The sequence below is a fragment of the Calonectris borealis genome, chromosome 1 (genome assembly GCF_964195595.1).
Source record: "Calonectris borealis chromosome 1, bCalBor7.hap1.2, whole genome shotgun sequence".
NCBI lineage: Eukaryota > Metazoa > Chordata > Aves > Procellariiformes > Procellariidae > Calonectris > Calonectris borealis.
Window position 1 is genome coordinate 202,407,257 of NC_134312.1, and position 71,710 is coordinate 202,478,966.

The window sequence follows — 71,710 nt, forward strand, 5'->3', positions numbered from 1 at the left end:
TCTGAGAGCAGATCCATGTGATGCAGAAGCACCGTGAGCAATTGTCATGCAATTGTCAATGCAAATTCCCATGTCCTCTAGGTGCCAGGCAGAAAGGGAGAGTGATGTCTAATCCACTGCCTGGGAGAGTCCCAGGGAGAACTCCATACGCTCAGCTTTTGCTGGTGAAACAGTCACTGCATTATGCTCAACACAAGAGAATGGCGAGGACAGGATGTTTACTCTTAGAAAGTAAGCTCTCAGAGAGTTCTGTAAGCTCCTAACGCACCAGTGATGACTGTGGCTCTTGCACCTTTAGAAACAACACGCTTGGATTTACCCAGAAGCATCTCCTATACCCTATTAAAATTCACTGCGGCTTTTCTCTGTGGGAGACGCCTCCTCTCGACATCTTTGAAACATTATAATTCTTCATAGCTTTCATTACATTTTCATCAGTTGTTTCATAGCCTTGTTTTTGTTGTTTGGTCACCAGGAATCAGGTAAGTTCCTCTTTGGGCTAGACTAGTGATGCCAGAAGCTACACCGAAACAAGGAGCCTCCTGCAACCTGTTATTCCCGCTGTGCTCCAAGGTCCTTATTTCCACTTGCACCACATGACTTCCCAGTGGGGAAGCATTCTTCCACGGCCCCACGTCAGCCTTCTGCAGGGTGGGAAGGCGGCTGCGTGCAGCTCGGCCCCCACTCCCGCTGCACACTGCCATGCCGACGTTTCCACTGACTCACTTTTCCATAACAAAAATTGTGTTTAATTTTCTTTCTCCACATAGCTGTGCTCACATCTGCAGTTCGGTCCTGAATAAAGCCCTTCTTTGATGGGAAAATTTCACAGGACATTTTACTAACTATTCAACTAGCACAGCGGACTAGGTGGACACATACTTGGGAGAGACAAACCTGTTCGTGCTGCTCCCACCAGCACCAGCACAGAGCTCTGTTGTGTTATAGCCGTTAGAATGAAACCAGGATGAAATTACGTCTGAGATGTGGTTATAACGCCCAGGTCAAGAACTTCTGTTCTCTACTATTTCTTTTGGAAAACCTTAAAGGATAGTAAATATGAAACACTGCCCCGTTCCCCGTGGAAAAGTTACCGCTTCGCATCCTCTCCGTCAGGCTATAGACATGTCTTTCCGCCGCGGGAGGCGGCTCCGCGGAGGCGGGCGGCCCGGGGGCCGAGCGGCGCCCGGGCGGAGCGGCGGGTCCGCGCTCCGGTGCCGCGGGGAGCCGCGGAGGAACCCGGGGGGACCGGCATCGTCCCGCAGCCGTGCCTCTGGGCGGGCGTGTGCTTCGCCTGGCAGCGCCAAGGTAAACACTGCTCCGAACGCTCAGCGCAAACACCTGACTCAAGCGCCGGCGGGGCGCCGGCACAGGGCGGGCGTGCGCCCCGGCCCCGGCCCCGGCCCCGGCAGCGGGGCGGCCTCCCCGCCCGGCCGCGCCCCGCCCGCTCCTCCGGGCCGCGCTCGCTCCGGAGGGAGTTCCCCAACGCGCGGCGGGGCGGTGCGGTGCGGTACGGGGCGGCCGCGGCTCCGGCTCCCGCCGTCCAGAGAGAAGCGCGTCCCGCGGGTGCCGGCGTGCGCCGTCCTCCCGGGGCTCGGCCATGCTGGTGTCGCTCCAGGGTCCGAGGGGGTCAGCGCTGCCCGCCTGCCTCCGCCCGCCCGCCCGAAAATAAGCAAAGCCATGTCCGCAGCGCCCCGGGGGCCAGATCTCAGTTTTTTAAACGAGGAGGAAGCCAGGGCGATTTTTCAGGTGCTGCAGAGGGACTCGGAGCTCCGGCGGGCAGAGAAGGACAGAGTCAGGTACCAGGCTTAACCCCCCCCGTCGCTGCCCACCGTGCGGAGGCGGAAGGCGCGGGGCTTGCGGCGGGGGAGCGGAGGGCGCACGGCCCCAGCCCGGGCGGCGCGGGGCGGCGGCGGAGCCCGCGGCTGCTTCGCCCGGCTGAGTCGGGCGGGAGAAGGGGCGGCGGGCGGACGGGCGGCTGTCGGCCGCCCCGCGGGGAAGGGTCTGCGGGGGCAGGGGGGCTGCACGGGCAGGGAGAGCCGGGCTCGCTGCGCGGGAGGCTGCGGCCCCGCCGGGGCACCGGGGCTGCGCGAGCGCTTCCCGCCAGCGCCGGCTGCTGCGGGGCCGCCGGTCCCGGGCATCTGCAGCATCGGGGTGTTTGGGAAACGCGTGTTGTGACAGAGCCGGCTCTGAGTCACGGCTGCTGCTCCCCGTGGCTCCTCTCCTTCCCCGAGGAGGAGGAGGCCACTTCTGTCTCTCAGCGTCTCGCTGGCGGGGGGTGTAGGCTAGACGCTGGTACCCGCGGAGACAGCGGTGGCGGGGAAGTTCTGCGGGACCTTGCAGGAAAAAGTGGCGGCTCTGCGGCTCTCGGGCAGATCCCGGAGCCGATCCTGGCAGCTTTTGGAAACCAAGCCAGGCACTCACCTGACTGAAAGGTTGTTCACAAGACCCTTTCAGGTGACTTAACTGAATTCCCTCTGCGTTCAGGTATGCAAGTCATAACGTCTTATATGAGCCATATGAAGAAATAGAACAACCTCGACCTTGTTTCTAGCTCATATCTCCCCTGTGTGCAATCACCAAAGCCATTTGTGTTCATAGTGAAAGAAAAGGTCAAGGAATTAATAAAAATTATGCTGTAAAATAAGACGTTTATTATTAAAGGTTATCATTTCTTCCTCTAGATGAGACGAGGTACCTTGAGGGCAGTTTGCAAGTGGAAGGCAGTGTCCTCTCAGATTCACAAGTGGGCATGTTACTTTTCGCAAGTAATGCTTTCATGTAAGATGCAGAAGGAATGTTAATGAGCAACATTTCTATCAAGTGGATTTTTTTACTGTGTATTTTTTAATTGTCAAGTGGATTTTATGATGGGCATAGTTAAACATTGTGTGTCAACACTGACTTGCAGCCAGAACTTGTCTTAGTGAACCCAGACTGAGTTAAGTTTGGCACTTTCTTTCTTCCATAATTTGGCATTACCTTTCTTTGATTAATTTCTGTTCCATGTGTCCTATTATGACCCCCTGCCCAAAAAAAGGGGGCGTTTTGCTGGATATGGAGAATTACATGGCTGGATAGTTGTAAGTTTAAAACTCTGGGTAAGACTTTAAAACCAGAGCAAATGCAATGAGGCTTCCAGTGCTGTAGAGAGGCTTGTGAAGCAATAGCCTGCTCTTGAACTCAAGGCTTTCACCTGCCCCCAAATTTGTATTTGTTTCTCCATCTGTGTGCTTATGACTTTGTCAAGAGAAAGTGGTCTCTCTTTATGCAAAAGCTGTCAAAATAAACATGGTATAAGAGGACGTTTCTGGTCCTGCTTTACTGAGATGGAGTCTACTTTAAATCTCAGTAGAAGAGGCATTCAGAAATTGAGCAGAAGATAGGTGAAGTGTTTATGACCAAGGTGCCATACTGAAATCTAGGTTAAACTCCTGGATCTGTCAAAGGCTTTGTATGTGTCCTTGGGCGAGTTTCTTAATCTCTCTTGGGCCTAATAAAAGTACTCTCTTTCTCACTCCACTTGTCTACCTGGTCTTATTTAGACTGTAAGCTCTTCAGGCCAGGGGACTCCCATCAGGAGCAGACGGGTTCCAGTCTGTGTAGTGTTACCCTGTGCTACTATAATCTAAGTAATGACAGTGGTCACCCTGGAGGGCCAAATCTTGCAGTTCTTATACGACCACAGTGAGCTTCAGAGGCTCTAAACAAAATTGCATTTGTTCCTTTTGGTCCCATATGCCTGCCCCCTTGGCTCTATGTCATTCTTATTACAATTATTTTGATAATTAATTTTTTACACATTTTTTTCAGTTCGAAAGTTTTAAAATAATGCCTGAGCACTGTGGCAGCCCACTCCAGGGATGCTTTCAGAGTGTGATTTTGAAGCTATTTGATTTATGCCATCAATCAAATGAGGCATATAGGAGGTGCTGTGGAATGGAAGGGGCAGTTTCATCAATACTACTTTTTTGCATGATGTCACTGAATTGAGTTGTCCCCCAAACTGCTCTTGAGCATGGTTTTGGAAGGAGCTAGTTGGAGCTCGGCAGGACCAGGGAACAAGTCAATAATAACCAGTGGGCTCACTGGTCAAGTTTGTTCAGTGACCATCTTTATTTACAATATAGCATGTCCCTGTATAGATCAACCTGAACTGGATTGACAGAGGGAATGAAGTGTTTGCTGGCAGACCACAAGTCAGGTTCTAATGACTGCACTCATCTTGTGCATGCGGTTTGGTGTCATATGAGCAAGCACATAGCTGTCTGCAAATCTCTTAAAAGAGCAATGAAAAATTGAAATGTATTCCCAGTTACAACTCTGGAATCAAAAAAGCAGGAACGGGCTTTTCTCTTTTTACAAGCTGCATTTGTTATATAAGCAAATGTTAACACCAGTTAATTTTGAAAGACAAAATCACAAATAAGATCAGAAGATGAATCCTGACATCCTGCATGGCTTATATTGTCCAACAAATGACAATCATGGTTCAGGGGAGTTGATTTTCACATGACCACAAATGTATTGCAGTGCAGCATGAAATACTGACCAATTCCTCCTCAAGTGCAGTGAGCTCTCAGCTAAGTAACCATGAGGTCTCCAGCCGGATATATTTTTTTCTTTTGTTACTGCTTACCTACACTGGAAGCTTGATAGAACCACTGGATCTCCGTTCACCCAGACAGCCCACACCTTTGTGAAATTAAACGCGTATTGGGGGCATTCTTTGGGGAAAGGCTAGTTGCTTTATACCACCCCTGTCCACCTCCCTTTCTCTTTCTCTCTGTAGCCTCTGTGTGGAGCGGGAACGTGTGACCTTTGTGGACACTTGCGCACATTTGTGTAGTTGTGGGCCCCACTTTGTGCTGTTCCTCCCTGTCCCTCCTGATGCCCCAGCACATCCTCTGGGTACTATCGGCCCTTTCTCGGCTCTCTGGCAGGCTTCAGACCTCTGTGCCTGGCTTGGAAGACCTCTCAAGTTCTGCTTTTCCTTTTATGCAGGAATGAACTGTGTGACCTGTTGGACCTTTATTTGTTCTTGCTACTGACAGGGAGCTGAGCTCCTGATGTGCCCTGGGCTGCTGGTTCCCACGACTGCATTTTTTTGCCTGTTTTCTCCTTTCCAGTGCCCTCTCGTGGCTCCTCTCAGCAGTACCTTTGAGTAGCAACAGCAAACCAACCGTACCTGACTCCTTCTCCCACGAAACAGGTTAACAGGAGCAGCAACAGTCAGCTTTGGTATAACTCACATGACTGTTCACTGCCATATACACTGAAAATAATACTGAAACTTAATAATTAGTAATCATTAATTTATTTAATCACTAAAGTATTTAATAATTTAAAAGAAAAAATACACATTAGTTTTGGACTTGGGTAACACCCAGCTTCAGTATTCTTTGTTGTTCATCAAATCCAGTCTCATTCACAATACCAACTTGGAGAAAGCCTCATTTATCATAAGTGTTAGCGTGTGAGAAAAAATGGAATATAGGGTCTGTATATCAGTATACAGGCATTGTTCCGTAATCATAATTGCAGTGTTAAGACAGAAGTCCAACTCAGTCACAAAATGCTGTTTTAGTAAGCCCGGTTAATGAAACTGATGATTTTGCAAATGCTTATGGAAGAAGGTTCCTTCTCTCAAATATTTCAATATCACAGTTAGATGCCCAGGAGGACACAGAGAGGAATCTAGCATGTTCAGAGGACAGTGTCGTGTTCAGATGGCTCCCTAACAATTCAGTTTCCATAAGGACACAGTGAATGCTTGCTGTAGGCACAGGTATTAATACGACAGGTCAGCTTTCCATACGTAATGAGATAGGCCTGGAAATCATGACATAAAAACATTCCAGGTCTTAGTTGACTTCTGGTTTGAAGGCTTCAGGGTGCACCCAGCTCATCTTCTCAAGCTTTGTTCTGCAGCTGCTGGGGACAGAAATTAAAAAGGAATTGGCAGCTGATATTTGCATGCAGAGCCCCAGGTCCCAAGGGCTTAACAAACCTGTAGGTGCTTCTCTTTTCTGTCCTTTCTCCAAGAAGCCAATGGGCAGGGTGACAAGTGAGGCTGGCTGCTTCCAGCCTCCTCAGGACAGCACTTCGGAGCCTGGCAGGTAGCAGAGGGACTGGCAGTCCCTATAGGAGGGCTCAGCAGCAACAGAGCGAGAAGCTATGGGATACAGAGGTGGAGCCGCTGCCTTTTATCTCCCAGGCAGCTCCTCCCTCTGCAGAGTGCGGAGAGGCGGACAGTGCCCAAGCAGGTGCCTTTCCAGTCAGCTTTGGGGCTCCGATGCCTCAGACTGCCTGAGCACTGGGTGCAGAGATGCACCTCCACTGCTGAAACAGCACCAGGGCCCAGAGAGAGCAGCTGAGATGAGAGGAGCCAGGAGACATGGAGCCAGCTACTTAAAAGAGGCAGCAGGTAGGGGGTTGTGGCATGGTACATTTACAGGTTGTCCAAAAAATGAACTGTTGGGAGATACAGCAGAAGAGCTACGGATAAATAGAGAATGTATTTAAAAGGGCAGAAGAGTTCTGAATTCTTTAATTATTAACTTTTATTTAGGAGGTTTGTCTGCTTTATATAATACCCCTATTACGACTACATACAATAGCCTTGTGCCATTTTACTTAATTAATCCTTGAGAAAAAGGGAAATACTGTTATCTTCACTTTCAAGTGAGACAATGAAAATAACTGAGAGACTGAGCCACTGAGCAGGAAAATGAACTTACCTCCCTGAATAGCAGTTTACCTGCTAGATCATGTTTCAAGAAGTAACTATGCCTGTATTGTGTGAGGAATATTTTCTTTTTCAGTGGGAAGAATGGAAAAAAAATTAGTTACCAGCTCCAGAACATATCTTGGGCATCAGCCACTGTTTATGAATAGGAACTGAAAAAAAGAGGAAAGGGAAACGGAGCTATTGGGAGAGAAGAGCACTCATTCCCTTTGCTTTATTTTGTTTTGCTTATTTCCAGGTTGGCTTATGTTTTTTTTTTTTTAATTTAGTAGATTTATTCTCATAGATCTATGACAATGAGAATAGATGGCAGCAAAGCAGTTTTAATTTTATCCTCAAATTTAAAGATGGAAAGCAAAAGAAGTTAATCGGGAGGTACACTCAGCTCCACTCACTGCTCCTCTCTCGGTGACCCATTAACAACATATGATTCTTACGGGAAAGATTAATCCCCTCCTTAGTTTGTTCTAGACAGTCTCTACAACAAATCATTTGGACGTAGTTATTTGTTACAGGAACAAAACTGTTCTTACTGCCTTACGGCAGATCATTTACTGAGTTCATAACTTGTTGCAAATAATTCCTTACTGTATTCTCTTGACTGACATTTGCTCTCACAGGTCTAGCAATAGAAGATGGGAATAAAATGCTGCGTAGGGAATGTATTTTTTCACCTTTTTCCATACTCATAACCTTGGAAGGCATTTGTTGCAGAGGTGCAGCCACACTCAGCACCCTCTTGGTGCTTCAATTATTTTGTCTTGCTTACCATTTGAGGGGTCTGACATTGCAGCCTTTATTTTGGCTTATTTGCAGAATTAGTCCTGTTGACCCTCTCGCAGCCTCTCGGAGACTAAGAGAAACTTCTTGGGTGTTAGAGATCTAGATTAGGGGCCCAACTCCATATTATTTGAAATAATTTTTGGAATCGGCCCCAACATACCCATAAGCTGCATGGGTGAGGAGAACAGGATACCGGGACAGCACCACTTGGGTATATTGTTGTTCCAGTGGAGCTCCCTCCCTGAACAAAGCATTAATAAAGAAATTATTTCCTAAGAGATACTCCGCCCGGGATATTTCAGGGCACGAGTGCTCTATTGTGTCTTGTTTGTGGAGGAGATACTATTATTATTTACTACTGATACTGCGCCACTGGCGTTTTTAGTGGTTTGTAAACACTTATGAAAACAGGTCCTTGAAGCCCTGAAGAACTAATATGTTAAAGAAGTGTAAATAGAAGCAAAAATAGCAGGGAAGACTGTGATTTTAAAACCTTTACTGGGTTTGGTAAACAATTACTGTCATAAATAATCCCACTTTGGGACTCCCCTTGTTCGAGTGGGGATACTGTAACCAAAGGCAATTAGTTAAGTTGCATATCAAGTTTTTTCCTCATCCCTGTTTTTTAATAATCCTGTCTTGTGGTGAGGCCTGTGCATCTGGACTAACTAAACTGAAGTCTATGGTGTAACTCTGGTTTTACATCTGCAGACCACGGTCCGGACCGGCATTGCTGCCAGCTCTTCGATATTGTCTTTTCATACTAAACTTATTTCAGTGTTAACGAAAGGTCAATCCTTTCCTCCAAGGCTTTGCACTTCTTTGTGTTTGAGAGCAGGGTGTTTTCTCCAGCCCGTGGGGGGGCCGCGGGAGACCCAGGAGCACCTTTGCGGTGTGGTATGTTTGGAGGAGCCGGCAGTGGTAGTGGTAGTGCACCGACTGTATTTCTTCTTTCTTCACGTTACTGGGGCCACGGGGCTCCCCACAGGGCTGGCAGGGCAGGGCCTCGCCGCCAGGGCCAGTCCCACCATCCCACCGCCCCAGTGAGGCAGCCGGGGGCAGCCCCAGCCCGAACATGGTGGCGCGGCAGGGCCGAGGCCAGGCCATGGGGTTGAGTCAGGGTCCGGATCAGGCCCGGTGAGGGTAACCAGGTCCACCACAGCCCGGTGATCACGGCAGGGCCGTGGCGATGATGCAGGGCCAAGGTCAAGCCATGAAGTCATGTCAGGGTCAGGCCTGGTGACGGTGACCGGGGTCAGCCATGGCCCCATGGTGGCCAGGGGCGGTGCGGCCGGGCTGAGGCCAGGTTGGGACGTCAGCCTGTGGGTCAAGGCCCGGATCAGCGCGGCAGTGGCTGTGCACAGACGCAGCTGGGATGCGTCTGGGGCTGTAGCTGGGGCAAGGCCCAGCAAGGCAGCCTCTGCTTAAAAGCAGCTCCCAGGAGAAGGAGGGGTGGCCCTTGCTGAGGCCTCTGGCTGTCTTCATAACAGCTTTCTCCAAGGCCACCAGCTCTGCTCTTTCCAAACTGGCTCTGGGCCCGGGCGGCCAAACCCGCAGGAGCGGGAAGGACATGCTCAGGGCATTTTCACCCATGCTTGTTCAAACACAGGCCTTGTGCCAGGGTTCAAACTAGTGTTTGCATTTTCAAGTGACAATATACTGTAAAAATGAAAATCATAATGATTATTATTGCTATTATTATTATCTAGCCCACTTTCTGATCTTACTAGGGCTGCCAAAAAGAAGATATATGTTGAAACTGATGAGATTTAAGCCAAGGCTTACTGTTAAGCCCATGGGTAGACATTTTCTAAGTCCAAGCTTAATGGCGAAAGTAGAATTAATTGGGCTTTGTCTATATGGATAAATTGACCAGCCTTCAAGAGTAAATAGGTCAGGCACAGCAGTACAAGCTAGCATTAACTACTGAGTAGACAGTCAATATGGGGAGTTATTCTGGAATAGCTAATACAGAACAGTCCGATTTTGTTAGTTCTTCTATGGAGTTGTGACCCAGTTAAGGACTCATGCACCTTGTAGGAAGTCTGTGCACTTCCCAGGTTTGACCTTTCCAATAATGTCTCTATGTTCTCAACACCCTCTGTCTCCTCCACAATTCAAGTGCAGAAGTTAAAATAATAATTGACATTAGTGGGAATTGGAAATGGCCATCAGGTGGAAGACGACAGCTTCCCATACTAAGCAAGCAAAGAGTCATGGAGGTGCATGGAGAAGAGACTGAAATGCTGAAAACGTCAGCAAAGTATGGTTGCTCTCACTTTAGCTCAGCTTTCTTATATATGTCTATTAAGTAATGCCAGTAGCATGTGCACTAGAGTCACTGGGCCTCTGGAAGGTAATGCAGTGAAGTATAACACACACTGCCTGTCATTGCTGCAAGGAAGGGAATGAGTATCAGCCTGCAGTGAGCAGCCTTGGAAGGACGCCAGAAATGTTTTCAGGTGCTGACAACTTCTTCGCACTGTCTGTGTCCCAACAACTTCAAGGCCTTGCACATATTTCAGAAATATTAAATCGGTTATGCCAGGAAGTCAAAAAAGTGTTGCACAGCAACATGTCTGATTCATGTTCAGAGTGGCTGGATATCTCCCCTGGTACTGACCAGCTGTGCTCCAGTGGCGTTTTCAGGTTACGTGTGTCTTGTAATCCTGTCAAAGACTGCAGCACATGCTTTCCGTGGTGAAGCCTGAGGTGCTGGAGTTTTATTGGGTTTGGTCCCTGAGGTACTTCAGATTCTTGGATCTGTCTAGACATGCAGCACTTGCACCTCCTGTAGACATAGCTCTTAGAGAGATCTGGCTAACGGCTGAGAGCAAACCTTGTTGGGCTGTATGTCAAGACTTCAGCTGACATTCATTGGTTTGTATCAGATGCTGTTTTGACAGCATTTGAAAAATCTTGCATGCGTCCGTCTCCTTTTCTTCTTTAAAATTTAGTTTTTGTCAGTGGTTTATGCATACTGAATTTAATCATCCTTTAAAATCTTTTTGCTTTCTGAATCTAGTTTTCAAATCAAGTGGAGTTTGACCCAATGGAGTTTTTAGCTTTGGGCACAGAGACCCCATTTCTTCTGTGTTCCATAACTTTAACACAGGACTATATAGACTGAGGACTGATCTCAGTTCGGCCTTTCCTGTACTTGTTTTAAATCGAAAAATGACTTAATTCCCTGAAGCTGACAGTCTGAAAAGTTTCACAACTTACAGATTTCATACGAGAAGTGCACTAAAGCAAGTAGGGAAAAATTGGGAATTTTTCCTGAGGATTTGTGCATCTAAATGTTCACATGAAGTGTATTTCTAATTCTTCGTTGCAGCTAGATTAAATGTTAACACTGTTAAATGTAACAAGCTGTATTTAAATGGCCGCATTTTAAACTACCAGAAACTATATTCTTTTTATCAATCCTACCTCAGAAATAAATAGGTATATGTGCTGGTACCATACTAACTGTGACCAAATGCATCAAAACCACAAAACAAAAGCTAAGAGTAAATGATGAAAAGTGCAGTCTGTTTGCACTTTATTGCATATAAATTACACACAGTTTAATTTGTGGTTGGAATAATCAAGGAACTGCAATACTTCTGCTTGCCGTATCTGTGGATTTCTTATAGAGGGGCTGAGTGCAGAGAGCTGCAGTCAAGCAAAGATGCAGCAGTGTGGCTGGGGGGTCTGCAGTCTGTTTCTTCCTGCATTATAGACTTGCGTGTTCTTAAATATGTATTTATATGTATATAAATAGATATAAAATTATATACATACACATATTATATTTAAAAGTATTATTATACTATAATATTTCTATTTCCAGTGGAAGAGCCATGATAAATTATGAGATTCTATGTAAGTATGTATTATATTCATGTATATAAGCATTATATTTCCAGATGAAGAATTCACTGTGATGAAAAGTCCACTGTGTCAACTTTTAGAGCTTACATTCATTCTTATGACTGCTTTCCTTAATTTAAAGCAATGTAAGCGAGGCTTTTGTAGTATTGTAGTAACACATAAACTGTGTGCAGGTACACCCTGACCTTCTGTCTACTTCTGTTGACCAGAATCTTGCTTCATCTCTGTGTGAGACTCTGCACAATTATCTGAGATTGCAAAGGTGTATTTCAAGAGCCCTAGGCATCAAGCTTAGCTCTGTACAAACAAATGTCTAAGCCCATCTGGAGCCTCTCAATTTTAGAGCTCTGTCTGGACCCATGGGTTATCATACACAAACGTGCTCGGTCTTCCTTTGAAACCAATTCTCCTCATTCAGAGTTCTCACCTGGCCTGTGTCTGTTTTCTTGTTTTTCCCCTTATATTGTTACATAGGAAAGGTTTTGCATAAAGAAAGTCATACGATAACATGAAGAATAGCATCTGCATGGTATGTCTTTGTAAGGCAGTTAAATTTTTAATACATGACTGAGCTGTAAATTACTTGCATAGATGGCTGTCTCTTTGCAGGCTATCAGTATTTATAAAACGTCTCACAGTCAACTAGCAGCTCTACCCTGGAAGAGTAAATAATGTCTGCTGTTAATCATTAGCTTCAGATGTACTGGGAGACCTAGGAAGACCTGATCCCCAGCCTTCCAACCCATTGTGTGGCACACAGTATACATCTATATTTCCATGTAAGATTTCCAGGACAGAAATTCAGGAGCCCAAAACTTCCTGCTGTCATGCAATGTTTTTGGATTGAGACTACATCTATCCCTGCAAACAAATCAGAATCTTTGCATGGAGAATTATATCCATTGCACCTATTAGCATGTATTAATGCTAAAGGGAATTCCTATTAATGAAGTAATCTCATTAGAGATATTAATTACTACCATTCAGAAGCTATGTGACACACTTTAAAAATGATAGGTAGCCTTCCCTTCCATTGCATCATGGATTTGTTTTGTTACTAACATATAATATTGGTAGGTAGCTTGTGAGTATTGACAGCATAATAAATTAACACCCTTCTTTTTGACCTGTCATTTGCAGCCTGTAAATCATCAATCATTGCAGATTGTAAATCATCTGTAAAACATTCTCAGAGCGGAGCTTTCCCCTGTTTTGTACTCACTGTAGAGGAAATGGCAGAGAGTCAGCCTGAGCTGGAGAGTCACTGACGTTACTAGCGGTATTTCACCTCATTCACTCTTGCTGACCAGCTGCCCAAAGGACTAAAAGCTTTCATGTTCTAAGTATGTATAAACTCAATTAAAAGATACATACTTAGAGCCTTCTCTGTTTTTTCCATCAGGGCTGAAAAAACGTTTTCACTGTAAACCCAGGGTAGCTGCTAAAGAAATAGTTTCATGTTAAAAGTAATGTTTCGAGGCCTTGTTACAGCTTGAGATGGGTGATTAATCACCCTCAGTTCCCATGATCTCAGTTTTCAATGCTATGTGCTTTAAAAACTTAACTTTATGAAGACAGTCATTGAGCTCCTGATTTCTGAGCTTTAACTGAGAACTTCCGATTCCTGAGCTGCCAGAGCAGAGAGGAGTTACGTGGTCAGCACGAGAATGAACCTCGTCCTTGCCCTTACAACATTTCCTAGTTTTCTCTTCCAAAAGAAAGTGTCAGTCTGTGCTCTTGCCCAGGGGAACAGGCAAAAGCTTCAAGGGGAAATGGAATGTTGGACTCAGTGAAAGAAAACAGCAGCTAGAGTAAGTCGTCTGCAGTATATTCATTTCATATCGTTTAATACAAGAAGTTAATGCTTTCCGAAAAGACAGAGGTAACTTTTAGCCACTCTGCAGAGGGTACTTAAGTTAAGAAATTGTAGACACAAAAGACGTTGTGAGTTATAGAGTGGAAAGAAGTATTCAACGCACAGTGGGAGTGCGATGGGAACGTTTCGTGTATGGTGATAGTCTTACCGTCTTTGTGGATTGTGTGTAATGAATGTACACATTGCCACCGTGTTAGGTTATCTGAAAGCAGGTGATCAGCTTTAATTTAGAAGAATAAATCTGCTGAATAGAGGTAGTGTAATAATGTCAGATTTTGTGATTTTTCTACTTTTTAATTAAAAAGAAGAGAGGTGGAAATGGAAGGATTTTCCCCGCGAGCAGACAAAGTGGAACTTCAGTAAGGCCAGAAGAGATATTCTGACTTTAACTCACATATTCCCTGCCTCTATCTCTGACACACACGACCGGACTTAATGCGTGAATCTGATGTCTATTGTCAGAAAAGTGTTCTGGGGACAAAATGACATCTACTGTTTGCAGCTATCTGCTTAAGTAGCCCTACTTGCTGCTTGAAAGAGTACTACAGAGTGGGTATCAAAATCATGTGGAGAATTGGTATCTTTGTGTTTAAAGTACTTCTGCCTATTAAATGTACAGTCTGGGAGGAAAAACTAGAGAAGATTAATTCCTTTTTCACTTTAGCCCCGCTTCCATCTTCTGGTTTTGCACATTTCCAGAATCTAAATATTTAGGGATAATTGTGAGCTGGCAGCTTGATGTGCCCGTCAAAGTGGGACTGAAAACATATCCCATACAGTTCAGTGCTGGGCTGTGAAGTGTTTCCCCTGTCCTTCAGGTGAACCTTTCCTGGCACTTCCAGTTACTCCTTTCCATCCAGGGGTGTCACCACTAGGTGACTCTCCAGCAGCCCGACCTGATGCCTGTTCAGGATAGTGAAAGTTCTTCCATTACATTTATTGGTATTTGGGTCATGGTCAGAAAGAAACACTGAACCAACACACTCTTTGGTCTTCCTTGTTGTGGCACATCCTCTTTGCCCAAACACATCTTTAGTTTTATTGGTCACATACTCAGACAGATACACATTCTGAAGGCAACTTAGTGGGTTAATGGGCGTTATAACATCAATACATAATAACAAGAATGACAGCAGCAGTAATAATAATGAAGAGGATGAAGACTTAGAAAACTAGTATTTTGGGGAAAGAGAAAATTAAATCTGAGTGGTTGATCAGCAACGGCGGTTAGATTCAAGCATTACTGCCAACAGAACATTTCATTCATCAAAATAGAGGAGGCCTTGCTTTTTCAGAGAATTACTGCAGAAATGCTTAATTTTACAAATACAAAAGCCAAAGAAAAAATAAGTGCGTTTTCAGTTAGATCTTTTTACATTGTCTTGTAGTGTGTGCAACCAAAACATGGGAGTCAGTTTTCCTCTCTGATTCACCTACTTCTGCATAATGTTTTACATGTAATAATGAAGCTGACTTGGTTTATTGACATTAGCCAAACAGAAAACAGTAAGAAAGAAAAATAAACACAAGATTGCTTTAATGTGAGTAAAAATATACCAGCTACTAAGAATAAAGACTGCCTTAGAAAATAGACCTATTGTGTGTCTGACGTGATAGGAAAGAGTATCTTAGCTCTGCGTATCATTATTTTTCTTCCTGGTAGGATTAACCTGCCACAGGAGCTTCTCTGGCACCTTGGAAACCAGAATGTTGTTGTTATTGCTATTACATGTTTATATGAAATGGCGGATAATAATTTTTGCAAATTACTTCAGCTGTGGTAGTCTTTGCCATTGTCAGTAATACTTCTTTTCCCCTTTTTTTTCAAATAAGATGACAACTGAAAAGTATGTCTTTAAATTACTTTTATAAAATTAAAAGGAACTATAAGTAAGAAGATATTCTTGCATATGCATTTTAGAGCTACCTGTGGCTGTGGTAACAGCCAGAGTTTTCTAGAAAATTAACTGGCCATAGAAATGATAGAGATGCACAGTTCACCAGTGCGGCATAATGTTTAAAGCAGTGGGAAGGTGATAAGTTGAAGCAAAAAAATGAGGAAAGAACTGGTTCTCCAGGCACTATTTTTTAGCATCTCTAGCCTTTTCTCACTGACAAAGTAAGGAATATAAAGAGAGTAAAGACATAAGCTTGTTTTAGATAACTGTTTTTGCAGATTATCTGTCCTGCTGTAGTTTTTATCTAATGTTTCAGCACTGTTTTTATCTGCAGTCCTTTCAGCCTTGTCTTCTCAGACACTGAGAGCTTTGATCCAATGAGCAAATACTGGTCTGCTTATCCTTCACCCAGTGCAATTCCTCGTGCTCAGTGGTTGCTGTGTATCTGTCTCTCGTGAGGCGTGTGGCCCCATTAGGGCCAAACCCTGCTTCTGAAATCAGTAGGAATCATAATTTCTGCTTTGGCAAAAGTGGGGTTGAGTCCTCTGTCCCCTCTGACACAAGCAGAGGTGTCCCCAGACGTCCTATTTGGCAACCCAGTTTCTGCTACCTTACACATCTGTCTTCTGCTTTATATTCAGGATCAAGATGGTAGAGAAAATACCTTTCCTCTTACAGTAGCAATTAAAGCTCCTTATTATCCTAACAGGAAGTGGCAGGGGGAGGCTACAGCTCTTTTCACAGTATGTATGATAACCCACATGAAAGTCTAGTACATACAAACATTTAGGTTAACTTTTCCCCAGAGATGTCTGTATAAGAAATACTGGGACATCCTTGTGCCAATAAAGAAGAGATGTTTTTAAAAACAGTGCAAAGGAATTGCTCCCGAGTGATTCATTAGTTTAGATGCTGTCTAGCATAATAGATGGGAAAAGGTAACGAGGTGTAGCCTGTGAGGTCATTTAGGATTGCTGCCTGCTCCGGTTTGTGGAGCAGTCTCCTGTAAGTTATCCTGGGAATGGAGTCACCTTTAATCCTGCAACAGCTTACAGGTACTTTTCCCAGCCACAATGATGTCTCCTCTCAGAAGGAAGTGGTTCCGAGTGTCCAAAGTGGCTGTAGAGAAACGAGGAGGAAGGATGGATGGAGCAGACAGGAAGCAGGATTAGTACATTTGGCTTAGAGGGCATTAGGTGTTTTGACACTCCTACGGAGCAGTGTCTCAATATGTAGTTTGCAATCCAAGTAACAATAGCGCTGCCTCAAAGGCAAGTTCATTGCAATACTGACTGCAGATACCATCTTCTGCTGTAATTGTTTCTTGAGACGAGCTTTCCTTCTAGTTCACAACTGTGTTCATTAGTATCATGAGGGGGCATGTAGACTTGACAGAGCAGGTATATAGGGAAATGATGTGGTTTGGCTGGGAGTCATTGCAAATGAGAAATATTTAATAGTCATGCGATACTGCAATTGCATATTATGTATCATATTAATATTATTTGGTACTCATGTAACTATATATATAGGGTTCAATATATAGGCCTGCATGTATGTGTAAATATAAATATGCACAAGGAATTTAAAGGGTTTATTTCATGAGTTGGGGATGACGGCACAATTCAAAAGCAGCACATTCACAGATAATGACTACAGATAATGCCAAGCATGTGCCAGTAAAGACTTTACAGTGTTTAAATATTAGTCAGTGTTTGTGCAAGATTTTAAATACATTTTTCGGTGAAAGGCATGTTCATGCAATGGTCGATGTTAGAGTAAGTGTGGATTTTTGTATTTTTTCTTCTCCCTTGAATGCATAAATGCGACGCAAACAGACATTTACATGTAAGTCACGTCAGCTTCCCCATGCGGGGGAGCAGGTCGAAGACCTTCCAGGACGAGCCCGGGGGGGCGCGGCGGGGCAGCGCTCGGGTGTGGTTCTGGCTGCCGCCGCTAGGTGGCGCCTGGGCCTCACCCCGCCGCCTGCCCCGGCCGCTTCCCCGGGAAGGGGCGGCCAAACCCGCCCGCAGACCCCTGCGCCCCGGGGGGAAACGCCGATTCACCCTGGCTGGGTTAAAAGACCACAGGGGCGGATTATAAGAGATGGTCTCCACTTTCGGGACTTCAGCAAAACTGCTGTGGGCTTGTTTTCCGGGCAATCGCAGTGACTGCAGCCACTCCCAAAATACCTCATGCCTGGCTCTGAGTGCTTTTACTCCTCCTGGTATCTCGGATCCCCTTTGCTAAGGCCACGGGAGTGAGGTCATGAAGTTGGCGCTGGAGAGCACTTTGTTCATCGCCTCCTCCTGTTTCACATAACTGCTAGGCTGTTTTCCATGCTGCAGATGGCGTTTACAGTGTTTAGTCACTCCCATGGTGTGGTAATGTCTGTGATGATTAACATATTTGCCTTTGTAATAAGTTTATTTCAAATGGCTAGTACTTGTGCTTGTGTCTGTGTAATCTTCTTCAAGGGAAATATTCACTCATTTACCAAAAATGTCTCTCTCCTGCCCTTCTGTTCTTCAGATGCCACCAGATGAACACGAGGTGCTAGTATGGACAATATACCTTGTATCAACTCTAGATGGAAATACATCCGTTTCCAGACTAGATATTTAATTTTAAGTTTGTTTTGTGAAGTAATGTTGTCTCTGAGAATATGAGTTTTTATTTAAATTGATAACTGAAATAATTTATGTTCTCTGAGAGCGTCTATATGCCTAGACATGGGTTTTACCACTGTTTAAGATGGAAGACTTACATGAAAGCCTTGCTAAAACATTGGTATTACATCTGCAGGCTGCGCACGAAGTCTTGTTCTGTTGCCATCAGGATCAGTTGGGGCATAGATCTGCTGCGTTTGCATCTGTACTTTAGGGACTTGTGTAATGTACTTTGAAAACAAGTAACTTTGCATGTCCATTGCACTATTCTGACTCCTTTGCAACTGTACCTTGTTCTTTTATGTCCAGAGAAGCAATTCATTCCTGTGACCTCTTGGTCTAAAACCTGAACTTGCTACTAAACAACTTCAGTTGCAGCCCTATGAGTGTAGCTTGTGCAGGCTTCGCCTCTGCGTGGCAGAACATTCATATTCATTATTAGTTGCTTCCATACATATTAAACACAGGCAGAATCACTTGTTGAACATGTTGCATGAATACCTATTAGCTGAATTCACAATCTATTATTCTCCTTTACATAGAAAATGTGTGGTGGGTACCTCACTGTCAGGGCCTCAGTGAGCTTCCTCTTGAAAATCAGAATAATCCTGTTATTGCTTCTGCTTAAATGAGTGATTAAATATTTCAAGAATTGCTTTGCTAGAGTATTATTTACTCTAATTTGATTATTGGCTGAACTTAACCTTACTTTCAATTAATTTTATAATGCTTATGAATTATTACCTCATTTTTGCAAGGAAGAAGGATGCACTTCTTTGAGGCAGAGAAAAATGCAAGCATATAAGTCGTCCACTTAACCTGGTCACATAATCTCATTGTTAAGCTGGAGAATTCTGCTGTCACTAAAACTTTTATGTCCCACTGTATCTTTTAAAAAGTCAATATATGTAGAAATATACTGTAAATACTTAAATGAACAACAGGGAGCGTTCCTAATGATATGCCTGTAATATCTAAAATGGCCTAAAAATAAATTGGTTTTTTTTTTCCTTTCTAGCAAACTTCTGAAGAGAAAGGAGTCTGAAACAGGGCTGCAGGGAGTGACTGGAGAATGGTTTGAAGAAATACAAAGAAAAAAATTTCAGAATTACATTGATGTCAATAGAATGCTAAAACCACCATTAGAGCATCAGCTAAGGAAGAGCAAAAACACCAGTGAGTTGCATTTTTCCATTTACTTATCTATATGATAATGGTCACCAAACCAATGTCTTAGAGTATTTCAGAGTGTAATAGCTAAGGAGTTTCTGAAATTGCATTGAGTTTCTTCTCATGTCAAAGTTTTACCAAAGATATATTTTCAAGATGACTATGTTTCTTTAAGCAGATTCCGTTAAAAGCACAGCTGGGAATCACAACAGAAAATCCCTGATATTCTTATCCCGTAGTTAGAATCATAGAACAGCCCAGGTTGGAAGGACATCGGAAGATCATCTGGTCCAACCTTTCGTGGGAAAGGATGAGATTATCTAGCACCCTGTCCAGTTGCATCGTGTAAACCTCCAGTGACGGGGACTCTACCCCGTCCCCGGGGAGGTTGTTCCAGTGATTGTTTGTCCTCACTGTAAAAAATTTCTTTCTTAATCAAGATGAAGTTGCTGTAATTGTAGTAAATGTAGTGGTTGTTTCCTAATCAAAGCAGTAATGTTTACTTTGTACAAAAACTGTTTCTGTTTTACTTAGTTTTCTTGAATAAACTAGAAGCACCTAAATAACGTTTGGAATAAGTAGGTAATCTGGGTTTGGGTGAGAGAGGTTTGACTGTACCAGTGGAAAACTTTTTCTGGTAACACTGGGCTAAAGGCATGCCAGTGCTGATTATCAGGGTGGGCAACAAAGCCTGGAAAGTTGGGCTGACCAGGAAGCAACTTCTGGAGATCTCATTCACATGTTCTGTGGCCCATCCAAAATGAACATGTGCAAGAAACAAGGTATCTCTATACTGAGCAGGGCATTTCTGTGCTGTCTTTTTCATCTTCCATCCAGATAGTTTTCATGCATAATACATGCTTTTACTCCATTCACATTTGTGCATGTTTTTCATTGAGCTTTTCCTATTTGTGCTTCATAGCAACTGCAAGCAGAGTCATGTATTTCAAAAGAAAAGTGAAACCCTAAAAAATTTCCTGAAACTACAGACCTACACAGAACAGATCTCTCTTTTTCCTGACGGTTTTTCCCCAACATCCCCTCTAGTCCACAGCTATTTAATATTTTTCTCTTTCAGAGGTGGTCCAATTGATGCGTTAGCTAACTAAACTCTGTGTAATTGTTCTCTGGTATTTAACTTTGAAAGCTGCCATTTCTATTTCAGATCTGAAGAAGGGGTTGTGTTCCCCAGAGGCTTGTCTGATATTTCCAACTGTATAAGTTGGTTTAACAGAAGGTACTACTACCCACAAGCCTTGCTCTGTCTACATCCCTAGACCATCCTGGCTACGGCAGAGTGCTATTAGGACTCTCCTGGTGTCACCTTCATTATCAAGTCAAACAATGCCACCAAGAGGTTAGGCTCTGAAAGGGGTAAAGGATGCAGCATTTTGTAATACACAGTGATTGTCATTGAAGTGAAAGCCATGTATTACACACAGGATTTAATTCATGTGACATGAGTTATTCACTTCATTTTGGACTAGGTCCAAAATGCTGCCCCTTGCTGTTGTTATCAGTGACACTTTGCTCTCATTTCTGGTTTTGCTTTCTCCTACAGTTACTGGATAAGCCATTTTCAGACTGTTGTATTGTTTCAGGCATGTGATGTTTTAAATGGAAAAAAAAAAGATGCACTGCCTTATTCCTGAGTGAAGTCTTGGTTCCTTATGGTGTCCTCCGGTTTCCTGTGGCATGTTTTAATAGCAGACCCTGCAGCTTCTTTCCCTAATCTGTGAGCAATGCTCATCCTCTCCTTCACACCAATTGCCAGCTGCTTTTACAGGCAGACTATATTTATGTTCCGTTTGAAGAAATCAAATCATAACCTTCCCAAAGAAATCATTCATGATATCTTGCATTTAAAATACAGTTCTGATATGCAGTTTGTAGCAGAAAAAAATGTACTCCAGTGGCCATGGGAATCCCATTGTAAAGAACTGTATGATACAGAAGATACCTTAGTCTGAATTACTGTTATGTAGTTACATTACAATCTATTAAACCATTGTATATTCAGGGTTGTCATATTTATATTTCTTAAAGTTGAAAAGAAAGTGACTAATGATTGTGAGTGCCTCAATTTTCAAATGTCTAATTTAAAACAGTTCTCATCGTCAAATGGTTGAGTGCTGATTACTTTCTGAAAATTATTTATCTCAACGGCCATCACCCAAAACCAATAATAATTTTTGAAACTTTAGACCTGTTTATCTTTCTCTTAGTCTTCTAGTTAGTCATTATAAACCACCATGTCACATAGTCTGTCCAAAAATGTCAATAAAACTGGATTTTCCTGGCATAAAAGGTAAGCAAAAGAAAATTGTTTATGAAGACATAACTTTTTATGTGTATTTTAATACTATATTTCGTAAGAACTTGAAACAAATCAAATTTTTGTAATATTTTTAGATCATAAAGAATTAAAAATGTCATCCTGCACAAATCCTCAAACACAAAAGAACACTTCGTCTTCCTTTCTGGGGCTCAGATCACCTTTTTCTTGGCTTTCCTCCTTTAGAAAATCAAGGAAAAACCAGACTCAGAAGCAACCACGGTGAGCTATAATCAGATCATACATTATTTCCAGCTTTTAAAAAGTCTATGAATTGTTCTGTGCTTTGCTTAGAAAACTTTGTTAAAATCATTTTTCCAGCCTCTTGCCTTTCACCTCACTAGGAAGATTGGAATTTTACTTGGTCATGTAATGAGAGATTATTTGTTTGTGTCAGAAGAATGAGGACTAAGTGGCAAGTAATAGGTAAAGTCTCTCGGCTGAATCTATTTTGCTCAGGTTTTGCATAAAGGCTTTAAGTGTATGAAAGCCCCTAGACTTAGCAGCAGCTGCATCCTGTTTAATTCCCTCTCAAGAGGACAAGGTGTAAGGCGCATGGGGATCTGGTGCCCTATGGCTGTGATATAACAGGAAAGCGTAGCTTTCCCAGGCCATGGCAGAGAGTACCGGCCCCAGGCAGCTCTGCTACATCAGTTCCCACCATTTCTAGCCCAGAGGCAGCTTAGAGGCAGGCCTGCAGCTTTAGCTGGCAGCTTAGAGGCTGGCCTGCAGCTTTAGCTCTAGCTGGGCAAACGGGGCAGCTCTCCAGTGCTTTTGTCTTCTGTGCTTTGTCAGGGCTTTGGTTTCAACTGGATCTGAACCACAGATGGTCTCATATGCAGCGCTGGAGCTGCTGTTTGAAGAGCATCCTTCTCCCTTGCCATCCACAGGGTTAAAGCTGCTGTTCAGAGGGAACGGGGGCTATGCTCGGGCTAGTTAGGTTGACTGTTCTCTCCTAACTTTTGTCCTGTATGGTCCTGTATGTCCGCAACACCTGAGAGAAGTATTATTATTTTTGTGTGCATCTTAGGGTAATGCTTGGGCCTGGCAACCATAGGTAAAGTTGCATTATGCTGTGAAATCTAAGTATGAAGCTGCAAGATCTTTAGCACAAAAGGCTGATTTTCACTCTGTGAGTCTCAGGCTGGTATCCTGGTCCATGCCTGGGGCTCCTAGGTGGCATGACGCTAAGACAAGGAACAGCTATAATAAGCAATGACAGGGAATGCAGGCCTCTAAAGAAATGATGATTAGTCTGATACGCAGCTTGCCATTGTGGAGTGTTTGTATCAAAGCAGAAGGATTTAAGGAGAGGTTTGAACAGAGGCCGTGAGGTTAGCTTAGTGGATGTTTACTGGTAACAATTCTCCTACATAGCAACGCAGCATAGAAAAAAAAATTTGCAAAGTTTTAACACTGCTCCATACATGTCATCTGCTCCCTCCTCTTTCCTGTGACATGGTAATGCCCCTTATGCTGGGACACACCAACACCGGACCGCAGCCCTCCCTGCAGAATAAAGGGGCACTTGTGTAACTGAGAATCGGATTTCAAGGGCACGTTTTCCTGGTGCACAGTAAGGTAGCCAACGCACAAGCGAAGATCTAGGCTTTGCTGTAGAATCTAAGCATTGAAATGATTTCTTAATTTAAGAAGGCAAAAAAATAAACCGTGCCTACTCATTGCATCAACTTTTCTAATACGTGTTTGTCTGGCTTTTCCCCAGAAAATCTATCGTATCTCAGGCTCAGATGCCTTTGATTTCTTACCGAGCACAGCTTGAAAAATAAACAAGTCAATCCTGACGTGTAACTGAGCTGATTGCTACATTTTCTAGTCACGCCTCTCTGTCGAAAACTTCCCCCACCCTCTTCTAGGTGTTGCCGTGGCATGTGGTTTGCTTTATGCATAGACAAAGCGCTGAAATAATCTGCCTCTCACCAGGTAGAGTTATTTTGGAGAGCTAGTGAAATACAATAGGAGGCAGCACTGTAAATCCTGTAAGTAAGCGTAACTGGCAGAAGCTTTCAAATAGCTAAATATTAATGGCTGTTTAGAGGGTCCTTTCTGTACTGGAGAGACAGTTTCATCAGCTACGGTGGTGTTTTGCTGTGAGACTAAATTATGGATGCTGCAAAAAAGAGTATGCTTATGTGGAGATACAGAAGATGCTAATGAAAGGTTTGTAACTGTAGTCTGAAGGTAGTGAAATGTTTGATCACTTTTGGTTCAAAGGTGTTCGGTGTTTTTGAGTTCATCCTTATTCTTTTCTAATATGTAAGCGTGATTCACACTGGAAAAGAAACGCTGTTTCATTGTGTTTTCAGCATATTTGAGTTACGTGTTTGTTGCTTAGCTGTCGTCTTACGCAGTACTGATAACAATAGTAGAGAAGAAAACGGATTACACTCTTGACATTAGACAACTCGGGAGTTGGCCTGGGGAAGACAGGTGCCTCAGTGAAAATACAAATTCGCAGCAGATTTTAATTCATGGATTTATATTATTGTTACCAGTAGTGATAGTAGTAAGTAGAGTCATATTATACTTTTAATCTTACATTCAGTTGTCATAAAAAAGATACGTATGTATATAAGTGAAAAAGCATAAAATATAACTTCTTGTTTTCCATAGTGAGTAGTATTTTTCTGATGGCAAATATTTCTGAACTTAAGCAGTAATTTAACTTCTTTTCTGTTTATGAATAATAGATAATGTTTACAAGTATGTGTGTATGTGTGCGTGCATGTGTGTGCGAAGTAATGTAAACATTGCTCAATATCCTTAACCAAAAAAGAAACTGAATTACTTTTTCCTAAAATTAAGCAATATTTCTCTGGAAGTAAACAAAACTTTAATTTTGAAATGCTGAAAAACTTAAAAGAGTACAGAAAAAATAATGAGGCAATTTGAGAAGTGGAGGGATTGGCATAGGGAAAAGACTAAAATAACCTTGTCTGTGTAGGTTGGCAGGGAGGAAAATAAAGCAGGATGCAATGACCAGTTATTTCTGAAAGAACAGTGACAACAAAGACATGGAGGAATTTAGAATAGTGCCAGAGGTGCAAATGAAAATTTAATTTTTGCCTAGACTATCAGAAGACATTTCTAACTAACACGTCTACTTTATGTAGCTTCATTGCAAGGAGCAATTAACGCAACACCAAGCACAGCACCAAGTGGGGAGAACTGTAGAGCAGCATTGCACAGTAAAGCTGAAGAAGAGAGCTTCTAACAAAGCTTTTACAGTTTTGTTGTGCATATAATTAAAATTAAGGTAGCTCACTAAGCCACAGGATTTCATTTAACTTGGCTTGCAGGAAATCATTGTAAAAACTTTGAAACATAAGTTTCATTCTTAATTTGTTATAGAGGCATTAAAACATATTCAACATTATTTTAGTTTAAAGGAAGAGCTACATACATCTCTGAGTCCTGGTTCTGTAAACTTCATTCACAGGGAGGAGTAACCCACTGAATTAATGGCTGTTCATATTCAGTGCTACAAAATTAGGAATTTCAGATTCAGATTGTCTGGCAGGATCCTAAGCCCACTGAGGTCAACAGGCATGTTTCCTTTGGTTTCAGTTGGACCCCATGTCGGAGAGGAATCCTGGTTTTACAGTTCACAATTACAGAAGCAAAAACAAATTGCACCTTTCAACTGTTCTTCCCTGCCTGCAAGCACATTGCAAACAAATGACAAAGCACTTCAGGAGGAAAGGCTGGGCCACAAAGAACCTGCCAACAAGCCGGTTTATACTTGCTGTTGAAGCACAATAAAGTAGTCTACCTGAGCACAAGAAGGTTTTAAGAGCCTAAGAACAAGGTCATTCAAAAAGACTTTCAGACAAACAGGACTGAGCAGAACCATCTTTCTCTACTTCACTTTCTCTCAAGAATTAAATTCCTGGGAAAAAAACATTTCTGAGACAAGGAAGAACTGGCAGTGAGCACAAGCTGAGCAACACTTCCTTCGGGGCTTTGGAAGGGACTGAGTTTGCTTAGTTGTACAATAAGGATCTGCAGACTAGAATAGACTCAGTGAAGTCAAGTCCTGTTCTTATTTCTTTAGTTTATTTTGTATTTGTATGTCTGCAAGTCATGCATAGAACAGAATACTTTTTATGTTCAGGGCTTCTTGGCTTGTTTTAACCACCGCATTACTCACAGACGCTCTAACCAGTTCTCTGCCAAGCCCTTGCAGTCCTACATAGCTTAGGAAAGCAGACGAGCCTTCTACCATGTGTTAAAAATTGGTAAATAAAGGCTGTTTCGGGTAAGCAGCAGCAAGTTCCAGAGTTCACACTGAAAACAATCTGCTGTCTGTCTCTCCTCCTTCACAGGGGCAGAGCACAGCTCTGCGTCTAAGCAGAGTGAAATGGAAGAGAAAAAGAATAGAATTGCAGATGCAAACCACTTACAGATTTACAAGTACTTAACTTCGGCTATTCGTAGTACCTACTAAATTATTGTTGATTGGAAAAGGAGGTAATACCATCTTACCGCAATGCTGGATCGAAGCAATTACTTTATGGCTGTTGCAGACATTGAGGTATCAGTAGGTTGAGTTCATTCTTGACTGTGCAGCTATGATACTTGCAAGCTGACAAGGCCAAAATGAATGGTACATTTCCCCAGCATTTTTTTGTTAGCAGGATTTTTTTGGGGGGAAGGATGGATTGTTCATAGAACAGCCTTTTTTCAGATGCTTCTCAATAGCTGTTAAAGAGAAACTGCTGGATATTTACCACCTGGTAAAATTACATCATGTTCCTTTTCAAAGCCAACATTTAAATCCTTCTGCCTACAGATATGACAGTTCTGCTAGCCCATCTTCGAAAGTGGAAGAAATGGCAACGGTAAGTAGCTTATCAACTTTATTGTCAGCAATGTTTAAACCACAGATTTTTCAAAAACCTAGTCCTCTTTGTTTAGTCTGTCGATATAACGCCTGTTTAAATAGTATTCTTGCAGTTCTTGTTAAAAACACTGAGTAAAATGTCTGTGTTGTGAACCTGTTGAACGCAGTAGAATGAGCTTGCCCTCTTAACGATACAAGTCCAAAGCCCTAAGTCTAGCTCTGACCACGTTTCAGTTCTCTCCTAATGACGGAATAATTTGTAGGCCAAAACCCTCGCATATTTTGGCAACTGTAAACCAACTTGCAAATAAGTCAAACCTCACACTGAGTAAATAATATAGTGTATTTACTTTGTTTCTTTTCATTTGTACAAGGGTGAAAACGAGTAGCTGACTTGGGCAGGCAGTAAGATAGAGCCTCTCCTGCAACATTTCCATGCACAGAATTACCGTGTAAATGTAAATTTTGACTGGAGGAAATTACTTTTTGGCTGAATGTTCCATTTTGTAAGCACAACCTCAATTTAAGGATGAAACAACAGATTTATTTCTGATGTAATTTAACAGCATGCTGTTGAAATAAACAGATTTCCTCCAAGGGTGATATTTGCTATTTTAATTACTTTATTGCCCTGTATTACTAACATGTCTTTCCTCCTCTTCAATTGTGTGGTATAACCACAGAGGGGACTAAGAAGGTATGCAGTATGTAATCAAAGGTATAGAGGAGGTAAATTGGCCACCTCCCTCTCTCACATTTGAAAAACAAAGGGATAATCTGTATTAATATATGACTGAACAAAGATCTGTTATATAAATAGCTATTATAGCTAGACAAGTAAAATATTACAAATATTGAGAATTAAAAAGTAGTGAGGGTTTTTATTTAAAAAAAGGAGGAGGAGTCTCAGCTAAAATAAATCAGCAGTTCAGCAGTTGTCTGCACTTCTACCATCTGAGACTGTGAGCTGAGAGAAATATGGATGGGATAAGAACCTCTCCAGCTTAACATGTAAACTAAACTCAGATGGGGAATAGATGACATTTTCCCCACCGCTAAGGTAATTTTTCACAGCCCCCTAAAGTGCTGTCTTGCAATATGGAAGTTGACTGTGGTGTTAAATTATTAAATCTCCGTTGGGACATCAGTGTGTGAATTTTAAAATGTGCTGGTCAAGGAAGAAGTGATTAGGAAAAACTAAATTAAGAGATCCAATGCAGTAAGGTTGCATATGGAGAGAATAAGTAAACTATGCCCCTTATTATAAGGTCATTATAACTCATATATCCAAAACATGTTACAGTATGAGGACAAGATGAGCAAATCTCCTTATTACCTATGTAAAAGTCTCTAAAATGCATGCAACTTGACAATCCTTAGTTTTGTGTTTTAATAATACAGTATTTAATGGACCCACAAAGAGTTTACTGACCTCTGCGACTTGTGACACGATTTGTGATGTGACGTGTGAAACGTGATTTGAACCCACATGTAACACTAAAATCGCATTGCCTTACAATTTTAACAGGCTGAAATGTGTAATTCCCCAATGTCAACTGAAACAAGTGGTCGTTCTTTTGATGCAAAACAAAATGAAATGATGCAGAAAAGTACCCAGGAATGGAATGAACAGCTAGAGAAGGAGTTTTTCAGTGGTAAGTGTGTGTCCTTACTTTGTTCTGATATTATTGTTACCAGAAGTGACTGTGGTGACTGGTTTCAGAGAATTTTCTGCAAAAGCATAGGCTGTAAAGATACGGCTCATTACTTTCTAACATAATGTCTACTTTTTGCTGGCTTCATCTGACAGCAGAATGTCTAATCTGACATTGACTTCAGATGTGTCACTGGTCACTCTTAGAGTGTATTTCATCTCATACTGATCCAGTTCAGAAGAATCACACCTTAAAAGCATACATTTCTCTCTGCTGATTCTGACAGGAGCCCATACTGAATCCTTTAGATGCAGGCATACAGTTATGTGGGAAGAATTTCATCCCAGTTTCCTGCATGCATAATTTTGATAACAGTGAATTACTGGGCCTGGTTTTATGAATTGTAAAGCCTCAAACCACAGAAGCAAGGGGCATTATGGCATTCAGTTAGCTTTCAGGGAGCCCTTACGGTACCAGCTGAAGGTTCCTGGTTCTTTTTTTTTTTTCCTCACTGCTGGGAAGCGAGGCAAGATCAGACCCAGCCTATAGGAGTACACAGGTGTTCTTCCATAAGCTTTCTCAGATCTATGCAAAAAAAGGTCCACGAATATTACTTTCTACCACGCAAAATTACAAGAGATAACAGATTGAAAGCATGATCGGGAAGCAGTGGCAGTGCTGGAAGAGGAGAGCACTGCATGGTGGACAGTGGTTCTTCTGAAACTCAGATGCCTATCACCACTTTTGGCTGTCAGTCATAACTGTGCATACTTGCCCACTGACAGAGAAGAACTGTACATAGCTTGGCTGATGTCCTCCAAATGGAAGACTCAGAAACAGCTCATCTTTTTTCTTGTTCTAAACTGACTCTCTCAGGAGTCTTCTCTCTTCTGTGCTGAAGATATAAAAATGGAAAATTTGAGTACCTTTGTATCACCTTTTATTCCAACTGTACATACCTAGCAATGATTTTTTAATGATTCTGTACTGTTAGCACAGATCTGTAATGACTGATCAGTCAGTCTTTTTTTTTTAAATGGATTAGGAAATGCTGTAACAAAACAGTCATATCCATTTGTGTTTATATTTTATGTGTGCTATTTTCAAAATACAAAAAGAATACAGGTAGCGAAGGCATAATTGTTTTTGCTAATAAAAATACTTTAAATACATTGCTGTCATTTAGTCTTATGACTGAATATTCATGGTTAACTGAACTGTATAGTGTTTAATTCCAGTTCATGAGACTGTCTCTATATATAAATAACAGCTTTTTTGCTAGAATAAATCACAGGTTCCTAACTATTTCATTACCCTTTTTTATCCAGAAAATGCCATTTTCAGTGCTCATTTTAAAGTAATAAGCTACAATTTAGTGGAGAACTTCTTTTCTGAATAAAACAAACGGTGGACATGCCAGACTACTGAATATGCTTGTTTGTTGGTTTGCAGGATTCTGTGTTACATCATAACTCTGCTTTGTGAACACACAGAAAGGTCCATGTTTGCCTAGTGAATTCTTTTCAGGGATTTTTTGCTTACAAGCTAGATTTGGAAAGTTTACACACACACACATACATAGCACGTGAGTAAGAATTCAGACTTCAAATTGTTTTGGTTTTCTTTTAAATAGCATAAAGACTACCATTTACATAAAGAGCAGTTTTAAGATCGGTCATGGAGCAGCACATTTTTTTCCTTGTGGTCATAATGGCTGACTGCTGAAAGGTCCTGTGGAGGAAGAATGTGTGGTTTGGGAAGGGTTTTGAATGCTGAGAAGCTGATTCCTTTCAAAACCAGTTCTGATTATTAATGTAGTACATGAAACTTTTTAACATAAATAATCAGAAGAACATTAAAAAACCAAAACCAAGTATCTTTTTTTCCCTGTGCAGTTCTAAATGATCTGGATGACCAGCTGGCCCAGGAGCAAGCCCAAGACCCGTTGGACAGGACAGTTTCCACTAGCAGTGCATCAAATGTCCAATACAGTAGTGCATTCCCTACTTCAAAGAGGCAGACTGCTAGTAGGGGGCAACACAGAAATGACTGGAGTGACATGCCTAGCACATTTTTCCCAGATGGACTAAGAACAATAAGAGCCAAAGATGAACACAAGATTTTCATCAGACCAAGGAAATTGCACAGTGCATATATAAACTGGCACCAGGCAGCCTTTCAAGAAGATTACAAATATGGTGATCCAGTTGATGGAAATCCTCGTCTGCTAAGCAACAGGCTGTCTTCTGTTTCTTTCGGACGGTCTTCAGAAGGTAGCTTATATCCTCCTTCCATAACACAGAACAGTGGATTTAGGCACAAGAGTTGTATGCACAAGGACACAGCTGGCAGAAGTTACTCTGTATGTTCCCTTCGGAGGTGTTCATCATCAGTATCTTCTGACCAGCTATCAGCATCTAGTTTACAACATCCGTTGGCAAGGGAGAGCAACAATGGTTTTGTACCAAGGTTTGGTCGACAGAACCCAAAGAGAATTCCTCTGTCTTCTATTGTATGGAACAACGCACCAGACTCTCCTGGACAAACATCAACTCAAGAAAAAATGTTTAGAACCCAATCACTGATGGAGTTTCATGCTACAGATCATGGTAGGTATCCTAGCTCTTTGCAAGAAACCAAGAAATACGCATGTTACCACCCAAAACACCACTACAGAAGATCTATTTCAAGCAGTAATTGCTTTAGTAGAGTTAGTTGCCCTGACAAAGCTACTTCTCCGTTGCCCTTTGATAACTGGGAAAATTATCCATTATACAAATCGGAAAATAATCTCTCTAGATCCTACTATAGAGATACTACTTCTCATGGCAAGTTGTATGCAAACCAAAAAAATTCTCCTTATGGAAGAAAAGACAGCTATCCTTCTTGGGCTGATATTCCTCAGTACTACAGTGATGAAGCGTTTATTTCCCCTGATGCCAGCTTTGAAGTAATTATGGGTAATTTAAATGACCAGCAGTGGCCACATACAAAGAATGCCAAGTTTGGTTCACAGCGCCTGCAGAACGATTTTCACGTGTATTCTCCAGAAAATATGAATATCAAAAGTATAACAAGAAGTGCAAATAGAACTTTTTCAGAATTCACCGAGGGCTGTCAACCTTGTCTGAGTTATAACTCTTCAGTTTCTTCATCTAGTATCAGAACTGATGAGTCAGTCTTTCCTAATTCGAAGGACCAAACAAAACCTATAGGACTGAACAGGAATTCAGTCGTCGTTACCCAAAGAAGTACTAAGGCAGACTTTACACAACTTGAAAAGGTTGAAGGTATGAAACTGCCAGATGAAGACATGCCGTTACAGTCAGTTTCTCAACAAGCAGATACAAACTGCATCAACACCCAGAGGTTTCCCTCTAACAGCCCTGCTTCTGCCATGTTGCAAAGCGATGCACCTCTCTTTAACGCAATGAGATCAAAGAGGCAAACCCAAGTCACTACCAGAGGAGATACTGCAAAAATGTATACATCAAATGGTGATAAAAGAAACGTACAAATGAAGGAAAAGGATTGCCCGCCCAACAGTGTGTTCAGTCAGCCTCCCTGTATTTTGCCAGCTGATGAGAGCAGGAAGGAACCTTTTCTTCCAAGTCAGAAAGAATGGGAACATAATCTGCATTATGCAGCAAAAAGGGAGAGCATCAAACATGATAATCGGAGTGCAGAAGCTATTAACCAAGCTGCTCCAAAGAGACAGTGCTCACTGCTGAATGTTGCTTCTGCTCCATCCACTGAAAAATTAGCAAACTGTCAAGGCATGTTGTCCTGTGCATCTAGCTCCTCACAAAGCTCTCCACAAGCACTTTCTCATAAAGACAATTCTAAATGTTTAGGAACACTAACTAGCTCTTCAGTAAATTGCACAGTTACTGAATCTCAAGCAGAAGGTAGAAAAACAGCGCAAGTGAGCAGAATAGGTGTTACCAAAAAAATTTCACAGAAAACACTGCAAAATACAAGCACTTTGGTTACTAAAGACTGTAATGGACAATTCACTACTAGTTCTCCACAAAATGGAAATTCTGGAAATATTTATATGCATAGCTTTGATGGAGACCCCAAGACCTCTGAACATAGTTTAAGTTATTGTTGCCTTGAAAAAGAAAGTGGAAAAATAAGGAGTAATTCACCTTGTATTGAAAGGCTTCACAAGCAAGACAGCTTGCTGAGACATACCAGTAGCTGCAGCATTACTGGCTCCCCTAGCAGAAACAGCCTCAAATCTCCTGACCCACTTGTTATTTATTACACTTTGCCTAGAAAATCTGCTAGCATTGCTGGTAGTGTTATGTCAGATATGCCCATCTCTTTACCTAGAGAAAGTAGAACAACGTATGATCGTTTAAGGTCTGAAACTCCACGTAGAGCTGATGCCTTTTGTTCTAATCAGAGAGATGTGTCTTGTTTAGACTCAAAACATTCCTTTTCAACATCAGCATCATTAAATGGTAACAAAGAAAAAGATTACCTCAGTCCTTCAACCAGAAGTCCTAATGATAGTACATCAGTTGAAGTGACAGACAGATGTAAACATCTAAGCAGGAGAGAATCCTCTGTGTTTTCAGATTGTAAGGAGAGGGGAAATGTTTTGCAGAAATATAAAACCACAAGCACATTTACAGTTTGTGTTGATGAAGATCATGTCAAGTATCATGAACTAGTTTCAATTTATTACACGTTACCACGGAGGCATTCAAGAACATTTTGTAACCTCTTTAGAGATAATTCAGAGGATGCAGATTTACCTGGTCCCAAAGAAAATGCTCAGTCACCAAGAATACTAAACAAGAAAAACGAAGGTCATGTGAGTTTAGCAAATGTTTTTTTCCCCAGTACTTTGGAAAAAGAGGTGCCTTCATATGCTTCTGACCAAGTATCTTCAGCTCTGGTCACACCTCAGAACTTAGGAACTGCTGTTGATAGTGAAGAAGAGAATTCCCACTTATCTCCTAGCTCTGAGGAGATATGTACTTCAAAGTCAATGAGTGTGGTACGTAACAGGAAGGATAGTTCAGCAGATCTTTCATTAGCCGAAAATGTGCTTTCTGACATGGTGACAAAAGAAATTTCTTTTGGTGGTCCACCATCCACTGCAATAGTGGCTAAGTCAGGTAAGGCCATTTCTGATGCTTCAGGCAGCCAAAATACAGAAATACGTCTAAAAGAAAAGAAGGAAATTTTACAAACAGCCACACCACCAATGTCCACTTTATCAACCCCTCCCAAGCCAGGTAGACGTTTAGAGAATCCTTTGTATTCTACTTCAACAAATAAAAATATTACACAGAAGAGAAACTCTGAAAACTGCTGTCAGCCCCCTAAAGTGAACACCAATAAAAATCTGAAGAGTTTACTCCTCCACCCGGGAGAGAAGAGTTCCCTTGGAAGGAACGGTAACACAGAGCGTGCTGACGTGCCGCTTCCTCCTGCGGAAGACACGTGCAGGGATAGTACTGAAGTCAAGCAGAGAGCAAATTTCCTACACCACACCACCCCTCTGTTTAATAATAAATGTGGTGGACTGCAATTAAGGGCTGACAGTTCAAGAAAAAATGCAAATGATTTAAACTCTTGTAGCAAAGTGCTTTCAGAGTCTCAGAACAAAGCATCTGAGGTAAGCACAGCTTTCAGTGCTGATCCATTACTTCAGCTAGATGAAGTGGTTCACACAAATTCAAATGAATTAAAAAATTCAGAAACTAAAAAAGAGCAAAACTCACCGAGTACTCAGACGGGTAAAGATTATGGTGGTTTGCAAGAATCAGAGAAGCACAGTGAAGGCAGCCTGAATGATAACTGTAAAGATAAAGTCCTCAGGGTTACACAAGATCAGAGGATAACGCAGAGTGCAGAAGACGAGAACAAGCTTCTCTCTGACTGCACAAGAGACAAAGTCAAAGATATAGAAAAAAGGAAAAACAGACCTTCAATTAAAAATAAACTGGCAGCTGTTTACAAAACAAGTCGAAAATTTTCAAGTAAAAATTTACCCCCCAAACCGCACATAAGTAACATTTTTTCACAGAACGATGGAAGTGCCACTTCTTTAGAGGTTGACATGTCCGTTGACTCGTTGATTTCAACGGATTCCCATCAGCCATTCCTGCAGTCAGACAATGAAAATCAGAATCACAGTCTGGACCCTGATAAGAATACGCCAAGACCAAGAACAGCTGAGAATAAGAAGACTGAAAATCAGAATGATCCTTCTTTGCTCGTTAATAACACCAATTGGAGGTCTTTTACAAGCTCATACACCCAGAGGGAAGCCATCAGTCCCAAAAAAACTACAGTGAAAGTGGAAAATAGGCCAAGTTTTACAACCCTATTTCCAGATAAAGCAGTAACTACAAGAAATAAGAATTCCCAAATTGATCTCAGGTTAGAAAGCAAAAGCCAGCCCATCTCTCCCAGTGCTACTACATCAGACCCACTGTCTGATGAGAAAAGAAGAGCTAGCAGTCGTGCCTGCAGTCCTCCCTTGCCACTTTTAACTGACAAAAACTCAAACACATACATAAATAGCTGCTTGCAGGCAGACATATGTCCAGAGCAAAACTTGACTTCCCAGGCAGTGCTTGGTCAGTGTGAAAATACCTCACAGTCTGCTAGCTTAAATAATGCTAACTTGCATAGCTATGAGTTGCGGAAGAGTCATGCCAAAAGTCAGCGTGAGCGTCACCTTTCTGAGAGTATTTGTGCTCGAGATTCCCATGAGACCTTTGCCTTGGGAAGCAATATTCTACCAAAAGATGGTATACATGGGAAGAGATTTAAGTCATACTCGGAGCTGTTGTCTTGTGATGAAAATGAAAACTGGGCATCAGACGATGAAAAATGTTACAGCACTAGAAATTTGATGTATCCTTCTGTTGAATTTGGTATATTTGGCAAAGAACAACAGTTGGCTTTCCTGGAAAATATCAAGAGGTCACTCACAGAAGGGCGATTATGGAGACCTTGTCTTCTTAATAACCCTGGTGCTCTCAGAGATGGAGAGACCCCTTCTATAAACAGGGCTGAGCTTTTGAGCTCAAGTCCTGCTGGGAGCAAACTGTCATCGGCTGCTTCATCCCCCCGAGAGCTGACTGATATCTATCAGGAAGACCCGGCAGCTTATTCGGACTCAGACAGTGATACCACCACCGATGATGAATACTACCTAGATGAGATAGATAAAGAATCAGAGCTATGAAGGGCCGTGGTATTAAGATAGCACGATAGCTCGGTAGTTTCTGGGGAGGCAAAAACATAGAAAATACTTTGAGCCAGTTCTTGTGCTGCTATAAATTGGTACAACTTCATTAGTTTTAAAGAAGTTAGTATGGTATGTTAGTTGAGCATTTGACTTTTGTATTAAATATATGGCTTCACCATTGTTGTTTCTCCTAGCAGGGAAAAAGAATGTTAAAAAATCCCTTCCCAAAATAACAGAACGTAAACAACTGTGGAGCTTTGGGCAGTGTAACTCCAGAGATGGCTTTCCTCTGAGTCAGCAAGCAGTGGCTTAAGCTCCTGCCAGTGCTGGAATGGATCAATTCTGGCTTGAACTACTTTTTCTTACAAGACTTAACAGAAAATCGAGAAATGGCTGTTTCTCCAATTTTCCTCATTTACCAGGTCAAGCATGATAATGCCAATCCATCCCACCCAACAAACACCCCCGCAAAATGAAACCTGTTCAATTTTTACAGCATATTCTGTATTAATGTTCTTTTTCTGCATTCCTGGGAAGCATAGCAGCAATGTCCCCAGTGGTGTTTGTTCTGCCCTGCAGAATTTTCTCAGCATTGCAAGAGCAGTGAGCAGTGTGAGTTACGGAAGTGCTGCTAGTGCATGGGAAACAGCTCAGCAAAGGGCACAGCACTGGAAAACTCACGGAAATTCCTGAGGATGTTAAGAAACACAGCTGAGCATGGAAATCTGCTTTTCAGACATGGGAGATTCATAACCGGCACAGCTTTGGTTACAGTTGAGATGAACGGCCGGATTTCTGCCTTTGACTTAGGAACAGGTTAATTGGATTAATAATCGGACACTTTAAACCATGCAAAATGTAAAAAGATTTACCCTATTTATTTCCTATATAAACCTCATAGGTTGAATCCTAAGTTGTCCCAATAGAGGGGAGACAACCATAACCAATACAACTTGTTACGTCCCCAAGTTCTCCCGCTGCCTCTGTGCTCGGCCGGTCTCGGGGTGAGGCACCTGCAGCAGGGCAGCACCCCCCAAAGTGGCCCGAGAGGCCACGTGGCTGGGCTGCGACTGCGCCGTACAGACTGGCAGGTTTTTATGGATGAAGTAAATAAAACCAGTGAGAAATGCTCTTTGCCTTTTGCTAAATTACTGTCCCCTTTTGGTATTTTTCAATCATTCCCACTGTCACCACAGTACTTCTTATCCTTCGAACTGAACAGCTGTAAACTTTTCCCAGTGGCTGTTCTTCAGCCACACTAATATAGTATTATTACTCAGTAGCCAAAACTCGTCTCTGGCCATGAAATTTCTAACTAAGCTTTGATCTCTTTTTATGCAAAATCAGAAATGGCTCACTGAGCCAGAAGATAGTATTTTTAAATAATTATACGTCTACTTCTACTTTATTTCTAATTTCACATATGATCTAAAATGACGAACCATATTTTTGATACAATTTTTAATTCAATAAAATTTCTGTAGGACATAATTATATTTTTGTAACTGGAAGGACAGTATACTGGTATTTTAAAATAATATATTTTACACAAAACAAGCAATGCTTGTATCACTGACTATGCCACAAGAGACTAAAAGATGAAAATACTATAGTAGGTAACTGGTATCCTTATTTTTTTATACTGTAAACTTCGTTAAAGAAGTGGGTCTGTAGTTCAAATCTGTACCGATATATAAGTATTATTACTTTATACTGGGGTAATTTGCCTTTTGTTGTACATAGAAGGACTAATATAAACTATGTATTTATAGTCAGAATTGATCTCTACGACATGCCTGTTTTGGAAGGATATAAGCGTATGCTGACATATGCAATGCTGGAAGGAAATGACTACTGTATAATTGCAATCTTGTAAAATGTGGTTTTCTAAGGAGAAATTATGTTTTTCTGTAAACAGCTCAGGATTCTGTAGAGTAAGACAATAAAACCAGCTGAGGATCAGTGAGGAATTTCTGTTGCTGTACATTTCTGCAAAATATGTTAATCCAAAAATTGGGAATACCAGCCTACATAAGGTAAAGAATAATAAGATAAATGTTTACAAGGGAAGTAAATGGTCATTTTTCTTAACTAGAAAGATTTTCTTTCTAGTTTTTCTTAACTAGAAGTGGATGGTTTGGGATATTTTTATTTGTAAATATTTTCTACCTGTTCAACAGAAGTTGAATTAAGTTCTCACCTTGTTGGCATAAATTTTTTTCATTTGCTATGCTATGTATGTACAGGAAATCAGGTGACTTGATTTAATGTAAGCAAGTAAAAACTGCTTTTGGTCATAAATCAGTTGTGGAAGACTGCATCCTGTTGAGGATCTGTAAACTAATATTTACTCTGAATAATGGTATTCTGTAAAACAGTCAATTGCGTGAAAACATCGGGAGAAATACCCTTTGAATAGCAATCAGCCCTGTTCAGCTTAGCAGAGCCAGACTTTAACGCCTTCGCTCTTCCAGGCTTTTTCTTTGGCAAAAGTATATTCTATAAATGTTCATAATTTATAGGATTTTCATATTTTAAATTAGTTGTTTGAAATAAATTCTGCATTCAGATGAAAAAATGTATTGGTACTGTGTTTATTTTTCACCTACTGTGAATGCCATAGACAGTTTATTTTAAAAAAAATAAAATCCAGCATCTTAGTATTGTTGCCAGGGTGCTGATGGCAAACGATGCCATTGATCTAAGACGGGGCACCAGCCTGGGTCCATCACGCAGCAGATGTAGGCAGCGGTCACCCAGCTGCGTGGTGGCTCAGGCCTGCCTCCTGCGGAGGAGGGATGTGCACCCTGGCGATGCGCTGCTGCTGCCTTCTCCTTTCCTGCCAGCTGATGAGTCTCTAGTACACAAATAGTTTTCCATCAGGTGGTATCGTCACAGTAGACGTGTTAACCCCTTAGCGAGCCGTATGCCTACAACTTGCCTTGAGGATCCGATACTTACGGAGGGGCCAAGGATAGTATTTGATGAGTAGTTTTACAAGGTGCTGAGCTCCATGTGAAAATCCCTTCAGCTGGAATTAGGCCTGAGTGGAGCCTGCCTGCCACGTGCAGTGTGACGGGGTGTGAGACTCACCACTGTCTTTCAACCTTAATTACTACAGCCAGTATATGTGGTACCTGAGTTCAGTGACGCGGTCCCTCAGCCTGGTTTCAGAAGGAAACGTAGTTTATGAGCTAAAGTGGTGTTTCTGTCTAGATCTCTGCCCTCCCATTAGGTCACTCGTGTCCCCAGATGACCTTTGACCTTTCTAACATCTTCATGACATTTGAAAGAAGGGACAGAAATCTCATGGTTTCATCACAGGGTAGCTCAGGCTGGGAGGGACCTCAGGAGGTCTCTGCTCCAACCTCCTGCTCACAGCTCTGAGGTCAGGCCAGGCTGCTCAAGGCTTCATCCAGTTGGGGCTTGAAAATCTCTGAGGATGGGGACGGGACAGCCTCTCCGGGCAACCTGTGCCTCTGTCTGACTGTCCTCATGGGGGAAACGTGTCACAGGCTGAGCCTCTCTTCTTTCAACTTACACCAGTTGTCTCATCCTTCCGCCCTGCGCCATCTCCTCAATGATCTCCCCAGGGGCACTGTAAGGTCCATCCCCTTCCCGAAGCCATCTCTACTCCAGGCTGAACAAGCCCAGCTCCCCCAGCCTCTCCTCACAGGGCCAGTGCTCCCGCCCCACCACCTCAGCGACCTCGCCTGAGTTTGATCCAGTTTATTGATGTATTGGGGAGCCCGGAGCTGGATGCAGTATCTAGATGTGGTGTAAGGAGCACTGAGTGGAGAGGGATAATGACTCCCCTCGACCTCTGGCTCTGCCCCTGTTCATACAGCCCAGGCTGCCATTAGCCGTCGTTGCTGCCAGGACTTGCTGATGGCCTATGTCCCTCCCACTGCCCACCGGGACTCCCAGGACCGTTCCCTCAGAGCTGCTCCCAACAGCTTGTCCCAGCCAGTACCAGCACAGGGGCAGCTCCTTCCCAGGGACAGGGCCCCAAGAGCACCAACAGGCCCTGACACCCCCCTCACCAGGGCTCCCCCCACCCTGCCCAAGGCCCAGGACACCATTTCAGCCCAGCCTGGAGCCATCAATCCCTGCCCCAGCGATGCTGTAGGATGTTGGTCTCCATCCCCCCACAGCCCTGCCTGGCCAGCCATGCGCCCTGCCAAGCCCGGCCCCACCTGCAGGCTGACGTCCCCAGGGCCCTGCAGCCATCCCAGAGCTGTATCTGACCCTGGTTCCCCTCACGGGGCCTGATCCTGGTCTGGAGATTGATGTCCCTGCCTGACCTCAGCCCTGCCCTGTCCCCACAAGCCTGCTGGGTGATGTGGCCTCTTGGCTGCCCCAGATGCTGTTTGCCACATGCGGGGCGGGCCCTGGTGAAGCTCTGCTGCCAGCCTGGTGCTGTGCTCCTCCACCCCATTCCCCAGGGAGCAGCCTGCCCTTGCTGCTCCCTGGCACCCAAGTGCAGGACTTTGTTGAATTTCATGGCCCATCCATTCCTCCACCCTGTCCAGGTCCCTCAGGATGGCAGCTCTGCGCTTAAGCACACCGACTAGTCCCCCTGTTTGGCGTCATCTGCAAACCCAGTGATGGAGCTCTCCATCGCCTCATCCCAGGCCAGGTCCCTGCGGTGCTCCCCTTGTTACCAGCTGCCAGGTAGAGACGACCCGTTAACCAGCCCCCCCTAAGCCCAACCACCCATCCTGATGGTTTTTTACCTATGTGGTTGTTCCCCATCCAGACCATAACAGCCTAACTTGGATACAAGAGCGTTGTGGGAGACAGTGACGTCTTTGCTAAATTCAAGGTAAATGACATTCCCTGCTCTCCCCTCATCCGCAGAGCCAGTTTATCGGCAAAGGCGATTGGGTTGGCCAGGCATGGTTGGCCCTTGGTCGTTCCACGCTGACTGCTCCCAGTTACCTTCTTCTCCAAATGTGCTCCCAACTGGTGCAGGGGGAGAAGAAAGCCGCCCTCACTGATCCCTGCACTAAGAGCAGCAGCCAGGGATGTACTACTGGGCCAAGAAGCACGTATGTAACTCCAGATTAACATTATACGTGTTTTCTCTTGCTTGTTGGGAGTATCACACACAGTATGTCAGTGGAGACCTGTGGTTATCTGAGGTGACGGAGTTTAGGAGACTGAAGACAAAAGCAAGGAGGAAACCAGACTTGATAATTCCACTTACAAGGAACCTGTTTTTCGTGGTCTGTGTGCACAGAGACTTGAAGTTCATGTTACTCAGAAACACTCAGCATTCATTTGTGCTCTCACTGTTTTGCATGTGAAAATCTAGGCTTGCACAGAAGCTTGATTTAATTCTCCTACAGTCTTGTACTGACACCCTGAAATATTTCCTAGCAGCAGCAAATGCTTCCGATAAAAATGATACAACCACCTTAGGAGACAAATCATTGGAGGTTTTCCCTGTTTACTTGTATTCCATCATTTCAAATCCATGAAATTACTTTGTTGTTACATTTTCTAGAGAATAATACCACGATCCCTCTTTCCCCATCACCAAGCATTACCGCGCTGACAAGGTATCTCACCCACAGGCGCCAAGAGGAGCCTTCAGCGCTGGGACGCGGGCGCGTGCCTGAGCCATGCTGGGATGGGGCGCTGGGCTGAGAGGCGCGAGCTCGGCCTCCTCCCCGGGATGGGAAGGCGAGCCCAGCAGCAGGGAGCAACGTGCCAGTACGTCCCAACAGGGTCCCTGCTCTGTCCTTCACGTTAAATACAGTCACTGTGGGAAATCCTAGAAACAGCGAGGAGGAATTTTAAATTAGTTTTTTTTTTCTTTTACAGGAATCTCTGTACATGAGTTGCTACAGGCAGTAACAATTAATAAGCTTTAGAGAAATATGATTTTTTTCCTTTTTAAATTCCTGATCAGCTGTTCAGCTGCCGCCTGAATTGTATCCTAAAACACAGGTAATGTGGTGTTTGCGGGGGGGAACACACAGACCCATCTGCTCTTCAGTTCGGCCTGCACGGCGCCGGTAGGCAAGGGAAGGAAAACCTCTCAGGACGTGAAAACGCCGGGCTCCGGGCAGCCTGCCCGCGGACGAGTGGCTCTGGGGCTCGTTCCTCACTCTCACACCAGCTCTACTCTATTCCTCTGACTCTCTGAAAGCGCACCGGCTGGGAGCCTGGCACTGCGCTGGGCGCCCAGGGGCCGCTGCCCGCTCCCCTCCGCCCCCGCAGCCCCCGCCCGGCGGGGAGGCCGGCCGCCGGGACACTCGCTGTTCCGCAGCACGGCCCGCAGCAGGCCAACCCCCGCCCTTCGTGGGACCTCCGCGGCGTTCCCGTGCGCGGCAGCGGGGGTCCGCGGGCCGTTTCCCGGTGCGGGCTGCCGGAGCCCCCTCGGCAGGGCACGGCCCCCACCTCCGGCACAGGGGCTTTGCAGGGAAAGGTTCTCGCTCCCCGACCTCCCTGGGCTCCCACGCGTGACGGCCCGTGCCCGCGTCCTGCGGCTCGTCCCGGGCCGAGGGGAGAGGCGGAGGAGGAGGGAGGGCAGCGCCGGACTCAGCCGCCCGCGGCCAGCCCGGCCTTTCCCTCGCCTCCCTCCGGCACTGCCCGGCCCCGGCCCCGGCCCCGGCCCCGGCTCCGGCGGGCCGCCCCGCGGGGCGGGGAGCAGGCAGCGGCCGCCCGCGGGGAGCGGGCGCGGGTCCGCGCAGGCCTGGAGGAAGCCTCGGCCCCCCGCTCCGAGCGGGCGCGGCCAGCGCGGCGCGGCGGGGCTCGGCGGCGGCGGGGCGATGGGGAGCCGCGGGCTGCTGCCGCTGCTGCTGCTGCTGGGCGCCGCGTTGCCGCTGCTGCGGGCGGCGGAGTCGGCGGACCCCGTTAGCGCCGAGCGGAGCCTGGCGTGGGGCCCCGGGCTGGAGGCGGGGCTCACCCTGCCCGTGCGGTACTTCTGCATCCAGGCGGTCAGCGCGGCCGGGCACAACTTCTCCCGCTCCCCGCCAGGTACCGTGCGTGTGCTCGTGGGCGGGCAGGGGCGCGGGATGGAGACCCTGCCCGGGGCTGCCGTTTCCTCGGAGGAGGTGGTCGGGGCTGCCCTTCCCCCTCCCTCTTCCCCTTTTCCCCTTTCCCTCTTCCTTCCTCCCCCCTCCCGAGCGCTCGCGGTGCCGTCGCCGGTCCCTGGCTGCCCCCCGCCCCTCTCAGCATCCCGCCCGGCCTCGCATCGCCCGGGACACGCAGGTCCGGTAGTGAGCGGGGCACACGGTCAGACCCCTCTTTTCTTCTGGTACAGCTGAGTGCCTCCTTCCGTAGAGCTCTGCGTCTCACCCGCAGCCTCCTCTAACAGTACGTGTTTTACAGCAACGAACCAGGAAGCTCCAAATAAACCAGTGCTCCTGGAGCTAGTGGATGTCAAGAAATCCCGGCACCCTGCTCAGAAGTGCTAATGTAATTATTTTTAATGCTGCACACACACCAGTTGCTTAAAATTTCTGTCTCGGTAAGCACAACACTCTGGGCTCCGTTATCCTACTGCCGCTCCATTAAGATGGAGCAATTTTCATCTCTTGTTTACTCAGCACAAGCACAAACCGTCCCATGACACTTCTCCTGAGGGTGGGAGTTGGGATTTGTTCTCGCGGTCCAGCAGTATGCTGCCAGTCAGCTATTTTCTGCTGCAAGTTAGTTCCACATGCTCTGTATTAATAGTTTTAATTTTGAATAAAAATAATTTTTGCATCGCGGATTTCATAATTAAGATAACCCTGAAATAACCACCCTGGTGAAAATCCTGTGTTGCTAATTTATATAGGGCAGAGCTAATTATTTTGCTCTGTATTATTTACTATTCATATAGATGGTGCTGAGAGGATATCTACCAAGTATGCACGGCCTCTTCGTATCTTGTAGTTAGAACGCTGCTGCTTGTGAAATTAAAGAACAGACATATATTATACAGGTTATGTCTTCAGTCTGACAGAACGCCGGTTACTTCAGGTCTGGACTTTCTCCAGCTGCTGTTGCAACTTGGTGTTGGATTGCAGCGCAGCTTTGTAATTGCACTGAAGAATGCAACTGCACGCTCACTGCCAGTGAAGCGGAGGCTGATTTCAGCCGCACAGGGAGAGCCTTGGGTTCAAACAACAGGTTGCTGAAGGTAAAAAGGTGTGAAGCTCAATTGGATTCTCATGCTAGTTTAAATCCTCCAAGATAAGCTGATAGGACGTGGGTACTGAGAACCTAGTTTTGACCTCAGTGTGTTCGTGTATGTTAGTATTTATATTAATAAATGCAACATCTTTGGAATGTTTCCAGGTCCTGATGCCATTTGGCATGGAGTGGTCTCCATTCGTACCATGACATTCTGTAGCCTCCAAACCAAGGCAGTGCTGCCGACAGGGAAGAGCTGTTGGCTTGGCCCGTGCTAACTGCTGAGCCATGCCAAGAATTATTTAGGAGAATGCCAAGGAACCTTTAACAATTTAGCGGTACAGTTGATCATTCCAGTGAATGAGCACTGTTTAATGTACTCATATAGGCACAGGCTATAAATTTCATTTCTCAAATGATTTTAAATGTTCAAATTCTCTTTGTAAAATGTCAGTAAGAATTGCAATTAATAATATTTATTAAGGCACTGCTTTGCAATACAAATACATCTGAAAATATCCCTGCTGGGATAGCTAAATAAATCCACATTATCACCTCCGTTGCACAAACAAGAATACTGTGATCAGAGCAGGAGAGCTGCAGTTAAGGCTTCCCATTTGTAAAATTTGTCCAAATCTATTAAATTGTGGTTTGTGTGGATTAGAATTTCAGTCAAGTAGGTCAGTACTTACTGGTATCCAGTATGAAACTTATATAGGATAATGAGTAGATTTTAAATCCAGATGAGTTTTCTGAGTGTCAAGACTAATCACCAGAATTTATGTGCACCACTGAGCACACAGTAATTTCGACCTACAGGCTGTAACTCTTTGACCCGTCTTTTTAAGAAGATGTCAAATGATGCGGAATTCACTCTTTCCCTAGAAAAATTATTCCAAAGATTAAAAAATTACTGCTAAAAGCATAGAACTTACTTTTAATATAAACTGCATATATTTTTTCTTTGGATACTTCGGAGACTTTGGATCCTTCTTTTCTGCTAGGTTTTCCCCTAGGTTTAACAACTGCCCACCATGTCTTTATGTACGATTGACCATGACCATCAGCTGTTCTTCAGATGATCTAGGCACTCTGCTAAAGAGTATTTTCAAGGCCTCCCAGGTATTCTTGCAGGTTTTACCAAATACTTTCAAAAAGAAGTGGCACACTTCTTCCAGCATTCGTTTCAGTGTAGCTAAACAGAGTGCATCTCGGTTACGCTCACCTTCGTTTTGCACGTCTATTGCAGGACCTCCCTTCAGGTCTTTTGTTGACCGCGATGCCTGGGCTTTTGTGATGGTCACACAGACTTTCTACCACGACCAGTATTTCTTTGTTCCTGGATATACGCCCTCACATCCGACTCTGTTAAAGCATATGCTATTCAAAGGAGCCCATTTTGCCAAGTGAACCTGTTTTGTTCAGCTGCCTCTTTATTAACGCTATCGATTTCACAATTTCCATCTGCGAAAGTAACCAGCAACGATTTCAGTAAAACAGTTGAGGAAAAAAACCTTCTTTTCAGATCTTTTAATTTCTCTTCTGCATACATGTCAGAAATAGGGTGACTGGGTTTTTTGTTCTTCTCTAACAATTTGCATAAATCAATACCTTGTTACCTTTTCTCTCTTTCCATCCCTGCTTTCTTCACTCGTTCATCCATGCATGGAATACCTCTTTTGCAAGCTACACAAGAGAAAAAAAAATGCATAAAGCAAGTTTCATCATATGGATTTCTTAAAATATCCCATTTTGACTGTGTCTGTATTTTAGTCTCTCTTCAGGACTGGAAAATTATTTTGTACTTAAAATGTTGGCCCAGGCAGGTTTTCAGGATAACACAGAAGTACTAGTGGTGACAATTCAACAAGGACACATTTTTCTTTTATCATTTCTTTGGATTGAGAGAAACAGAAAAACGTGAGTGAAAGTACCATGGTAACCTTCCTCCAATTTTATAAAAAGAAATCAGCAAAAAGCTGTTATAATTAAATACTGCAGTAGTACTTAGGCCTTGGACCCATTACGCAACGAACGTTGTAAATCATAAACAAAAATCCTGTTGCCTCCAGTGAATAATTTGTACTTACATTAAACATTCAACCTCCCTTTTCTTCCCCCTGCCTTTTAGTGGGGTTAGCCTTTTCCCGGAGAGCTTTGTTATCGGGTCACTCTTCCCTTATCAAATGCTTCCTGCGTCTAAACTGCCACCAACTAAAACTAAAACTAACATATCCTTTGGGTAGGTCCGGAGCTCCTCATGTCTCTAGAGCGGTAAGTACATAACCAGCTGGGAACCAAGACGCACTTACGTATTTCCTGTAGGTGAGGACAAGGAGATCAAATTCAGTAGTTATTTGACTTGTGATTTCTCAATATTCACTCATTTTTATGAAAACTTTGTTTTCTCTGGTAGGAAATCTCTATACCTGGTTAAAATGCTGTTTTATAAAATGGGTAGAAAGAAACAAAGATGTAATACCAACAGAAAACTGTTTTCTCTGCGATCCTACCTCATGACATGCTCTGAATTTGAAGGCTTCTTCATCCAGCTAATACTAGGTGATAGTCATAGGGAGAGGATACTTGGCTTAAGTAAGTCGTCTGCTTTTAAGCGAGTTGAAAACGATGGTTGTGACTGGCAGTGACATTTATCATAGAATCATAGAACGGTTTGGGTTGGAAGGGACCTTAAAGATCATTTGGTTCCAATCCCCCTGCCATGGTCAGGGACACCTTCCACTAGGCCAGGTTGCTCAAAGCCCCGTCCAACCTGACCTTGAACACTTTCAGGGATGGGGCATCCACAACTTCTCTGGGCAACCTGTGCCAGTGCCTCACCACCCTCATAGTGAAGATTTTCTTCCTTATATCTAATCTAAATCTACCCTTTTTCAGTTTAAAGCCATTACCCCTTGTCCTATCACTACATGCCCTTGTAAAAAAGTCCCTCTGCAGCTTTCTTGTAGGCCCCCTTCAGGTACTGGAAGGCTGCTATAAGGTCTCCCCGAAGCCTTCTCTTCTCCAGGCTGAATAACCCCAACTCTCTCAGCCTGTCTTCACGATCATTGTCATGGCCCTCCTCTGGACTCACTCCAACAGGTCCATGTCCTTCTTATGTTGGGGGCCCCAGAGCTGAATGCATGAGACCCCCCAGATGGGGTCTCATGAGAGCAGAGTAGAGGGGCAGAATCACCTCCCTCAACCTGCTGGTCACACTTCTTTTGATGCAGCCTAGGATAGAGTTGGCTTTCTGGGCTGCAAGCGCACATTGCCGGCTCATGCTGAGCTTCTCCTCAACCAACACCCCCAAGTCCTTCTCCTCAGGGCTGCTCTCAATCCATTCTCTGCCCAGCCTGTGTTTGTGCTTGGGATTGCCCTGACCCGTATGCAGGACCTTGCACTTGGCCTTGTTGAACTTAATGAGATTCACACGGGTCCACCTCTCAAGCCTGTCAAGGGACGGCATCCCTTCCCTCTAGCGTGTTGACCACAATACACAGCTCGGTGTTGTTGGCAAACTCGCTGAGTGTGCACTCAATCCCACTGTCCATGTCGCCGACACAGATGTTATACAGCGCCAGTCCCCATACTGACCCCTGAGGAACACCACTCGTCACTGGTCTCCACTTGGACATCGAGCCATTGATGGCAACTCTTTGAGTGTGACCATCCAGCCAATTCCTTGTTCACCTAGTGGTCCATCCATCAAATCCATGCCTCTCCAATTTAGAGACAAGGATGTCATGCAGGACAATGTCAAATGCTTTGCACAAGTCCAGGTAGATGACATCAGTTGCTTTTCCCTTATCCACCAATGCTGTAACCCCATCGTAAAAGGCCACCAATTTTGTCAGGCATGATTTGCCCTTAGTGAAGCCAATGTTACCAAGCCATTGGTTGTCACCAATCACCTCCTTATTTTCCATGTGCCTTAGCCTAGTTTCCAGGAAGATCTGCTCCATGATCTTCCCAGGCACAGAGGTGAGACTGACTGGCCTGTAGTTCCCCAGGTCTTCCTTTTTTCCCTTTTTAAAAATGCGGGTTATGTTTCCCCTTTTCCAGTCAGTGGGAACTTCACCGGACTGCCATGACTTCTCAAATATGATAGACAGTGGCTCAACAACTTCATCTGCCAGTTCCTTCAGGACCCATGGATGCATCTCATCAGGTCCCATGGACTTGTGCACCTTCAGGTTTGTTAGATGGTCTCGAACCTGATCTTCTCCTACAGTGGGCAGTTCATTCTCCCAGTCCCTGCCTTTGCCTTCTACGGCTTGAGCGGTGTGGCTTGAGCACTTGCCAGTGAAGACCGAGGCAAAAAAGTCATTGAGTACCTCCGCCTTCTCCGTATCCCGGGTAACCAGGTCTCCTGTTTTCTTCTGAAGAGGGCCCACATTTTCCCTATTCTTCCTTTTATCCCTGACTTACCTATAGAAGCTTTTCTTGTTGCCCTTGACGTCCCTGGCCAGATTTAATTCTATCAGGGCTTTAGCTTTCCTTACCTGATCCCTGGCCGCTCGGACAATTTCTCTGTATTCCTCCCAGGCTACCTGTCCTTGCTTCCACCCTCTGTAGGCTTCCTTTTTGTGTTTGAGTTTGTCCAGGAGCTCCTTGTTCATCCATGCAGGCCTCCTGGCATTTTTGCCTCTTTGTTGGGATGCATCGGTCCTGTGCTTGGAGGAGGTCATCCTTGAATATTAAGCAGCTTTCTTGGCCCCTCCTCCCTGCAGGGCTTTATCCCATGCTACTCTACTAAGCAGATCCCTGAAGAGGCCAAAGTCTGCTCTCCTGAAGTCCAGGGTAGTGAGCTTGCTGTGTGCCCTCCTTGATGCCCTAATGGTGGATCTTGAACTCCACCATTTCATGGCTGCTGCAGCCAAGGCTGCCCTTGACCTTCACATTCCCCACCAGGCCCTCCTTCTTGGTGAGAACAAGGTCCAGCATAGCACCTCTCCTCGTTGGCTCCTTTATCACTTGGAGAAGGAAGTTATCATCAACGCATTCCAGGAACCTCCGGGATTGCTTATGCCCTGCTGTGTTGTCCCTCCCAAAAGATATCAGGGTGGTTGAAGTCCCCCATGAGGACCAGGGCTTATGAATGTGAGGCTCCTCCTATCTGTCTATAGAGGGCCTCATCCACTCAGTCTTCCTGGTCGGGTGGCCTGTAGCAGACCCCTACTATAATGTCACCTGTCCCTGCCCTCCCTTTAATCCTGACCCATAAGCTCTCAGTCACTCCTCATCAATCCCCAAGCGGAGCTCCATGCACTCCAGCTGGTCATTGACATAGAGGGCGACACCCCCTCCTCGTCTCCCCTGCCTGTCCTTCCTAAAGAGTCTGTATCCTTCCATTCCAACACTCCAATCATAGGAGCCATCCCACCATGTCTCCGTGATGCCAATAAGATCATAGCCCTGCAGGCTATGTGCGCACATCTCCAACACCTCTTGTTTATTCCCCATGCTACGTGTGTTTGCATAGAGGCATTTAAGCTGGGCCCCCGATGAAGCTGTCTTACTGACTGGAGTGGCTGGAATTCCTTTGTGCTCCTCTTCAGGTGCTTTTCTGCTGACCTATGATCCTTCTCCAGGCTCTGGGCATCTATTGCTGGCACTGGCATCAAACTGGTAGGAGTGGGATGGATTGAGGTTCCCCTTTCCTGGCAACCTTAGAGGCAGAGGTGTCCATTCCTTTGGGAGAGTCATTCATGGAATCCATTGCCAAATTCAAAAGGAGGGGGCTCACTCCTGCATTAAGACCTGTGGCAGTATTTGGTTGAATGAGGAACAGAAATTGTTACTCACCTTTGGAGAAATGTGTCTTTCCTCTTATTTGGACTACAGCTCCACACTGTCCTCATGCAGAAGACTATGAGGAAACCAACTTCCTGATGTTTTCTTCTTAAGCCTTTCAAAAGACTTACCACAGTCTTAGTGTTTGTGCTGGCCCTAGATTCAGAGTTTTCAGAGTCTCTGAAGTCTCTTCACTCTGGTAGAGTGAAAAGCAGATACTTGGGTCATAAAAATATGGATCACACAAGAGGAAATTAATAAAATGCTGTCCCAACTGTCTTAGACCTGGGTACATTGTCCTTCTCATTTAATAAAACTGTTCCCAAGTCTTGACCACAGTGGATCAAGCATTTGCAACATCATCCTAGTTGGCATTTATTCATTTTCTCTATAATCCAAATCCAAGAGAAGTCTAATTCCATCAGAATCGTTGTGAAGAGCAAAAATTAAAATAATCCTTTTCTTCTGAAGAGGAAGTCTTTCCTTGTTGCCTTCTCAGCTGCCTGATACTCAAGGGTTGCCTCTCCTAGCTCAGGAATGGTCCATCCCTACCAGCAGGAAATGAAAGATGGCAGGAGGCCTGTAGGGATGAACAAGGAGCTTCTGACTAAACACAGACAGAAGAAGGAAGTGTACATGTGGTGGAAGCAGGGGCAGCTGACCTGGAAGGAATATAGAGATGCTGTCTGATTGTGCAGGGATAGGTTAGAAAAGCCAAAGCTGATCTGGAGTTGAATCTGGTGAGGGATGTGAAAGGGCAACAAGAAAGGATTCTACAAGTACATCAACTGCAACAGGAGTCTAGGGAAAACGTGAGCCTGCTGCTGATGCGGCAGGGGACCTGGTGACAAATGACACAGAAAAGGTACTGAAGTGCCTTCTTTGCCGTAGTCTTTACTGGTAAGATCAGCCTTCAGGAATTCCACACAAGGAAGGCACAAGGAAGACTTACCCTTGGTGGAGGAGGATTGGGTTAGGGAACACTTAAAAACCTGGACAAACGTAAGCCTGTGGTGCCTGATGGCATGCACCCATGAGTACTCAGGGAGCTGGCTGACGTCATTGCGAGGCCACTTTTGATCGTCTTTGAAATATCACGGCAAATGGGAGAGGTTCCTGAAGACTGGAAGAAGTCACGTGAAATTCAATCGGAACACAAGAAAATGTTTTTTCACTGTGAAGGTGGTCAAACACTGAGGCAGATTACCCAGAGAGATTGTGGAGTCTCCATTTGTGGAGGTATTCAACACTCAACAGAACACAGTCCTAGACAGCCTGCTCTGGCTGACCCGAGCAGGGGGGTTGGACTAGATGATTTCGAGGTCACTTCCAAACGCAACAGTTCTGTGATTCTTGTTATTCTGTGTTTCTCCATTATGTTTCTATTACCAAGTGTTGCATGGTACAACATAATCTTGCACAGAGCAAAGGAGAGCTGAAGGATATATTTAGAAAGAACCTGACTACTTCTCTCAATAGTTCTGGATATCTGACTCATGGATGGTTTTGAAACTGGCTACAGAATTCAGGCTTATTCAAGGAGGAGAAAACAAATGGGGAACTAAAATTCATTGTTTCCCAGAACTTCCTTTGATGCCTGTAATTCTTGTGTTATCAGACAGAAGTTTTAAAACAAACATCTTCTCTGTAATATGTAATCACATTTTGGAAAAAGAACTGCCTTAGGATGCTTTTGATGCAACAAATACCAGAATGTTTAAATGGGGATTAAGCAGTCATGGAAAACCTTCACTGAAAGCTATTGAAATTATGTGTATACAAGCTGTGATTTTTCAAATCCTTTTGTTGAGATTTCTAGAAGGGGAAGACAGTAATTTCAGAAGTATTCCTCTGTAATTTCTTTGTCCTTACCATCTTGCACGTCTCTGCTAGTGACAGTAAGGTGCAAGATACTGAGTGGACCTTTGGTTTAAAGGTCAATTTATGGCCTATGATCATACAGCCATTCTTATGTTATCATTTTATTTCTACCATTTTTTTTTCTATTTTTTTTCTGTTTATGCCATCTTGAAAGGTAATCAGTAGCTAGATATCAAAAATACACAAAAGGGCAAAACTATACTTTTCTGCCTCTTCTCTGATGATGACTCTGCTTGCAGATACACCAGAACAAGTTGAGGAGCTCCCAAATTGGGAGCCAATCTGAATCAGTTCTACTCACATAGATCCAAGCTGTAGAGATCCCAAGCTGTGACAGTCTTAGATCTAAACTAATATACCATTCATAGAAATTGTTCTGGAGTTTAAGTCTATTCGCGTAGCTTGAGCTAAACTTATACTTGCCCAGGGAAATGTCACACTGCATAACTGTACTGCTAATGTGTCTTCAGCCTACCACCTAAGCAAGCAGAGAGGTGTCCACTCATCGTTCCTCTGAAAAGGAAGTACCACGTATCTGGAGCAACCTTAACATTCCTTTACTTCTGAGAAATCAGAAGTGCACTTCTGGAAATCATTCTGGACTGGTACTTAATCAAATGAGGGCTTCTCATTATAGATCTGCTAGCTACTGAAGACAATATTCTGCATTCCTTAGTTGGTGGGAGTGCTGCTTGCCACACTGGTATCCGTGAAGGAATGAATGCTTGCTTCATTTTATTTCTTCAATATGTTGTCAAATGAAGGTATTCTGACTTGCTTCTTGGCATCTACAGCTGGCATGAACTTTGAATAGTAAGAAAACTGAGGGATGATTACAAATGATCCACATTTTATATTCTTACATTGGAACACAAAGCAGAAGAGGGGGTGTGTTCAGCCATGAGAGATGATTCTGCTCACAGACGCTGACCATATGCTTATTGATTGAGGGATCAACTCTGACAACAATATCTGGAAGAATCCAAGTTACTCAGGGTAACTGTTCTCTCTGTGAAGAGGCATGATGTGTCAGGAAATACATGTCTGAAACTATAAGGACACTGCCTAATTTAATCTGGAGACTCTTGCACAGTAGTTGACTTGAATCCAATTTCAAGATCCAGTGCTCTAAGGAAGACGTGACTGATCGTTAAACAACTGTTGTACTTACCACATCAGTAGATTCATTTGTGGATGCAAAGTATGTTAAAATATGGATTGTATAGAATTAACTGTAACATCTCAATCATTTAGTGCTATTGGGACACATTCGAATATTAGTAACATCTTGATTTTATCTGGGTTTTTTCAGTTTAATTTCTTTCTGTATACTACTTTGTGGTAACATTCGTTACATTTGTTTGGTTTGCAATGCTTAGACTAAACATTTTGTGAATAATCTGTCCCCCTCTTTTTTGAAGAATAAAGTTGACCATGACCATTAGTGACAGAAATAAGGGAATATAACAGATTTATTTTATGCATACTCATGTTGTCCACAAAATATTCCATGCCCAGTTAAAAAGTCACAGTGTATTAATGATGAAATTCTGGTGATCTTTAAGCACAGGTCAGACAGATGTCCAGGAAATATCTCTACTATCATTCTCTTATCCCTGCTTTTCAGTAGCTGGGACTTTAAATTTGCAAGACAGTCAGCTGCAGCCCAAAGGTGAACAATTTGTATCTGACTCCTGCATGCTGCAACTGCCTTTCCACAAGCTGGCAAGTATTCTTTTCTACTGTTATTTTAACTTGGTTTCCTATCTTTCTTACTTTAGAGGAAATGGTTATTCCTCAGAGCACTAACTTGAAAACTTAGTATTAAACCTAATCTTTGCTTCAAAATACTGTCAGCCTTTCCTTCTATCTTGTAATCATTATTTAACTTTTTATCTCCATCTTTATCTCCACAGGTTTTTCATTTATTAGGTATGTGATGATCAAGAAAATTTAGTAGGATGATCTTCCATCACTGGAAATTAATTTTACCAACTTGGTATAGTAAAAAAAATTCTAGTGCAAAGTTAAATTAAATTGGACTTAATCCAGTAGTTTGCTCTCACCTTTATTTCATATATGTGATTCTAATAGCTTAAAGTGCTTGTATCTGTTTTTATTTTCCTCTTTTCAGGAAGAACACAATTTAAAGTGGTAATTAAAGCACTTTCTCCAGAAGAAGTCACCAGAATTTACACCCCTCGCCCTTTGGATAGAAATGATGGCACATTTCTTATGCGGTATCGGATGTATGGGAGTGTCAGAAAAGGGTTAAAAATTGAGATATTTTATGGTGATCAGCATGTAGCTCAGTCTCCTTATATTTTGAAAGGTAAGGGTACTTTTTTGATTTAATGTAATGTATGATGGTAGCTACAGAAATGCTATGGACTAATTTACTGCTAGAGGAAGAGGTGGGAAATTAGAGGTTGGTTTGCCCTTGTTCATGTAATCTCCTCACAAATGCTCTCCTTATACAGAGAAGTAAGCAGTGACATTGCCAAGTTACAGGACTTAGATGCATAAGCATGTAGATTATGGCCTCTGATGTTAAGGTGATGCGTGTTTGGACATCTCCTCTTCCCTCTTACATAAGGAAATGGATCTCTTCAGATTTGGTAGGGAATAAGAGAGCAATGCTTGTATTTTTGCAAGCAGGTAATCACTTAAACATTGTGTTATTTTTATCTAAAATAGAAAATATTACCTGCAAAAGCAAGAAGTTTGTGTTGTTCACAACACTTTATAATTCAATTGGCTGTGATTTCTGAAATGTGTGATTCTTCATAATAACAAAGACAATATTTCTTTAACTAGACAATATTTGACTTTCTTTCCATTAGCCCAGTTTAATTCAGTGCAGGTCTACTATGGAAGAACTATTTAAAAGCAGGGAAAACAAGGCAAACTATTCTCTCATTCCAGATCTGCTTCTTTAACTTCCTTCTCTTGCTCTCAAATAGACAGCTCTTTAGCAAAGAAAAAGATAATATAAAGATACTTCTCTGGAGAGTCTTGTTTCAGTTCATCACTAATTCTTCTAACCAGAATTTGGTCATTTTTTTTAATAAAATTTCCTAAATACAAACTTAGAGATGTCTTCAAACTGAAATGAAACTGTCCTGAGTCCTCAAGGTAGTAGTATGCCTTTTTTTTGCTGGTGCACATTTACCAGCAGCCATGAAACTATGACACAGGACAGAACCTGTTTTGATTAGAAGTCCATGAAATAAGGGCTTTTTTCACACTCTACGAGGCTCTTGCTTATACCTAAGCTCTCTGCTTCAAAAGGACAAAAAGAATAGTTGATTATGAAAAAAAACACCTTATGCCAGAGGTAAAGACTACGGTATCCAAGTTCTGAATTAGGCTAAAATTGAAAGTGTAATACCTGAGCTTTGGTAGGTATGGACAGTTAGAACAATTCTGAATACCCTATGTGGTTGGCAGGTAGCACAATAATGGAGCTTCATTTTGCAGATGAATTTCACCCTGGTAACAAAAAATCTAGTATTTTGATTTCTGAAACGAGAAGAATGTTGCTGTTTTCCCAATTACACTGCTAAACCCTGTAAATGTTGTAGGGAGGATGGTTTCCCAGGAAAACTTTAGAAAACTTGGAATAAAAAATGTCAAGCCACTGTAATGTCTACATTTATATGCCCATGTGTTTGGCAAATTGTGATTGATGTAGAATCACAAATATAGACTCTCAGTGCTTTGTTTTCTGCAGGACCAGTTTATCATGAATATTGTGACTGTCCTGAAGAAGACCCTGAGATCTGGCAGAACGTTATGTCTTGTCCATCCCAAGAACCTCAGATTACAAAGGATTTCATTTCTTTTCCCACCATTGACCTTCAGCGAATGCTTAAGGAAATCCCAACAAAGTTCAGTCAAACAAGAGGTGCTATTGTTCATTACACTATTCTCAATAATCGCATCTACCGTCGCTCCTTGGGGAAGTATACAGACTTCAAAATGTTTTCCGATGAAATGTTCCTGTCACTGGCAAGAAAGGTATCAGTTTCAATCATTTAAGACTATTAAGTCACGTTCTACTATGGCAATACTGCATTTGTTGTATCTTCAGATTTGTAATTCCTGAAGTAAGATTCTACTTTTGTTTTTTCATCAGAATGACAGTGTATCTTAGGGATAATGTTTGGGGGCTGAGCTTGACAGTAATGAAATTGCTAGGAAAGTTACAGGGGCTAAGGCCCGACTCTGCGAGCCTTTTCCTGGCCTCTGTGAGTGTTCCATTCATACTTCCTTGCGGGGCAGAAACTTGAAATTCATACCTTAAGCTCAGCTAAATCTATTAACTATCTAGTAGTTAATCAATTTATTGATTCTGCATGACATAAGGGAACTGAGGAATATATGTAAGAGTGACAAACAACCTCTATCTTTGAATTATTATCCTTTCTTGGGTATACATTTAGGTTCATCTTCCTGATGTGGAGTTTTATCTTAATGTTGGAGACTGGCCAGTTGAGTATCGGAAAGCTAATGATACACCTGGTCCTATACCTGTCATTTCATGGTGTGGCTCTGTGGATTCAAGAGATCTAGTCCTTCCAACGTATGATGTAACCCACTCGACTCTTGAAACCCTACGTGGAGTCACAAATGATCTCCTTTCAATTCAGGGAAATACAGGTAATTTAGAAATTGTGGATTTGAAAAAAGAATTTGTAAATTCCATCAAAGAAGCAAGTTGCATTCAATTAATGTGTTAAAGTCTTCAGTTCACAAGTGCCTTAGGAGGTCTCTTAATACGAGCAGGTTAGTCTTTACAGGTTGTAAACACTTTCAACACTGCTACTAAGCAGGTGTTTAATCTGGATTTAGAGCCAAAATTTGAGAAGTCCAGTTTACAATGGTGAATTTTAACTCAAAGGTATCCAGAAGATAGCTACTGTAACCTGTCAAAAGAAAAGTAAATATAATTAAGAGGCCTTTCTCCTCAGTGAAGGACTTGAATATGTTCCTTCTAATCAATTAGTAATCATTTTCCTGACAGTGACGTGGCCCAATGTTCTGTTTACATAAAAATGAATTTGATTCCTGAAAGTAAACTAGTACTATGCTGCAGCCTCTTTCAAATAAGAAAATATTGTCTGTATAAAAAAATACCTCAGAGTGGGATCTTCTGAATTGTTTTTCTAGCTTTGAAGGAAGAGTCAGTTTTACTGACAGGTGTCTTCCTCCTCCCCAGGAAATTCAAGAATACTTAGGGATCAGACAAATGGCATGAACAATACCTAAGGAGTAAAACTTGAGTGAGGAGGTATTTCTTTTTATTTGATTAGTTCACAGTTTCTCTTTTATTAATTTTTAAATTAAATATTTTAATTATCAGTTTGAAGCACTCTGTTTTTACTAATTTAGTACAGCTGCAATTAGGAGATGATAAGAGCCTACTCCACTTTAGTAGGTCCTTTAAGAAAATTTCCAGCAGAAGGATGAAGAAGGACATATTTAATGTTTTTAAAAGCAGGCAGTAAGCAGAGATGAAGTCTTTCAGCCTCTTGCTAAGTATCCTAAGGGCACAGTATAGCCATTTTTTTTCCTTTTTAAGTCATCATTAAGTGATTCCTCAAAGACCTAACTAAATTGCTGGGTAACAGAAGTGGATTTTACTAAAGAAATTTTGGTTATTGTGGCAGGCTTTATGGATGGGGAATTATTTTAATTATTAGTATTTTACTTACATAATTTGATTATAATACCTTATGTAGCTTTCAAGATATTCAGGTTATTTAAATATAAACTTATTGAGTGGAAAAGCAATTCTCTGATTTTCCTCTTTTAAGTGGCTCAGTTTCTCATCCCAAAATTCAAGCCAGAACTGGGAGTTTAAGCCCTGTGATTAATAAGTGATTGTGGATTCACTACAAGAAATCATGCCTGTTTTACCATGTCTCTAAGCGTAATGCCACTGTCATAGCAAGTTCCTTATTTGCACTAAACATCTCATAAATATTTCATTACTGTTTGCTTTTACCTTATCGCTCAATGCTCATAGGCCCGTTCTGGGAAAACAAAACTGAGCGAGCTTTATTTAGAGGTCGAGACAGCCGAGAAGAACGTCTCCATCTTGTCAAGTTATCCAAGGAAAATCCAGAACTACTAGATGCTGGAATAACAGGATATTTCTTCTTCAGAGAAAAAGAAAAAGAGCTGGGAAAGGTTCAGCTGATGGGCTTCTTTGACTTCTTTAAGGTAGCAAGCAAATTATAGTTTTGGATTAATTTTTCTGTCAAATTCTTACCAACTGAAAAGACAAGGCTTACTTTTGCTAATTCCATTCAGTAAACAAAACACTTAATGCTACACCAGGAACACTGGTCCATGCGGAGTAGATAGTCCACCTGTAATCAAAATCATAGCTTCTAAAGAAAGCCACTACGCTTTTTTTGTGGAGTCCCTGAGAGAGAGTTCTTGGAGATTTTTTTTTTTTTTAAATAGATTGAGAAATTTTATTTCTCACCATCAAGGTTTCTTTTATTTGGGGTAAATATGAAAACAAGTTATGCATAACGTATGCAAGTACATTATGGATGTCAGAAAGAGTCCTTGTAGTAACAACTTAGAAAAATAGATGGGTGTTTTTGTTGCAGTTTAACACACAAATTCCACTGGAACAGGGGTATAAAAAGTAAAGGGGACAGAGGCCTTGAAAAAGCAATTATAATATATGGCAATTGAAGTCTGTTCCAGAGATTAATATATCAGAAATGCTGTAACAGCCAAGAGCATCTGCCAGAGCAGTACAGTTACTTTTAGTATGTTTCAGATTATTCTACATAATAATATAATTTTAAGTCAGAATAAATTTACTCTTTTTGAATTTAAGTATAGATCAGTTTTATTTCCTTCCTAGCTCCACCCCTTGCTCTATCCCAGGACACTTTAATAGAATACCCATCAGGCAGTTCATGTGACACAAAGGTTCTTGACTGTCAGTCTTGGGTTGAAAACAAATCTTTTTTCCATTATGTTATCCAGAACACCTGGAAACTACACCTGCTTAACACTAAAACAGGTTTGAAGATGAGAACTAATAAACACAATTATGTCTTGCCTGTGAAAATAGTCTTTTATACATCAGTGTTCCCATTCCGATTCAAAACGTTTGACCTTTTTTTCCTCTATCTTCATATTGTAGTACAAATACCAAGTGAATGTAGACGGGACAGTAGCAGCTTATAGGTTTCCATACCTCTTGCTCGGTGACAGCCTAGTATTGAAGCAAGATTCCCAGTACTATGAACACTTTTATATTGGATTAAAACCTTGGAAACATTATGTTCCAGTTAAGAGAAACTTAGAGGACTTGCTAGAGAAAATAAAATGGGCTAAGGTAAGTTCCCTTACTAATTCAAGTTCAAAGTGATAAACAAATATGTAAACAATTTATCTTAATACTCTCTTCATTTTATATTTCCACATACATATTTTGCATGAACTTTATTGAGATCCTGGGATACACGAAGTACATTTTGTTATTAGTATAAGATGGGAAGACCTTAATTCAAGTAACCATCTCTATTCAGGGAAATATTTAAGAATTCATTTTAGGTATGTGCAGAAGTGTTTCATGAGTCAGAGCCTTAATATACTGACTAATGCAGGTAATTTTCAAAGAAACGCCCAGAATCCTGAATACTACTTAATTAATTCTATCGCTTTTTTTAGATCCTGACTAGAACAGAAGTCATTGCATGTTCTGTTTGAATGTACAAAAAATCGCTGCTCTCTAACATGCTCAGAATGAGAGGCTGGGATTCTGTAACCAAACAAACCAATATAATTGTGTGACTGAAAACACCATTTGTGCTTTAAGTTTAGCTATTAGGTTAAAAACATATGAAAAGTTTCTGTTCCGAGAGTACTGTAGTTCTTCATAAAGCACCCGATGAGAATACTGAAAGCTTTGAAATATAGACCTAAAAAACTTGAGAGTAAGTACACGCATTCAAGCAGAGTTATTTTTAAAAGGAAGACATTGAATTGCATTGCATACAAGAGGACAACACCTGTGGCTTTGTCTTCTGTAAAACTAAGTATGTCTGGGAGATGTCAGACCTGATTTTGAAGAGGCTTGTGGCTTGGACAAAACAGTAGAGCAGTAATCAACTGAGTTTTCAAAAATTGTACAATTATCCATGAAAGTTGTTATTGATAGCCCTAAGGTATCAGTTGTGACCATAAAAGCAATCCAGTATTTTAAAAAAATCTGCAATTTAGCGTGCCTTTGCAGTCTACCAGTAATTGCGCTTAAAGTTGCAGATTTGAATAGCCCCTTTAATAAAACTTCTAATGCCAGCCAGGCTTTGATAACTCACTGATTGCTCTATTATTCATTTGTTTCATCTCAATTTTCCAGGAAAATGATGAAGAAGCAAGAAAAATTGCTAAAGAAGGACAATTAATAGCAAGAGAATTACTTCAGCCTCACAGGCTTTACTGCTATTATTATAAAGTGCTCCAGGTTAGTACAATAGATCACTTTATTACTTTCCCCCAACTGCTACTGCTACCAATGCTATAAATTTCATATTCAGTCCTTGTATCAGTAGCAGGCACGGTTCATATTATTCACAGGAGATCAGTGTGAACAGCTTTGCTAAAACTTGCTTCATCATTGAAGAGGCAACCTGACATAATAGTTGTTTTACAGAATCAGAGATTTTGGTTTTTTTGCCCCCATCCCCACAGTCAGACCTGTTTTCAGTGTCACTTGGTATGTCGTTTCTAATAGATGTAGGAGATAATCTGTACACAAATTTATTCTTTTTTCCCTTCATACTTACCCCCTCATGAGCTACTCTGCTGTATTACGAAACAATGAATACATGGAAAAGAAATTCCGGAAGTATGGCTAGTAAAGTGGTAAGAGGTGAGGCAGGCCAAATAGTCATTGCTTCCCTAGGAGATGCAAATCTCTAGTGAAAGACGTTTCTGTTCTCTGAAAGTACTAATTCCTTTTTCCTGTTTTGCTCTGCAGAGTTAGATCTCTGCTTCAGCAGCCACAGGTTGACACAAAGTTTAGAACTGTTTAGTGTACAAAAATGACAGCATTATCTGCATAAAGTGGTTAGAGGCACAAATAATGACAATATTCAAATTACCATTAATAATAGCACAGGGGAAAACATTAAAGGAGGTTTTCAGAGGCAATGTAGCCTATTAGTAGGTGTGTTATAAAGACACCTTGTAAACAGGTTGTAAACAATGACATAAGGAGCCTGGATAAAGGCAAGCTTGTGAGTGGAAGGGAGGAGGAGAATTCAGTTTCATGAATTATACGTTGGTGCTTATAGCCTTCTTAAATGTTGTTTACATATTTCAGAAATATGCCAAACGCCAAGCCAGCAAACCTGAAATACGGGATGGAATGGAACTTGTACCTCAGCCTGATGACAGAGACTCAGTATGCAGTTGCCACAGGAAAAAGCCTTTAAGGGAAGATCTGTAACTGTACCGGATGGAGAAAATCACCCACTTACAATGCAAGAATTCAAATAGGAATTAAGCTGTGAAATCTAAGACACTTATGCACTCGCAAACATTCTTAGTTATGTATTCTTCTTGTATTTACATATCCTTTTTCACAGTGACTCTGATCTACAACGTTGGTTCCCACAATTTTGTCCCCACGATCACCACCAGGCAGATGCTGAGCCTGTAATGGGGAGCGTCTAGGGGATTTGTTTGATGTACTGCATCATCAGGAAGAGCGCAGTGCTGCTCATGTTCCAGCTGGGACCTAGTTACCAAAGTTTTATGAGGAACCAGTCATCCACAAAAGATCTTCCATGAGTCAGTGCAAGTTATTCTAAAGGAGCATTTGCAACATACTAAAACAGTGTTATGATTTCTTCATAAAGTTTACCTCAGTGTTAGATTGTTTCTTGTATAACAATTTTCTAACTAGACAAAGAAAATGAATATTTGAGATTTACACATACCAAATCTGGTGTTGCTTTGAGATTATTTTGTGGTCTATGACAGATAACAGAATAGAGAACATGATATAATATTTATCAATTTCAGACGAAAATGAAGAGGAGGGGAAGAGATCAGAATAATATTTTTATAAGCACCATGGCTGTGAATCACCAAAATTAAATGCTGTTTTAAAGCAGACTGTGTAGCTATCACAATCACCGTGCTTTGAGTGCCAAGACACCACTCTGAAGACCTGTTCTCTGCCAGTGACCATGTCTGTGAATATAGGCAAAGATCCACAAAAGGACTTAGGAACTTAAGGTGAGGCCGGGTGAAATACTCTTGTCTTAGTTCAACAATACAGTCTACAGTATTCTAGGCTGCTTGAATATTCACACATCTGAAATTTGTAGATGTTAGTAGAGTTTTAGACTGCCTAGGTTTAACTTCTGTGTAGAGCTAAGGATGCCACTGTATTTTTCACTTGGTTTCATGAGCTACTTTTTCCTGTGCCTAAGTCCCCAGAGGGATCTTAACCACTTTCTGAATTTAGATCATATCTAACCTTATACTGAGATCAGAAAGCAGGTCAGACTCCATTGTTTTGGTTCAAACATATGACAGAAAAACCTATGCTGCGCTTTCTATGTAAGAGTCTAGGGGTTAGAGACCATACTAAGCAATTGGGAAGCCAATTGTCCTTGGTTTGATTCAAAGCCATTTTTCCAGAGTGCCTTAGCTCCAGACTGGAGAAGAGGTCTTCAGGTCTTCCACTGAAGTTGTGCAGCCATGAAGCTAACAATACAAAATTCACAGGGCCAGAAGGAGCTGGTCATACTGTTGCAATAAAGTGTGCCTTTGGGTGGGGCAGAGGAAAAATCCTAGTCCTGGATGTGGCTCCCAATACCTCTGTTGATTTTTACCCAAGTTTGTCTACTTCAAAATGCATAAGCAGTCCTGGGAGGAGACACCAATGCCAATACCAAGACCAATGCCCACAAGCACCCATTTCTGTCCTCTGCATTTTCGTCCTGGCTAATGTAGCCTGCCTGCGCAGCTTCCTACTCAGCTACACTCAGATAATGTCTTTCAGGGATACCAAATTCTCCCTACACAAAAAGGAATGGAAACACCTTAAGATTGTGGACTCATCTAATTGCTTGGGTGCCCAAAGTTTAGTGCTCTGCATCTCCTGCAGGCTTCATTCTTGGTTCTACACTGAGTTACTCTCATAAAATACATAAAACAAAATTTCTGCACTAGAACAGGAAGAAAGACTAGATTTTTCAGTATGCTAAATGTGGAAAGAACTTCAGGTTTCTAAACAGGTTAATGCAACTGTCCGTCAGTCATTTATTACGTTACGTCGGTTAAGAGAAAACCTGGAACATGCTCTACCCATCATCCTCTTTGTTCTGGTTTTAACACTAATATAAATAGTGGTTGTATTTTTATTTAGCATGACAATCAGTCCTAGAACTTCAGACTATAAATATATGTTCAGCTCATCTGACATAAAGCTTTCTACATCGACATTCAGGAACGGGGTTCCATTGCTGAAGCTAACACTTAAAACTGAGTATGTGCTCCTCTTTCCTTCTCTGCGTACAGTCATTTTTACTGTATGATATGATCTTATTTTGTGATACTATCCATTATACCATATGCATTTTATATTCACCAGTATTTATGGAAGTGGTGTGCTCAGCAAAGGCAATTAAGCATACCAGATGGTTGAAGCAACAAAGTTTTCCACCTCTCACACATATATTTCAAACTAGAAGTCCAAAAATTATCTGTTTATATTTTAAAAAATGGGAGGGAACAGGGGGAGTCATGACACATACTTTAGGGTTCTTTGGAAATATCTGTGTAGGAAAACTTCCCTGGCTTGAAACAGAAGTCTTTCAAACTGGAAGAAGAATCGGATAAAATTTAAATGGTCATGAATACAAATAAATGTGAACATTTCATCCCTCCTTTCTTCCCTCATAAAAAGGGAAAAAAACTATTCTAAATTCTCTGCCAAAAAAAAAATCCTTGCTTTTGTAATAAGCATCCCTTCAAAGCAAAGACTAGTTTGTCACAGAATGCCTTACAGATGCTTTTATAGCTTAGAGGCAAGAAATATCCTGAAAAATATGAATACATTCATCTTCCTGCCAAAATTTAAAAAAAGTAGAGACATGGTAGAACTTTCATTAAAAGTGCTTAGTCATTTGAGAAAATCTGGTTCAATTTATAACTACAGATCTTCCAAAGATAAAAGAAGGTAAGGCAAAGCCTCTTTTCTTTCCATTGGTGGTACTATATGCAATTTAAATTGTAATGAAGAGCAACAGTAACAATTGCCCCTCCAGGCCAGAAAAGATGTCAGATCTATTTTAGTTTGATGACAGGATAATACTCATTGGCCTGGTGTGTTACAGGAATTGCTAAATATTCAGTAAAACCTGTTTGTACAAGTAAAGTGTAATACATACATTACCCAGTATTTTTAAGCGACATACATACACTAGAGTTTCTATTATTCTGCAGTAGTAGTTCTTGAACAGTAAACCTCTTGTACACCTAATGGTGATAATTTTAAAAAATAGTTACCATACCATAGTACTGAATTTTGCTACAGTAATTTCAGCTTTTAATGCACAATATAGAATTTAATATAGAGAGTAAAATCTGTCCTGTTTTCATCAATGGTAGTCATTTTTAACACACTGTAGAACTTATCACTGGTGACGGGGACAGGTTTATTTGTTTGAAATAGTATGTCCTAAAGTCCAGGGCCAGTATTTTCAAACATAGGAATCTACATAGAAGTGGTCTGACTTCCAAATATGTTGGTCATGCAGAGCCTTTACTTAAGGTTCCTTATTTTCAGATCCCTTTAACCTTAACAGTAGTTTCATACAGTGAACACTCCAAAAAATTAGTCCTTTTATGTTATGTCATATATATGTCCTAATATATTTAGGCACCTACAATACTCACCCAACCTCAATTTCACCTTGAAATGAGAACGAGTAAATCACGATCTGTTGTACATAAAAGAGATATAAATTCAGTACACTTTTAGACTGTATTTTTTGAGATTTACCTCAAGATAACTAATATACTAGTTTCATGATATATTGTGCCAGGTCCGCCTTGTACATTCATAATTAAAAAACCCTATAATCAAAGCTGCCTGATGGAATGTTAGATTCAAGCATCCATCCTGGGAAGCATACGCCCGACATTTATTACATTAGAAAGTAAATTATTTAGTTAGGGAGGAGAGCTGACAGGGAAAACATACATCACCTGTTTGAGCACGTTTGAGAAGCTTCTAAAGAAATGATAATAAGGAAAAGAAGCATTACATAAACCTAGGATATTATCAGCTCCTTTACCGCTTCAGTTTTTCAAAAGTATTCTCTGTAAGGGCAGTGATGATGTGCAAGATTTTACATAAATATGTTATTGTTTAAGTTCACAGGATTTAACCACTAGAATCTTCTTGTCTGTGAATACTTTTATAGCATTTTAATGATGCTATGTGAGTACTAATGCTTGGCTTTTGTTTTGAGTTGTTAATAATGTAAGAAAACCTACACTGTAGAGAGTTATGGCACTAATTTTGTATTTTGCTGTAAGAATAAGGGAAAAAGGATTATTTTACATGTCTGTTTGAAGACATTTGATAATTGAGTCCCATCATGTGAGTGGTGATAAGCAAGACGTGTATTAGCAAGAGTGTGGCCAGCAGGTCAAGGGAGATGTTTCTTCCCTTCTGTTTGACAGTTGTGAGACTGCAACTGGAGTACTATATTCAATTTTGGACTCCCCTATACAAGAAATACATTGACACAGCGGAGCAGATCCAGTCGAGGACCACCAAGGTGATAAGGTGTTGGGGCACATGAAGTATGAGGAGAAGCTGAGTGAGCAGGGTCAGGTCAGCCCTAAAAAGAGAAGGCAAGGGAAAGATTACCTTGCTGAACTCTAAAGGCAGGGTGTAGAAAAAGATGAAGCCAGACTTCTCAGAGGTACACAGCAGAAGGCCTACAAACAACAGACACAAGCTGCAACATGGGAAATTCCAATTAGATAAGGGAAAAAAAAATCTTCACACTGATATCCCCAAAGAGATGAAGCTTGGCCTACACAACCTCCAGATGTTCCTTATTCTATGAATTACATTTTGGTCATACAACAAGCATTTCTCTAGTCACATAGCAGGAGGATAAAAACATCTAGCTCTTGAGTGTCTCCAAGAGGCAATGTAGCCTTTCTGTGCTGACGCTTTTGACACTATTCATGTTTATGTCTCCCTTGACAATATTAACTAAGTTTTGCAGATATTTTAATGTTGGCTTACAAGGCTATAAAATTATATATTAATATTATATATTATTACTATATTATCACAATATACCATAGTCATGCAGTACACAAAGGATTCGACAGAAATAGGATACATTGATTTGGCATTACGTGTTTGACCAAAGTGCAAGACCTGCTCTTTCAAGAACCTGAATATATACTTTACATGTATGAGACAGTTACAAAAGATTTTGAGTACAGTTATGAACCATCAAAGTAATTAATTTTAAGCAGTCAATAGGAATGTTAATGTGCTTTATAAGTTATACATATATTTAAATGCCAGCATACTCTGTAGGCCACTGGAGAGTGAGCATGACGTATTCCCATCCCACTCCCAACACTAAAAAAATCAGTCAGGATCCATCTGTACCACAGATTTGTAATGTAGCATAGAGATACTCAAGACAGCTCAGCAGAGTACCAGAAGGGCCTACCTGAAACAGGACAGAGCTTACATGGTTACGTTCCTGCTGAAAACCTGTGGAATACATTATTCCGGATGGAACCTGTCTAAAAGCCGATCAATTCAAGCTATACTTGTGAGAACGTAATTGCCAACTATAGCTTATGCGACTCAGAGAGGTTGTTTAGCATTAGCAGATGTTGTTGCTTACCTTTGGGTCAACAGTAACCACACTTCCAGCTACTCTTTTTCTCCCAAAATGTCCAGCCAAGCTGTTATACCACTCCAACTGCAGAGATACGCCACCTTATTACTGATAGCCAGGATAAACCAAAATGGTTGCTACCAAGTTAGCATCCTGCAGGTCCGACACCTGATTTCATCTTGCATGTTACTCTCACCAAATTTTTCACTGTTGCAAAAGAAAGAGATCTGAGTATTTTATTAATTTTAACATGGAAATCTGCTGACAGAGTGAAAATGCTTTAGAGCGAAAATTGGGTTTGCTTCCAAGTGATGATGTTTTTGCTCCTATGCAGTAACCATCAGTTACTTCAGGAAGAAGGTAATTTTGTCAGTACATTTGTCATTTCATTTAATGAATTTAAAAATAAATACAAACAGTAATATCCCAAACCAAACCAAACAACACTGTGCTGGTAAAAGTTGTTACTCTTTTAAAGAAAGATGGCTGTTACAGATACTTCGGTATATTCTTTGAAGTGAAGGCAAAGCATAAAGTGAACTTTATAAACAAAATAAGTTTGAAGGCATACTTTAGGAATAGTCTATACTGTATCACTGTACATTAATAGTGAACTCCAAGATTAGATAATTCACAACAGTGAAATTAAGAGTCAGGGTTATACAATAAGATTTATACAATAAGATTTTATCTGCTAAAATATAAGATATAGAAGAATCATGAAAACATCATATCTTTGACATAACCACTCAAGCAAAACAGTATACAGATTCAACTCATTCTGGCAGGTGTCCTTAAGATAGTTTACTTACGCTGTTTGATAAGGTGAGTTATTTAAAAATGTCAGGAATTTATGTTGCTGATGGGAACTGCATCTCTGCCAATAAATTCTGCTTTCTTCTGCCCTAAGAACAAAGCTACTTTAATGTGGACTAACATCTGCTGACCAACACCAGCGTGCCTTTTCACACTACAATATTCCATCTTATTTACAGACTTTGGCATTTCCTCTATTCCCTGAAAGATTCACTTGTGTCTGTAAGTTAATCAACAGTCACACTGATCCAAAACTTCCTGTAACTGAACCTGAAAAGGAGGTGTAAATTTGAAATACCTGATTTGTACTTAATGATAACTATCTTTTCACTCTTTAAAAAAAACAGGCATTTAAAGGTGGTACAGATCACATAGATATGACTTCATAACATATCGTAAATATCTGGCAATACTTAAATGCAAGTAGTACGTACATAAGAGGCAGAATAATTCTGAGCATTTCTTATCAAATAGCTTCTAAATTCTGATTACCTGCAGGAAAAGAAATTTTCCTGTGATAAAATGTTGTATCAAATAAAAAATATTCCCAAGGATCCAGAAAAACTGCAACTTTTTCCTGACTATTAATAATACTATATAGTATACTATATATATATATAGTATGCTATATATAGTGAATCATCCACTGGAATTAAGACCACAGCTATTGCTTTACTTTTTTGCAAGATAATGTTTCATTCATCATAGTTCCATTCCAGTCACAGAAACACGCACTAGCAATCAGATCTTTTATTTCAAAGTGAAGCAAGACACAGGAAAATTGGCTTTTCCCTGTAAAACTTGAACTGATCAACTCAAAACAGGCAATCTGTGCACTGGAAGATGCCAATTTGAATGAGGTCTCTTCTAGGGACAGTTACTATCATATGCCTGTTCATGAACCAAATGAAATGAAATCTTGGGGAAGTCCTTCATGAACACACAGCTCTAAGTACCATTAGCAAAAAATTCAAGTATTTACTTGAATCTGATGATCAAACTACCCTCATAAGCAGTAGGTGTTTTCTCCATTCCAGTCACAAGACAGTATTACTCCAAAGCCAAACAATTCTGCTCCTAAGTTATCACCTTCAACCTTCTCAAGCAACTATGGCCCACTATCAAATGTGTTTGCTATATTAATTTAATATTAAGTTACACCTTGCTTTGATGGCATGCACTAATGTGTAATAGTTGTCAAACTGGATTTGTTAAATAGGTTACTAGGTGCAGTTGTCATCAGTTCCTTGATGGATTATCTTGCTAAGGAAGCCATTATAAAATCACTTCTGATGGGGAATACAAATTATATTCACATAGAAAAGCCAAATTCTGGTCCCATTAGAGTAAATGGCATAGGATTTTTGCTGAGTGCATTCATATTTGTAATAAAAAAAAAGTCTAGAAGGTTACCTGATCCAATGAAAAAATTAAGTGAGAAAAAAGCACCTACTGTTCATAGGCAAATGAAAAATTAGCTTGAATATCTTTGGGTTTGAGACACAGGACATCTTTTAAGACTAGCTAAGCAGTTTCCTGTTTCGAGGGACTTAATACTTTGACAAGTTGTCCCCTAAATCAATTCCTTGAATTACTCCATAATTTGTCAAGACCAGCCAAAAACCTAAAGCAAGTAAGAAATTATATGCAAAACTAGCAAAGTTAAGGATAAGAAACTTTTATTGCTTGCCAGTTAGGTTTATTTCTTATTGTTACACCAACAAGTACAATTTTAACAATCTATGCCCAGATATGAAGAGCCTAATGAATGTGGCTAATAAACTATATAATTTTCAGGGCAACAGAAGCAACATCAACTCTCACTGAACTCATAAAATTGGCCCTTGAAAATTACATCATATCAGATCGTAGTCTCCTACATGTTTCTGAGAACAAAATGGTCTGTTCCTAAGGAATTCTCCGTTCTGTAGAAGAGAAAATATGTAATGATACTGGTCACTTAAGTAACCCTTATTAAAATTTAATAAGTGAATAAATACAGACATTTTCTGGGGCTTCTCGCTTAAAATGGTTTGGGTTTTACTGCAAAACTGTGTTGATTAACCATTTTATTAATTTTGGACTTTCTGAAGTGGATCACTATGCTACATTGTCCCAAGTTAATAAACGGTTAAAATCCCCTTCCCATAACTCACCGATTTCATGGGAAATAAATATTTTCTGATTAAAAACATGTATTCTGATAGTGCCCAAAGACTTAAAGTGGGTTGCCTGAAAAAGAAGACAGAAAGAACTAAGCTAAGGCTCTCTTTCACACAAGAAATATTGTATATTGGATTGAATCTAAACCTATAATTTTTCTCCTCTTTCCCTTCTTGAAAAATTGTCAATTCATGAAGAATCAATTGTTCATTGACTACTGAGACAGATTTCCTTTGGGAAAGAAACCAAGCAAAGAAACCAAATCCTGAGTGGCAAAATTAGCGATCCAACTTCACAGGAACACTTGCTCCTGGCATGGAGCTGGTAGATACTTCCTCGGTTAGCATCTCAAGATCTGAGAGCCAAGACATCCCTCCTGGCATTTCCCTATTACCGAGCAGAATTCACTCACAGTAGAGAAACTAGCCCCTGTATTTTCAGTTAGGTTAGCACTTATTACAGGGTCCTCTGCATTCTTCCAATCAACAATGTCATGTATTTATCTTTATAGCTACCTATATGTATAATAATGTACATACATTTGTATTCTTCCTATATTGTCAAACTAATACTTGTCTGGATTTAGCTTTGCATTTTAATTTAATATGAAATTATATGTAATTACTTTCTGTAATAAATTTTAATTTGGAGTCCTGATGAAGATGAAGGCCTCTGGCAAGATCTGACTCTTAAAACTGGCCTGAGCACCTTTCAAAAGCTATCTTTTGAGTTAGCATAGTTGGGCCTACTTTCATATTACTTACACAGCTTTTTGATTGCTGTTTCAAAGTCTTTGTCTTTGAAACCAAGTTGCAATGTCATCAGTAAATCTAGGGTGGGTTTCTTCTTGTGCTTTATGTCCTCTTTTTCATTCAAGGATTTTGAATCTTGTTGTTACATATAAGGCAAAACTTTTGGTGAAACAGTATCTCCTGGCTTAATCCAGCCATTCTTTCCTTCTCTTTTATCTCTCTGATTTTATCTACCTAGCTGATCTAACAGCATATTTAAAAGATTTATTTTAAAATATTTTAGTTATTTTTTGCATTTGATAAAATAAATACTACAGGATAATACAGGAAATAAGTCTCTTATTTCTTTGATTAATTTAAAAATTCCCATTACCTGGGACTGGATCTACACCGTGAATATGAAAGTCACCTATCAGGTCTTCACATTATTGGCAAAGAAAGTCAAAGTAGTACACATGCTGCTACAATATCTAACTGATCATGCGACAATTTAGGCTATCCAGAAATAAAGGGATTAATTAGGTTATCTAGTAACCTATCTAGTAACCTAAAACTCCGATTTAAGAAACAGAGATTCCGCTTACTTACCGAAGTGATGGACATTGCATAAAAATACAAAGGGACATACATATCCATTTAAAAAGAGATTGATCGAGAGATTCAATGGCACGTCTTCAACTGTCATTGAAATCAGTGACAAAACTTACCTTGTTGACAGTGGGTATTATTTTCTTCGTGTATTATTCTTTAAAAAATGAGATATTCTAACAGGGAAGATTCTCACCAATGTTTTTCTTCCTGTATGTTCATGATTCAGTGATGATTTAAACTCTCAAACTATTCAGTATTAGAAGTCATCATAGTTTAGTTATCATACTAAACAAATATAAAATTAAAAAAAACACAACACCACCGTTGTGCTGCTTCTGTTGACAGAAGTCAACAGAGTAATCAAAAGCCCTAAATCCTGTCATCTCACTTTGGTACATGCTTAAAAACTAGGAAGGGAGGGGGAGCTGTCTGTTTTGCCCCCTGCAGTACCCAGTAGTGTTCAGCAGTACACCGGTTTCTTCGTAGTCTTTTCAAGGGCTATAAACACACAGCAGTTGCATTTCACAGTGATTTGTTTTCCGGAATAGTTGTCTTTACGCTCTCATAGCTCTCTTTGATGAAGAAATTTCTCGAGTCTCTCTTAATTTTCCTCCTCTCGAGGAGTCTACCGTGCCTTTGATTGCTGCAGGTTGCTGCAGCTTGGGAGGGCCGAGCTCTCTCCAGCAACTCCGGCAACCCCTGACAGGGAGCGTGTTGCTACAGGACAGTGCCCATGCTGCGAGCACCCGCTTCTCCCCACCCGCAGTCTCCCACTCCGGCAGCCATTAAACCCTTCCCTGCCTGGAGCGGGCTGCGTTTGCTGTGGGAGTGCCAGCTGCCAGTGAGTCACCCTCTCCTCTCTTGCACCTCAAGGAAAAAGGCAGATTGCTCCTCTCATTCCCTGCGTATTGCTCCGTGGGACACCACTCTTACCGGTGCTTCCTTACCACAAGCGCGACCGTAGATGTGGAGCAGGCTAACAAAGCTCTTCCCTCCTCTGCTGGAAGCCGCTGTTCCTACAGGCTGCCCGTCAGGAGCGGGAGCAGCGACACGAACACGCCGTGTTTACCGTGGGTTTGAACACTTATTTAAGCCATCCCTTTCCCAGAGAGGTTGTCAGCATTCCTCTCACCAGCGCAGGACCGCCACGGTTCCTGACAGCCGGCTGGCCCGGCGGCGACGGGCTCTCAGGGAGCGCTTCCGCGCCGGAGGATAAGGCCCGGCCCGGCCCGGCCCGCCGTGCTTGGGGGGCGGCGGCAAGCCCCTCCGCCTGCGGGGAGCTCTCGCCCCCCTCTCCCGCTGCCGCCTTGCCTTGCCTTGCCTTGCCTGCCCTGCCCTGCCCTGCCGGTCGTGTTCCCCGTGAGGGGAGGGCGGCAGGCCCGCCCCGCCGGCCGCGCTGAGGCGCCTGAGGCGGGCAGAGGCCTCTGCAGCCCCCAGCCGACCCAGATGGCGGGAGGCACGTTTGTCATGTCGTGACATGAATTTCAGCGGGGGAAAATACCTGTCTGTCAGAGTGGGGGGGGGGCGGGGAGGAATAATCACCGTGGAAAGA

The 71,710-nt window shown here is 42.1% G+C and overlaps 2 protein-coding genes across 5 annotated transcripts; both read left to right on the plus strand.

Moving 5' to 3' along the window:
* The first annotated feature begins 1,500 nt into the window (after positions 1 to 1,500).
* Positions 1,501 to 35,132, plus strand: EXPH5 (exophilin 5). The gene is made up of 6 exons (XM_075140028.1): positions 1,501 to 1,799; positions 18,869 to 19,026; positions 21,433 to 21,577; positions 26,169 to 26,217; positions 27,748 to 27,874; positions 29,770 to 35,132. The coding sequence occupies exons 1-6, from the start codon at positions 1,681 to 1,683 to the stop codon at positions 35,088 to 35,090; spliced, it is 5,919 nt and encodes a 1,972-aa protein (XP_074996129.1). The 5' UTR covers positions 1,501 to 1,680; the 3' UTR covers positions 35,091 to 35,132.
* Positions 35,133 to 41,823: 6,691 nt separating this feature from the next.
* POGLUT3 (protein O-glucosyltransferase 3) lies at positions 41,824 to 62,452 on the plus strand. 4 transcript variants are annotated; one of them, XM_075140031.1, is made up of 9 exons: positions 42,018 to 42,080; positions 52,528 to 52,629; positions 53,039 to 53,232; positions 54,634 to 54,920; positions 55,346 to 55,562; positions 56,932 to 57,128; positions 58,075 to 58,269; positions 59,296 to 59,400; positions 60,262 to 62,452. In XM_075140031.1, exons 3-9 carry the CDS (start codon positions 53,136 to 53,138, stop codon positions 60,385 to 60,387), a joined length of 1,224 nt encoding a protein of 407 aa, XP_074996132.1. In that variant the 5' UTR covers positions 42,018 to 42,080; positions 52,528 to 52,629; positions 53,039 to 53,135; the 3' UTR covers positions 60,388 to 62,452. The 4 variants fall into 4 exon arrangements, with proteins under 4 accessions (XP_074996130.1, XP_074996131.1, XP_074996132.1 ...); XM_075140029.1 differs by lacking the exon at positions 52,528 to 52,629 and having other exon boundaries at positions 41,824 to 42,080; positions 53,035 to 53,232; XM_075140032.1 differs by lacking the exons at positions 42,018 to 42,080; positions 52,528 to 52,629 and adding an exon at positions 44,137 to 44,345 and having other exon boundaries at positions 53,035 to 53,232.
* The last annotated feature ends 9,258 nt before the right edge of the window (positions 62,453 to 71,710 follow it).

What these genes read in the sequence shown, in the direction of transcription:
- EXPH5 (XM_075140028.1), top strand. Translation starts at nt 1,681, where the DNA reads ATGTCCGCAGCGCCCCGGGGGCCAGATCTCAGTTTTTTAAACGAGGAG. An exon ending in GCAGAGAAGGACAGAGTCAG is followed by an intron (nt 1,800 to 18,868) that starts GTACCAGGCTTA and finishes TTTCCTTTCTAG; the next exon opens with CAAACTTCTGAAGAGAAAGG. An exon ending in AAGGAAGAGCAAAAACACCA is followed by an intron (nt 19,027 to 21,432) that starts GTGAGTTGCATT and finishes TAATATTTTTAG; the next exon opens with ATCATAAAGAATTAAAAATG.
- POGLUT3 (XM_075140029.1), top strand. Translation starts at nt 41,873, where the DNA reads ATGGGGAGCCGCGGGCTGCTGCCGCTGCTGCTGCTGCTGGGCGCCGCG. An exon ending in TCCTGTCACTGGCAAGAAAG is followed by an intron (nt 54,921 to 55,345) that starts GTATCAGTTTCA and finishes GTATACATTTAG; the next exon opens with GTTCATCTTCCTGATGTGGA. An exon ending in ATTATTATAAAGTGCTCCAG is followed by an intron (nt 59,401 to 60,261) that starts GTTAGTACAATA and finishes TACATATTTCAG; the next exon opens with AAATATGCCAAACGCCAAGC.